The sequence below is a fragment of the Protopterus annectens genome, chromosome 11.part0, assembly GCF_019279795.1.
Source record: "Protopterus annectens isolate FY-2018-M chromosome 11.part0, PAN1.0, whole genome shotgun sequence".
Classification (NCBI taxonomy): Eukaryota; Metazoa; Chordata; order Ceratodontiformes; family Protopteridae; genus Protopterus; species Protopterus annectens.
In genome coordinates, this window is record NC_056745.1 from 571,815,271 (window position 1) to 571,887,359 (window position 72,089).

Below are 72,089 nucleotides of genomic sequence, written 5' to 3' on the forward strand. Positions count from 1 at the left end.
CACACAACCATCAGTAATGGCTATATTGATTTATGTAATAGGTATATTGCTTGTTGTGCATGTTCACTTGTGCTGGGGTTAACTGTATTGCATCACAGTGGTCACCACTAGGGCCTATCTGATGTGACTTCAACATTCCTGTGACATACCTCACAACTTGTCAGTGCCAAGACATCTGGACAGGGGCTAGCAAATTGTGCTGGACAAACGGCCTAAGGTAGGGTCAGGCGTAACACATTACTGGTATACAGTGGATATAAATTATGTACACACACCTCTTAAGATGCAAGGTGTTCCTGTTACATACTAATTAGGACCACAATATGATAGTCCACACCTCTTCCAGCCTTTAATGTGACCCATAACAGGTACAGTTCACTTGGAAAACCAAGCATATAGACTCATGTATTGCACCTACAAGGCTGGCCACCTGTGAGGGCAGCAGATGTCCTATCAGCATGATGTTTCAGTCAGGTATGATACCTCATGCTACCATATGTGTCAGTATACTCACTGTGGCCTATTTGGCTATACTATCACATACATGGGCATTGTTAAGGCACACAGACCACTTCTGACCACGTATAGGTTTCAAACATATGGATGGTTCCAGACACATCTGTACAGAGAACTGTACAATGATTTAACCTGTTGCATGTGAGGCAGATGCTGTTACCACACTATATAAAGTAATGGCAGTGGGAGGTGGTCACCAGCCGTGTATGGTATAATCCACATAAGATATGATCCTCAAACAGTTGTCAGCATTAGGATAAGAACTCCAGCCTATCTAGGTATTCCTACTATAGTGCTATGCAGTTAGATGCGACACAGAGCTTATACATTTCCACCACTTCCAATGGTACTTCTAAGATGGGTGACATCAATAGGTCTATGAAATTGGTGTGAAGGGAAGTGTAAAGGATAGTGCACAAGTCAAAAATGGAAAAATGGTATGAGCCAGAAAGTACATAATTCACACACACATACATACTTGCCAGCATTGGGATTAGAACTCCTGGCTGTCTAGGTATTCCTACTATAGTGCTACACAGTTATCAGATGCGCCACAGAGCTTATACATTTTCACCTCTTCCAAAGGTACTTCTAAGGTGGATGACATCAACAGGTCTATGAAATTGGAGTGTAGGGAAGTGTAAAGGGTAGTACACAGGTAAAAAATGGTATGAGACAGACAGTACATGATTCGCACACACATACACACAAACACACACTTGCCAGTATTGGGATTAGAATTCCTGTCTATCAAGGTATGTCTACTATAGTGTTACACAGTTACTGCATGTGCTACAGAGCTTACTGAACTGTCACATGGCCAAAGGTGCTGATAACTGCACAGCTGTGGTAAAGTATTACAGGTGGCAGACAGTCTGCCTTCTGTTCCACCTGTATATCATGCTAGTTCATTGTGTCTTGCACTTCAACTAGCATTATGGCTTGGCACTTCACCAAGTTATTGTATCAAGAAGTGTGGCATACCTGTGAGTCATCAGCAGTAGTCGTTCATCACAGATGTAACCCCAGTACTTACTAGTTTTGTCCACCCCTCCTGGCATGTTTGAAGGGTGGTCATCTGTGCTTTCACCCATTAATTTGGTGCACTTGTCCATTCCAGGGCACTGTTGCAACTGCCTCATGTGTACAGACAACTCTCTCCTCTATACTCCAAACACTCAGACCTGTGAGGGTTACCTATATACCACCCAATGTGGACATGTGCACTCTCCAGCAAAGACTGGATTAGCAGGTCAGGAGGATAAGATCAACTACACCATGTGGAACACATAGTTCACCATGACACCCACTTTGACAGCCATGACATACAGTGAAAAGCCACACACCCACCTTCCCAGAGGCACTCAGTGGGCATTTACCCAAACAGCACAGACCAGCAAGGCAGACACTCACACAGACATCATGACAAGGCACATGCCAAGGGACACACATTTAACCTACACAGTGTGCCCCCAACCTAAGCTGCTAAGGCTAACCACCTTGCACAATACAGTGATCATGGGTAACTCAATACTGAGGCACACACATCCCACTCACTAAGTTGAATATGGAGCAGGTAACAGCCAAATATCTATCACATGCCAGCATCTAACACATGACACAGCCAGTCATGTCACTCCACGACAGCTACGAGTATCACTCCATATCCATGTGGGTGTGAATGACTTGGGACATACCTCCCTGGACTACACGACAGGAGACATGGTTGAACACTCTGATTATGCAGTCCAGACAGGTGTGACAGTAGCCCTGGGCAGTGTACTGCTATCATCCAGATGCTGCGGTACTATCAACAGATGATTGACTGCAACATTGGCTTACGTGTTATGTGTCATTCTCAGGGGATCCAGAACCTCTCTGTTTGGGATGACATGATTGACAGAACCCAATGACTTGTCATGGATGTCCTACATCTGTCATCACTGTGTTGCCAGGTACTGGCTAAGTGTCTTGCCACCACTATGGTGCCTTATTAGGCAGTGTTCCTAATGTTATTACCACCATAACCGCTACACATATATGCAATCTGAGGATCATGCTGCTCAACAGTAGACATCTAACTGTCAGGATGCAGTCACTCATAGCAGTTGGAGTGGAGGACACGTCTACTGTAATGGATAGGTGGTTCACAGCAGCAGACAGCAGACCTGCAGTATCAGGCTATGACGCATTCCACAGCTGTCAGCCCCCAAACATGGACCACACCACACCTCCACAGGTGGTGTTGTCTCCATATTCATAATGGATAGAGCACCTCCAGACTAGTATCCCAGCATAATGAATTGGAGATACTTCTGGTACAACTGCCTTGGGGTAATAGTGCAATCCAGACCATAGCCTGCTATGGGTCCACATCTATGTCAATGCATATTCCTCAACACCCTGCCATCTATGATGGTCCAACGCAACACTGACATAGTACGAGTCTTCAACTACCCCTCCATCACCTGGGGAATGTAGCTAAGTGCCAGTACAGAGGCCCAACATTTCTGGGATTCATCATTTCCATTTCCCTAGACCAGCTCATACTGACCTCTGGTAGAGGATGCAGCAACCTTGACCTGTGTTGACCACTTAAATATAGGACTGTTGCTCATCCACAGATGTCAATCTCTGCATGGTGAGATTCACACAGGCTGTAATCATCATGGAACTCAACATGTCAGCCACACCCCCCATGAAGATAATCGCCTGGCAAAACCTCTCCAAAGCTGACTTTGCACCCATGAAAACAGGGGTGGATGTCTTCACTGCACCCATAGCAATGGGAAATCGCTGCATGACTGTGGAATCATACACAAAAGCACTGTACAAACAAATACATGAATACATGGTACTAGCCAGAGCCAACAAAACCCAAACACTGTCCTCCAAACACTGGGAGACAATGTGATGGTCCCCTGCCATTACTAAAGAATAGGAGGGCACTGTTTCAGGGAAAGGTGGTGCCCCATGACTGTTGAACTCCCTTATTAGCCTCAGACATAACTGTGGATCCCTCATGAAATCCCCGACAGGCATCTATGGCAACAGAGATGCAGCAGACACTGATGACAGTCACAACAGTCTTTAATAGTTACATCAACAACCTCCACAGCATTAAACACAAGTGCTGCGAGTTACTGCACAATACTAATACCTATCCTGAGACAACAAATATTGGCCACAGTCTTGGCAACACAGTCAGTATCAGCTTTACCCACTCTCTCCCCCCTAGTGAAGTGATGACTGAATGTGTTCTCACACGCTGTATCCCATTTCTGTTCCAGGCATCTGTGTCACCAGGATGTGGCTCTGCAGCAAGGCCACAGGGTATGGTAGTGTGGTAACACATCCACCATGTCATAGGCAGGGTGCAGTATGTGTATGGTAATCCTGGGTCTGTAACACAGTGATTGCATATGCCTCACTGATTATAGGGCTGAGGGTTGTACATAGGTATATGTTGATTTACAACATCTGTTGTAGAAGGGAGAATAGTACATGTTCTGGTTTGGACACACCTTCAACTGCTAATAACCACAGCCACAGGGGATATTCATCAACCAAACACATTGGGATTACTATTCTCTCTCTCACACACACACACACACACACACACACACACACACACACACACACACACACACACACACACACATTTGCCAGTACTGAGATCCATAGGTTCATTGGTTCATAGGTGTGTAGTGGGTGAATGGGCCTGAAGGCTCTACAAGGCTAACCCAAGGGAATACCCTGGCATCGCTTCGTCAGACATAATACAAAATAAAATAGGTTCCCTAAGGCATTTAAATACTTGACACATGAATTTCATTCATATTATGTCTGACGAAGCCGAAAGGTGAAAGCGCTTACAGTTATAAATAAATTTGGACTATATGAACTGTCCGCGTTCTTTTTATACTTCTGTTGAATTTAAAATTGGAACACTTTGCTTGACTCCTGTGGATGATACTTTATTCGCTTTGCGAAACACTGCTACGAGAGTATGATATGGGTATTCATTGGAGTTATTGCCATTTGTCTGTACACAGCATGTGTATAAAGCATGGTATTCCCTTTGTGGGGTATGTTTGCAGACTCTATAGTTGTTGCAGTTGTCCAGTGGAGAACATGGCAAAAGGGCCACTGTACACATTGGGCTACTGAGGGAATGGAACAGGGTACCACGTCATTTTACTTGCTGGATAACACACACAGTCAGGTGATGTAACACATCAAAGTACTTTCTGATGTCAGTGGCACTGCTGTGGTCAATGGGCATGTAGTCCACTGCAAACACACTTTGGGTACTATCTGTGAGGCAATATGCAGGGGAACTACCAATATAGTGGTTGTTGCCTAGCCAAGAGTGTTTGTGTATGATTCGTGGGTGGACAGTGGTCTTTGAGTATTAGAAGGGTTGCCTGTATTGTTCACTAATCCATACTGTCACATAGTCATTGCACATGGCACTAGACATTTAGGACTGTGGATTGTCCACACCAACCTCTACAGTGTTTGAAAATTGTTGGCCTTGTAACCTGGACATTGTGACATATACTAGGTCCTCAACATAATAATTTAACAAAATCCACCCCCCCCCAGTAGATCCTGTTATTACAGGACCACACCAACCCCCACGCATGATACTCATGACAGATACACACACTTGCTAGTAGTGAGTTTCAAACCCCTACCTAGCCATGTATTGCTACTACAATGTTACACATTTATTTCATGCATCACAGAGCTTATAGGATGGATGTTGTCCCATGGTACTTCTAAGGTGAGAAACACCACCAGCCCTTATAAATACTGGCAATGGGTGATGTAGTGGGTGAGAGATTCCACAAAATATTTTAGCCTACACACACATTTACTTTTGCCAGGAGTGAGGTGCAAACCTCTATCTAACTATCTTTTCAGACCATTATGTTACACATTTACCACATGCACCACTGAACTTACATGGGTTAGGGTTGCCAACAGGTACTTCTAAGGTTAATGATGTCTGCAGGGCTGCTAAAGTCAGGCACTGAGATGTGCACTGGGTGTAAATGGGGCCAAATTCTTTGAGGTACGGACATATATATGTAGACATTCAAACTCCTACCTATGTAGTTATTGCTACTACATTGTTCTGCATCTATTGCACTCGTCACAGAAATTACATGTCGGACAGCTGTGCAATGGCATCTTTGAATGAGAGTGACATCAGCAGTAGTGCTAAAGGAGGGGTAAGGGAAGTGTTGTAAGTGTGAATGACCACAAAATCAGGTCTCTACAAGGATACACACTCTCTCTCACACAAACACTCACATTTACACAGTTGCCAGGATCAAGATTGGAACTCCTACCTAACTAGTTTGCTACACTGTATTATTAGGCAGTTATTGCAAGCACCATGGAGCTTATATGTTGGAGAGCTCTCCAAAGGTATCTTTGAAGGTGAGTGACATCAGTAGCAGTGCTAATGGAGGGGTTAGGGAAGTGTTGTGTGAATGACCACAAAAATCAGGTCTTTACAAGGATACATACACTCTCTCACACAAACACTCACATTTATACAATTGCCAGGATCAGAATTAGAACTCCTACCTAACTAGTTTGCTACACTAAAGTATTACACAGTTATCGCAAGCACCACAGATCTTATATGTTGGAGAGTTGTCCAAAGGTATCTTTGAAGGTGAGTGACATCAGCTGAAGTGCTGAAGGAGTGGTAAGGGAAGTTTAGTGAGTGTGAATGGCCTCAACCACATTCATCTAGAAACACACACACAAACACACACACACACACACACACTCACACACAACTTTACATTTGACAGGACTGAGATTACAACTGCTACATGGATACCTGTTTGCAGTGTAATGTTACACAGTTATCACAAGCACCACTTTGGCTATAGGGCTGAGGGCTAACTAAAAGTATTTCTACAGTGAATGACGTCATCACATTATGTGATATAGGTCAATGGGATGTGTAGTGGGTGGGAGAGGCCTCATAATGGGATTCTCTCTGTCACTGTCTTTCTCTTCCCCATATCTCTGTGTGTGTATATGGTTAACATATTATATTATGTTGGCCTTAGATATATATGAGTATTCCTATCCAGTGTGTGCGTGTGTGTGTGTGTATGTGTGTGTGTGTGTGTGTGTGTGTGTGTGTGTGTGTGTGTGTGTGTGTGTGTGTGTGTGTGTGTGTGTGTGTGAGAAGTATCAATGGTGTACAATTTGGTGTGTGTGCACAGACACCTGTGAATAACTGATATCTGTAGTCCACTGTATTGGGAGACATGGGCTTCAGTTCTCTAAGTGTAGGAGCATGCCCAGTATGATCTTCTATATTGAGTGTGTGTATCCATTCCAGGGAGGGTTGGACTCCAGTTCAGGGATTTGTGTGCTACAGCTACACCTAGCAAACTGTTTCTGCAGGATATCTGTAGCTAGATTGCCAATATGGAGACACTATGGGCTTAACATATGGAGGATACTGTAACTATTGCTGTCTGTGCTGCTTGTGTGACATGTTTGGTTATAGCATAGATTTTCTGACATATGTACTGCTTTACACTGTGATATGTCATGTCATCAACTACTGACAGTTATCATTCTTTGCTCACAGTTATTTACCAGGAAATACAAGATGAATGAAGCTGTGACCAACTTTCTGAGGCATATAGACTACACATTCTGGCACACACCTGCCATTGTGGAGGGGTAGCTACAAACAATAGACTGCTGGTTCTGTATAAATGGTGTGCTGGCTGGGATCCCCTCCTTGTACTTTTCTCAACTTCACAGAATGACCATATCCTGCAGGGGCCATACCTCTCAGCTGTACAGATAAACCCAGGTTATCCAGAGGCAGGACTCATATATCTGGTCAGTTTACCTTCACATTGTGGTTTACAAGTAGTTTTGTGGCTATTCATTCATGGGTTTGCAGTCTGGAGTAGTATGGACAATTAGAGTTTCAGATTTCACACACTCCATGGCATCCATGTGTCTATACCCACCCTCTGTTATTCTTTCCCCCACCTAACATTATGTAAGCAATACCACAGAGGTATCCCTATAGTTGGGCCTTTATCCCAGTAGCATTTATGGTCTGATCCACAGTCCTTGCAGTAGGACATGGAGAGGCATGCTACTGGCATTTGTCAACATGGCCTTGCATTTGTTTTCTGTTCACTGTGTTAGGTTGTTAGGTGGGACCCCCTGGCATTCCATACATTAGCACTATAGGTGAGGCATGGGCCTTTGCCAAAGGACTGTAGGCCATATGAGAGTGATGCAGGCCATCTGTTACTGCATTTCTACATGGGATTGGGGGGCTACACACCTGCAGACTTTAACATTTGAAATGACTGTACAGATATTTTGGTTACTCTGTTGGCTTCCATTTCATATTGTATTGTGACCTATCATGCAGACAGGAGGCATATCAGTAGAGTACACATTAGCTCTCAATGGTATATATTTCAGTTTCAGACTTCTTACCCTTAAGAACTAGAATGCAACTGCCAGACCTGGTGCAGTATGTCTGTGTAGGCATGGTGGAGGGCTGTCCACCATTGCCATCATTTGGGGGTCTTATCCTGGCCTTTCTTCATAGTCATCTACACCTGTCCTGCTGGGTGATGCTGGTGGTGGGTATGTGACCCTCAATGACATACATGTGTGTGACCTATTGACACCCACAGTTCTTTGGGCCATCACATGTACTGCAGTGGGGGTTGTCACCTTGTGTAGTGCTGCCTAGTATGTTAATGCCAGTATTTGTTATGATTTTCCTGCTGTCTCATATAGCTGTTTGCTGCTATCCCATTCCACCACCCAATTCCCTTGCATGCTTACATCCATATCATACATACAAGTATGAGAACATACTACTCCATTCGGTAATTGATAGGAAGAGTGACTTACCTTGTTGCCGGGACAGTATTGAGGATGGTGCTGGAGGGCTGACTATGTTGGATGCACATAGTACACTCCTTATACATGGTAAAGCTCAGGTAGCGTCATGTTTGGCATCCCTTTTATTGTATGTGCAAGTCAGAGAGAGGTATCAGTCCCTGGGTCCCTATAGTGTCAGTGTGTGTGCTATGCGTTGCCTCTTTGCCAAGGCCTGGGCATACTGTACACACCTCCTTCTTCCTACAGGGGCAGGCTCAGGCTGTTCCTCCTTCAAGTCCCTCTGTGCCTGTGCTGTCCTTGGCAATGGTGAGGGGCTATGTGGCCCTACCCCGTGCTGTTCCTGCAACAGCTGTTTCTGCAGGATCATATTGTATAGCATGGTACATACTATGAACATTTGTGTACATGTAGCTGGAGAGTACTGCAAGGCTCCACCTGATATGTCAAGGCAGCGGAACCATGACTTGAGCATCCCAAACACATGCTCTACAATGATCCTGGTTTGTATGTGTGCCTCATTATGGTGTTCTTGTTCAAGTGTGTGTGCATTTCTGATGGTTGTCATCAGCCATGACTCCAGAGCATAGCCAGCATCCCCCACCAGATGGCCATATGGGATGTCCCCCCTGGCAAATGCCTGATACAGCTGTGAACAATGCCAGATGTGGGAGTCGTGATAGCTTCCAGGGCTGCCAGCACACACATTCATGATAATATCCTGAGCATCGCACATGACCTGGCAGCTGATTAAGGGGAAGCCCTTGTGGTTTATGTAGACCCTGCCTGATCAGTGGATGGTGCTTTGATGTGTATGTGCATGCAGTCTATAGCACCAACTACCTCAGGGTATTCTGCTATACGGTGGAAGAGATGCAAATGTCTAGTCAGCGCCTCATGGGCAGTGGGGAAATATATGTGCTCATTGGCATGTTGTGTCATGACATCCAGGAACTGGTGGAGTAGCCTGGATGCTGATGCCTGTGAGACCCCCATGATATCCCCAGTTGGTCTTTGAAAGGTACCTGTGGCTAGTAGTCTTAAGCCTAGACATACCTTGGTATCCACTGGGATGGGTTCCCCTCTATTAGTTCTGTGTGAGGCATAGCCGGCACAGCTCAACAATTTGCTGTAGAATGTCCCTGTCCACCCTATAGCACTCTACTACCTCCAGCTCATGTAGGCCCTGGTAGGTTACCCTGGGTCTGTACACGCTTCTCCTCCTCCTCACTGTGGGTTGGTTGTCAGCATTCTCCTTCTTACCACCCTCAGTCTCTAGCACATATGGATGCAGTAAAGCAGCAGCAGTCTCTAACATTTTTTAGTTTTGCCAGTTAAAAATCCCCTATCTGTGTACACCGGTGGTGTAGAGTTTGTGGGGAAAACTAGTCTGTAGGGTGTTTGCATAGTTTATATTAGTGTGCTGGGCTGCTGAATGTGTAATTGGCTGATTCTGATACATTCCACCTGCCAGCTATGCTAGTTCTCCTTGATTGCCTTCCTAGTGCTGTTTCCCTTTCTGAGTTCCTCCCTATTTAAGCCCTGAGGTGTGCCATGCATACCCAGTGCTCATATGTAAACAGTGCTGCAATTTCCTCTCTTTTTTTTTTTTTTGGTTTAAATCCCAGTGCGCAGTGTACACACCCATTAAGGCTATACACACAGTGCTCAGGCACATCTGACACACCCCTTCCTTAGCTGTGTTTAGCTAAGGGCAAACACGGGCCACAGAGCTCCAGTGAGCTTACAGCAAGCATGACACACCCCCTTATGAAGTCATTCAGCTCTTACACTTGCACTGTTGTATTGCTGCACATACACGGTTAGGTACAAGCTGACACTTTGAAGAATTCTGTGATTCAGTATAACTTCCTTCATTTGCATAACCCAATGTACAGGTCATTAGTTACTGCACTTAAACGACCCTTTCCCCTTGACAACCAGTGCTCCCTGGTATTGTTTACATTCTGCATGCCATTGACTATAATGACAAAAATGCAGAATTAACTTAAAATCGACTTTGTTCATTTTTTTTGACACATTCCATTTGTGCACCACTGCCATAAGCTTAAACGGCTAAGATTGGCCAAAAAAAAAAAAGTTTAATTTAAAAAAAAAAATACACTGTTTTTAATGCCAACGGCCTTATATTTGGCCATTGGCATGTGTGTTTGACTATAATGCATACTTTCCATGAGCTGTCCTGCCTCCGTTTGTTTAGAAGCAGAAATGTATTCAGCTACTAACTGAATACATTTCTGCTCTGACACTGTTCCTGCATGGATTCTGGCCAGCTTCATAGATTGCAAAATCACCTCATTTGCATGTTTTTTTTTACCAGCAAATGAGGTGATTTGCATCCCGCATGGCTTTCCATGCAGGAACAATGTAGGGCTGCTCATGCATATGAAAATGGCACATATCAGGATTGCAAAGCGGCCATTTTCCATGCAGGAGCGGCTACACTGTTCCTGCACAGAAATCAGCCATTTGTGAATCTGGGGGATGGTCTTTTTAATGCTTTGTTCACATCTCAAGGATCAATGCATATTCTGATTTCATCTGAGCCTTTCTTATGAGTGGCTACCATGGACGACACCCATTCAGTTCGTTATGTGACTGGACAAATCACACCTTGCTGCACCATCCTGTCCAGCTAAGGTTTGACTTTATTTTGCATTGCTATTGAAACTGTTCTTGCTGGCCTGACTACTGGAGTGACCTTGGGATCCAACTTCATGGAATATACAACTGGAATTTGCCAAACTTATCATCGAAAACATCAGCATACTAGGAGAAAACGGCTTCGGAAAAATTTGAACTTGGAACTGCACTCACATGATGAACTTCTTTGGCAAAAGAAAGCAGATTCATTCTCAAACTGTCTTTGAGACCTAGTAAAGGCTGCACTGGTCATCAGACTATGTAGAATAATAAGTTGTAACTGTTCTCAGCTAAATAACATGAAAGTATTACTGGTAGAATAATAAGTTGCAACAGTTCTTAGCCAAATAACATGAAGGTATTACTGAACCTTTGGTTTGAATTTCTTCGCCTCCATATGCAACAAGTCTCGCAATGCTGGTCACACTGAGTTGTTCCTTAGTTCTCACTTTTGTAAATGTATCTGCTGATATAACACTACACTTTGACCCAGTGTCTACTTTAAGCTCTGTGGATTTTCCATTGATCCGAACCATGCAAAACACTTCACCCCTGGTTAATAACTTTACTGCATCAACTCTTTCTCCAAATACTGAGACACCATCCACATAGAAAGCTGACTGTTTCAGCTCTACTTAATCAACTTGCTTCTTTGTGCAACTTTTCTTTACAACTGAGTGAGGCTTACTTTATTTGCAAAATTTCTGGAAATGGTTCCATGTTTTACACTTGTGGCATTATGCTAAACACTTCTCCCTTTTAGACTCATGATTTGCACTACAATTGTGACAGTTAACAATGAAGCTAGACTTGGGTTTTCCTGACTCACATTTGTGTTGCACTGAGCTGGCAGTGGAGGTTGCACTTTTTCTGGAACTTTCTGGAAAGCTTTGTACCTTCTTTGGAAACCCTGTGGCTGCCCTTTGCTTAGGCCTGTCTCTGCCTGCCACTTGTTGCATACTATCTATGTTTGCTCTGGAGCTTACTGAAACAGTGTTTTTGTCACTCACAAGCATGTTCATATGTCTTTCTGTCACCTCATGACTCTGACAAAATTTCTATTGCTTTACTTAATGTCAAATCACTGTCATGAAGTAAAATATTTCTCACTGCAGCACTATTAATACCATACACAATTCTGTCCTTTATCAGCTCATCTTTCAAATCACCATACTGACACGTTTTAACTTTTAGTTATATAAGCTGCAAATTTATCCCCTGGTTTCTGATCTCTTGTGTAAAACAAATGCCTCTCTAATGTAATATTCATCCAGGGGTTGCACATTTCTCTGAACTTATGCTTCAAACACTCAGGGTCTTCCCTTGATTCAGGTTTCACAACAATATGGCAGTCTGCACCTTCACCTTCATATACTGCTGATGCATATACAAATGAACGTTCTCTTTCTATGGCCTCTGAACTTGCTAGATTTAGCAAAATAAATGCCTTGGTGCATGCCTTTTTACCTGCATAAGCTGTTTGTATGAAAATATCATACTCTTGTTCATTCTCCAGTTCTCATGAATATTCTGATCAAATACAAGTGGTTGAGGTTTTCAAAATTCGTCTGCCATATTAACACATACCAGCGAAGGGTCTTGCAAATACATACGAATATACACACACATATGTATGTGCATAAGTAATTGGCATAAACACAATTTGTTCAATGCTTTTGTGCTCTGTACTTCTACTTTCTGTCTTTGAGCTTATCAGAATTGTGCGAATGAACAACCTCGTAGTACTTTCAAATAACTGGACTTTGTGAAATAAACTTCTTGGGCTTCTCTATGCTTTATTGCACTTTGCAAAATAACTTTTTAGACTTCTCAATGCTTTCCTGTGCTTTGTGAAATAGCTTTTTAGACTTCTTGATGTTTTACTGTGCTTTGCAAAATAGCTTTTGAGATTTCTCGATGCTTTACTGTACTTTATGAAATAGCCCTATAGAACTATCAATGCTTTACAAAACTTTCCAGATCAGTTTTTTAAACTTTTTGATACATTACGTAACTTTGTGGAATAATTTCTCGGACTTTTGCAATGCTTTTTTATGAAATCTTCAATTGATAAAGACAGAAATGCTGAAATCATTTACTTTTGGAATAGGTAAAGGCAAAAAATGCTAAAGTCATTGATCATGACTAGCTATGCTTGCAGAATCAATAAAGGCAGAAATGTTAAAATCATTTGCTTTGAAATTGGTAAAGTCGAAAATGCTAGTCACTTGGAACTTTATCATTAAAGGTAGGAATGCTACAGTCATGTGCCATCATTTGTCAAAGTCATCACTTTAAGAAACATTTGAGAACTTTACAATGCAACTGAGCAATTCATGAGCACTGTAATACTCTTGTACTCTTTACCTTTTTATCAATGCAGGAAACATTTCAAGCAACTGTACAATGCAAACAAATCAACTTCTGTTGACCAAATTCAATATCTTTTGAAGTATCTGCACTTTGCAAATGACCACATGCAATACACTGAAAGGTCCCCAAAATGGAGGTACCTTGCTAGGCAACTCTTTACAGTACAAGAAGCACTCTGTAATGGTGGCATTCTGTGAATAGACACACCCAGTACAATAACTTTTCTTCAAATAACCTTGCTTTGACTGGATTACATGAGAAGGTTGCACTTTGCACACAGTGAACTCTTTGAAATACATGCACAGTAATAAGCACACACTTTAAGCACTTTTACACACTCTGAGATACTTTGAATAACTTCAATTACGCATTTGATACAATACAAAGTCGTAGTTATGCCCAAACACAGCACTTTGCCCAAACACAAGCAGTCGCCTTGCTGTGCTTTTTTTTTTTATTTTTTTATTCTTTTTGCTTGTTTAAGCCCTTTTTTATCCCCAATGTGTTTTCTTTGCACTCGTTTTACTCTAAGCCTGCCCAATTCTGCCTTAAACACAGTCATTCTGCCTTAAACATGCTCGTTCTACCTTAAACATGCTCGTTTTATCTTAAACATACTTGTTTCTTACAATCGCCTTGTCAAATACTTTTTTCTAAAATATTTTCTTTAGTTAACAAACTTTTTGTACTTTCTGCTTGCTTGATAATGCGGTTTGTGCCCTTGTAAAAGCATTTCTTGCTTCTTTGCATCGAGTAAATAATTTGTATTATTTTTCATTACCTTTGATTCTTTCTGGTTGTGTTTGTACTGTTTTCTCTTGGTTTTACATTCACTGTGGTCATTACATCTCATGGCTCCAAACATTCTTTTCTTTTCTATCCTGATTCTGACACCATGTCACTTTCGTGTCGGTACATGAATAACGAGTCTTAGTAGGTTCTGTTTAAGTAGCTTTATTCTATACAAACACATCATTGTAAAGGCTTATTGACTATGACTAAGTAACTCATATACAAACTAACTACTGTGATCATACATGCTCACTCACTGGCGGCTTCTACAAAATGGCACTAGGAATTGCACATGTTTGGAATTTATATATGCATGTACAGCCTCGCATCCTTCTTAAAGACATAGCATACACACGTTACACTCTGATCTATGCAAATTAAAGTAGAATACAGGTAAAACCTATTGGAAAGAAAACATACACAATATACAAAACCAAAGAAGACAATGAAGCAGTAAAATTACAAACAAAAGAAAAAAGCAAACTTTCCCTAACAGCAGTCTAGGACAGAGTCTGAGTGACCTTTTCCTGGAAATCCTCATAGTGTTTTATTTTACCGTTAAAATAGCGTGGTCAGTTCCTATCTTTATCCTCTATTAATAGATAATTAATCTCAATAGACCTATCTGAATTTCAGAATGACTCAGAAGAGACACAGCTGTAGTCTTTTTCATAGTTTAAATATGCAATTGATAGTAGAATAGAAGAAAAACACTGTGAAAAGAAAATACAATACAATATAGAGAACAGAAGAAGGCAATGAAGCTATACAAATTGCAAGAAAACAAACTTTTCCACTCACAAAACTCTAGAAGTGAGTCTGAGTAAGCTTGTCCTGTAAACTCTTCAAATATTTTATTTTAACCCTAAAATAGAAGGCTTAGTTCAAAATTCCATCCTCAGGTCACTGGTAGTTAGACTTAATTGGCCTGTTCTAATTTCTGCCTGACTCATTGCCAAAGTTCAGGTCTCCTTCCTTATTTAAATATGTAATAGAAAGCAGAGTAAAGATAAGACACATAGAAAAGAAAATACACTACCATATAGAAAACAGAGGAAGGCAATAAAGGAATACAACTTACAAAAAAAAAAAGCTGAACTTTCCACTCTTCCACTCACAGCAGTCAATGACAAACTGTGATTGAAAATTTCCAGTAGAACCTTAAAATCATTTCTTCAATCCCATCAAAAAGCTTTGCTTCCTAACTCCATCCTCAGTTCACATGTAATTAAATTAATTTACCTGTTCTAATTTGTGAGTGACTCACAAGAGATATATCTCTTGCATCTGTACTAGTTTAAAATGCAACTAATAGCAGAATACAGGCAACACACATTGTAAAGACTACATTACAATATACAAAATAGAAAATGGCAGTGAAAAATACAAATTACAAGAAAACAAAGCAAACTAATCATTCCCTCATAGCAATTTATGGCAGAGTCTAGAAATGTTTTCCATTAAACCATTTAAAAGTTGTATATTACCCATTTAAAAGAAGTCCTGCTTCCTAGTTCCACCTTTAGCATTCAGGGAATTAATTGTAACTGTCCTGTTCCAATTCCTGACTGGTTTAAATATGCAAATTAAAGTAGAATACAAATATAACACATTCCAAAGAAAATATATCACAATATACAAAACAAAAGAAGACAAAGAAGCAATAGAAATTACAAAGAGAGCAAAGCAAAAGAAACAAAAAACTAAGCCTTCCCTCACAGTCTATAGCAGACTCTGAGTTTGATTTAATATGCTTTAAAAAGGTTCACTTTTTAGATGCACCTTCAGTTCATAGGTTGCTGTTGTTTTTCTTTTGGCTTTTCCTGGTTAGGGGTCGCCACAGCAGAACTCCAGTCCGCTTATGATTGGCAGTAGAATTTTTACAGGTGCCGAGGTGCCAGCTCGATGCCCAACCTTCAATGAAGGCACGCCCATTCTACGCATGTGACATGTCTTTCGAACACCACTCAACTGCGGGGAGGACATGCAGACTCCACAATTAACCTAAATTACCCTGTTCTAATTTCTGTGTGAGTCACAAGAGATGCATCCATGGTCTTTTGACGGTTTTACATATGCAAATTAAAGTAGAATACAAGTAAAACATATTGCAAAGGAAACATATACAATATACAAAACAAAAGAAGACAATGAAGCAGTAAAATTACAAAGAAAGGAAAAAAATGAACTTTTCCTCATAGCGGCCTACAACAGAGTCTGAGTGACCTTTTCCTGTAAATCCTCAAAATGGTTTATTTTACTCTTGAAATAGCATGTTTTGTTCCTAGCTCTAGCTTCTGTTCACAGGTAATTAATCTCAATATACCTATTCGAATTTCAGTCTAACTCAGAAGAGATGTAGCTCTAGTCTTTTTTGTAGTTTAAATATGCAATTGATAGTAGAATACAAGTACCACAAAGAGTAAACAAAATACAATACAATACACAAAATAGAAGAAGGCAATGAAGCTATATAAATTACAAGAAAACTTATTAACTTTTCCCCTCACAAAACTCTAGAGCTGAGTCCGAGTAAGCTTTTCCTGTAAACTCTGCAAATATTTTATTTTATCCCTAAATAGAAGGCTTAGTTCTTAACTCCAGCCTCAGGTCACTGGTAGTTAGACCTAATTGGCCTGTTCTAATTTCTTTGTGACCCACAACTGGCAAAGCTCAAGGCTCCTTCCTTGTTTAAATATTTAATAGAAAGCATAGTAAAAGTAAGACACGTAGAAAAGAAAATACACCATCATGCAAAAAACAGAAGGCAATAAAGCACTTTCAAATTACATCAAAGCAATAAAACAAGCTAACTTTTCCCTCACAGCAGTCTACGACAGACTCTGAGTGACATTTTCCACTAAAACCTTAAAATTGTTTATTTCATGTCATAAAAATCTTCTTTCCTAGCTCCATTCTCAGTTCACTTGTAATTAAATTAATTAGCTTTTTCTAATTTGTGTGTGACTCCCAAGAGACTTATGTCTTGTCTCTGTGCTAGTTTAAAATGCAACTGAAAGCAGAATACAAGCAAAACACATTGTGAAAACTACACTACAATATTCAAAACAGAAGAAAGGAGTAAATTAATACACATTACAAGACATCAAAACAAACTAACCATTTCCTCATAGCAATCTATGGCAGAGTCTAAGAATGTTTTCCATTAAACCATTGAAAAGTTGTAGTGTATTCATTAAACGGGTCTATATTACCATATCGAATGGTAATAATGCCGAACACTCATATGAGCGAATATTCATGAGAACAAACTTGTGTTTTTGGGGTCACGGTACAGTGAGGACTGGAATATTTGCACTTCCCTCACTGTAGTGTGACCTCAGAGTTGGAATATATATTTAGTGGGGGGGCATAGCCATTCGGCATTATTACCATTCGATATGGTAATATAGACCCCATTAAAAAGAAGGCATTATACCTAGCTCCAACTTCAGCTTTCAGAAAATTAACCATTACTGGTCTGTTCTAATTTCTGTGACACTCACAAGAGATGTATTATATTATTTATTTATTTTTATTTTTATTTTACATTTGATTACTGGGTGAGTCTGACTGGGCCAAGTGGACCATTTTCAGTGGAGTTCCAGGGAGAAAAGCTCTGACTAGTAAACTTATATATAATTAACAACATAAAAAAAATTGACAAAGTAGATAATGTTATCAAAATGAAAAAGTTATATAAGGTTAACAAATGTTAAAGTCGAACATTGTATAAAATAATTATTCTTAATGTGCTTAATGAACAATTTGAGTACTAGATAGTTTATATTGGAATCATATGCTGTTGGCAGTCTTGATGGTACAGTAAAGTTTTGAGGGAAAAACAAAGGGGGGAGGTGGAGTTAGGAAAATGAAAGGTGGGATAATAGGAAGTTAGTATGAGAGAGGCTATTCATGTATAGTTTGACAATGGTAATAGTGTGTTAGAAATGAAAAGGGGATTAGTACACTGCATATAATCAGCCAGGTTTGGTACAGGAACATAGCCTGTTGTTGGTAAGGTGTTGTTTTAGAAGTCGTTTGAAAGTGGAAGTAGAGGTGGTGGTAAGTATTGCAGGAGGTAATGAGCTCCATAGTGTAGATATTCTATATGAGAAAAGGGCATCACTACAGCTATTAATAGATTTGGTTCTTTTTAGTAGGTTTTTGTTGGAGGATCTTAATGAGAGAGAGCAAGAGTAGAGCAGAACAAGGTCTTTGAGAGCAGGGCAGTTGCTAGGGTGGTGGAAGATTTTGTGCATTAAGTTTAATTGATTAAATGTAAGTAAGTTGGGAAGTTCAAGTCATTTTAGGTGTTGGGAGTGATATGCAGTGACATGTTCTGTAAGATAGGATTGCGGTAAATCTTGCTGTCTTATTGTAGCAGGATGCAAGTCTGATTAGGCTAAATTTACAGAGATTTGTGAAAATTGGGGATGCATATAGTAGAGAGGAAAGAAGGTGGCTCCTAGAAATTGCCTGTCTAGTGGAGTCAGTGAGGTAAGGCTTGATACTGTAGAGAGTACCTAGCTTGCTGTGTACTTTCTTGATAGCTGTTGTGAGGTGTTTGTCAAATCTAAGGTTATTATCTATGGTCACCCCTATGAGCTTGGTTTGTTCTATTGACTCTATAGTATTGTTATTGGAGGAAGTGATGGTTAACTGCAGTGGGGGGTTGGATAGCTTGTTACTTGTAAAGAGCATTAGATAAGTTTTATTGGGACTGAGAATAAGTTGGTGGTTGGAGAGATATTTTTCTAAGTCACTGAAGGCAGTCTGGGTTATGTGAAGGAGTGAAGGTTTTGATGGGGCTGAGCAAGTAAGGGTGGAATCATCCACATATTGAATTATGGTAGCATCATGTGTGGCTGATTATAGTTCAGTTGTGAAGACTGAAAAAAGTAGTTGGCCTAGTATTGATCCCTGTGGTACACCTAGGGTGACAGGTAGGAGGGAAGCAATTTGATTTTGCCATTTTACAGACTGCTGATGGTCTGTTAAATAGCTTTGAAACCAAGAGAGAGCAGGTGTAGATACGTTTAAGTTTGCAAGTTTAGCTAGAAGTTTTTCATGTGACACGCTGTCAAATGCTTTTGACACGTCAAGGAGGGTCTACCTCGACCTTTCAAAATTACATTTCTTTGAAACATAATTTGGTGACCCCTTATTCCTGAAAGTGCATTTATTCAAAAATGCACTTTCGCAAATTACCATGTAACTGAAAAGCAAAGGAGGTTGTTGTTCAGATCACGACACAGAGGGGATAAGGGAATATTCCCCATTGTAGTGCAATCTTGGAGTGAGAATATATAAGTAGCACGGGTGTGGGGGTGCAGGGGGGGCTTGACCCCCTGCATACATGTGGTTAGTGTTGCCATGTATTTTATTCTTTTTGTGTTTTTTTTTGCTTTTCGGTTATGTGGTTATTTGCAAAAGTGCATTTTTGAATAAATGACCTTTGGGAATAAAGGGCCATGAAATTACAGTTCGTTGAAACTTAATTTCATTCAATGAAATGAGACTCGTCAAGGAATATAGTGGATACTTGGAGCCCTGTATTTCTACATTGGTTAATAGTATTAGTAAAGCTAAGTAGTACAGTGGTGGTGCTGTGCTTTGGGTAAAAAACATTCTGGGATGACATAGTAAGATGTTAGTTAGTAGATAATTGAGTAGCTGATCATGAATGCATTTTTCCCAAATTTTTGCACAGAGGGGGATAATGGCTACGGGTCTATAGTTGTTAAGTTTGGTAGATGAACCGCCTTTATGGAGAGGAATAATTAGTGATGTTTTCCATAATTTAGGTATATATTGCTCATTGATGGACTGGTTGATAAAGACAGAGATTGGGAGTGAGATGGTGCCTGCTGCTATTTTGAGAAAGTCATTGGGAAGTTGATCTGTACCAAGTGCAGAGGGCTTCAGTTTTGATAGTAACTTCTTAATGTTGCTAGTTTGGATAGATTTAAAAGAGAAAGAGTTCAGATAATTTGAGGTTTGTGTTAGAAGGGATAGAGGGGTGATATTTTTGGAATGGACCAGGGCTAAGATGGAATTAATGAAATAAGAGTTGAACTGAGAGGCAATGCACTCAGAGGTATTTTGGGTGATGGGGTTGGAGTTGTAATATGTCCTGGTTTTAGGAGGTTATTGATGGATTGCTAGAACCTTTGCAGGTTATGTTGATATTTATTTTGACAGGTTGTGTAGTAAGTTTTTTTGTCTTGTTTGATCTGTTTTTTGGCTTGGTTTCTTAGTTGAAAGATATGAAATGTTGCTTCATCTTTAGTTTTAAGATACTGGTACCAGGATTTTTCTCTCAGTTTAAGAAGGTTTCTGGTTCCTTTTGTGAGCCATGGTATGTGTTTTGATTTGGTACAGCATTTTCTTAGTGGGGCTAGGCTATCCAGGATATTGAGGAAGATGCAGGTATTTCAGAGGGGTGCAGTCACTTTTTTGTAGAAGAGTGTTAAAGATTTCAGGTGAGAAGTTTTTTTTGTTATGTATGAGCCTATAAACTATGTCTTTATTTGGATATATGTGTTGTCTAATTAGGTAAATGGGATTGTGGTCACTTAGATAAGCGGGAAGACAGACAGTCTGACAGTTTTGGGAGGGTTTATTTGTTAATGTCCATTCAAGTACTGATTGCTTACCACTGTGCTTGTCAGTCCTAGTAGTGGAGTTAATAATTTGGTGGAAGCCATGAAGGTGAATGAAGTTGCGTGGATTATTGGAAGTAAAGGAAGACCACACTAGGTTAAAGTCACCCATGATTATGGTTTCTTAGTTAAATGTGGAACTTACCCAAAAGAGGAAGTCTTCGATGGTGGCTGGGTTGTTGCCAAGTGGTATGTAGGTAGCTATGAGAATGATACGTTTACTGTAGCTCTGGTCTCTTTCCTAGATAAAACATGCAAATGAAAGCAGAATACAAGTTAAATACAGTGTAAAGAAAATACTGAGCAATATGCAAAAGAGAAGACTAAAGTGAAGCATTGCAAATTACCAGAAAGCAAAAACAGAATAATTTTCCCTCACAGCAGTCTATCTCAGATTCTGAGTGAGTTACTCCAAAAAAGCAATATTTTTTTTTACTTTTACCTTTTAAAAAGATTTGCTTCATAAATCCATTTTCAGTTCATGGGTAGTCTAGCTAAACTGACCTATCCTAATTTCTGTGTGAATCATAAGATATACATTCATGGACTCCTTATTGGTTTAAATATGCAAATGAAAGTAGAATACAAATAAAACACATTCCAAAGAAAATATACCAAAATATGCAAAACAAAAGAAGATAATGAATCAACAGAAATTAGAAAGAAAGCAAAGCAATAAAATAAAATAAAATAAAATAAAATGGTTATTACCTAGCTTTGGCCTCTGCTCAGAGGTAATTAATCTCAATAGACCTATTAGAATTTCAGTCTGACTCAGAAGAGACACATCTCTACTCTTTCTCCTAATTTAAATATGCAATTTATAATAGAATTCAAGTAAAACACAGTGTAAAGAAAATACAATACAATACAATATACAAAACAGAAGAAGGCAATGAAGCTATACAAATTACTGGAAAACTAACTTTCCCCTCACAAAACCTCCAGAGCTGAGTCTGAGAAAGACTTTCCTATGAACTCTTCAAATATTTTATTTTATCTCTAAAGTAGAAGGCTTAGATCCTAACTCCAGCCTCAGGTCACTGGTAGATAGATTTAACTGGGCTTTTTTAATTTTGGTGTGACTCACAACTGGTAAAGCTCAGGTCTCCTTCCATTTTAAATATGTAATAAATAGCATAGTAAAAGACACACAGAAAAGAAAATACACCACCATATAGAAGCTAGAAGAGGACAATAAATGAATATAAATTACAACAATGCAAAAAAAAAAAAAAAAAAAAAAAAAGAACAAGCTAACCTTTCCCCTCACAGAAGTTTATGACTGAGTAACATTTTCCAGCAAAACCTTAACATCTTTTATTCAATGCCATAAAAAAGCTTTGCTTCCTAGCTCCAATCTCAGTTCACATTACTAAATTAATTGACCTGTTCTAATTTGTATGTGAATCCCAAGAGACACATCTCTTGTCTCTGTACTAGTTTAAAATGCAACTGAAAGCAGAATACAAGCAAACACATTGTAAAAACTATGAGCAACAAAACACGTACAGTCTCAGGCACAAGAACGGCAGCAGCAGTTGTAAAAACCAAAATATTTTATTAGAATAAAACTGTGGATGAGCGCTTTCGCGTATTACTACGCTTCCTCAGATCAAAGACTAGGGAACAAACCATCTTACTTAAACACATTCCAATTATTCAATTAATTCAAATTCTCCAATGGCGAATAGCCAAAAGGTAGGGTGGATCATCAATTGATTAATTGAAACACATCTTAGAGTTCTCCTTTTAAAAACTATACTACAATATACAAAATAGAAGAAGGCAGCAAAAGAATACAAATTGCAAGAAAGAAAAACAAACTAACCATTCCATCATAGCAATCTATGGCTGAGTCTAAGAATGTTTGCTATTAAACCACTGAAAAGTTGTATTTTGCCTATTAAATAGAAGGCCTGCTTCTCAGCTCCACATTCAGCTTTCAGGTAATTAACCCTAAATTGCCTGTTCTAATGTCTGTCAGACTCACAAGAGAATACATGCAAATGAAAGCAGAATAAAGTTGAATACAGTGTAAAGAAAATGCTAAGCAATATACAAAAGAGAAGAATCAAATGAAGCATTGCAAATTACAAGCAAGTGTAAACAAAATAACTTTTCCCTCACACCAGTCCATCTCAGAGTCTGAGTGAGTTAGTCCAGAAAAGCCTATTTTTATATATATTTTTAAATTTTAAAAAGATTTACTTCCTAGATCTACCTTCAGCTAATGGACAAACTACCTACACTGACCTGTTCTAATCTGAATCATAAGAGATAAATTCATAGACTACTGGCTGGTTTAAATATGCAAATTAAAGTAGAATACAAATAAAACACATTCAAAAGAAAATATACCAAAATATAGAAAACAAAAAGAAGACAATGAAGCAATGCAAGTTACAGGGAAAGGAGAGCAAAAAAAAAAAAAAAAACCACCCCCCTCCAAAAAAAAAAAAACTAAGCTGTCCCACGCAGTCTATGGCAGACTCTGGATGAGATTTTCTATGCTTTAAAATGTCTGACCTCCTAGATCCACCTTCAATTCATAGGTACTTACCCTGTTCTAATTTCTGTGTGAGTCACAAGAGATGCATTTATGGTCTTTTGACAGGTTTAGATATGCAAATTAAAGTAGAATACAAGTAAAACATATTACAATGAAAATATACACAGTGTACAAAACAAAACTAGACAATGAAGCAGTAAAATTACAAAGATTGTAAAAAAAAAAAACTAAACTTTTCCCTCACAGCGGTCTATGACAGATTCTGGAAGGACCTTTTCCAGTAAAGCCTCAAAATGTTTTATTCACACCTTAAATACCATGGTTAGTTCCTAGCTTTAGCCACTGTTCACATCCCATGCACATAAGACTAATGAGTGGAGAACAATTACTTATTTTCTGCCTTTACCAGTAAATTAAATTATTATAATAAATTCATCTATTTAGTGCTTTAGTGGATGCCAGTATTTAAGCTTTCTTCTGTTCACTTGTATCTTCTATACTAGATATGCAGTTAAAATTCCCTGATAAAATTAAACTACCCCTCCAATAACTTTGTAGTGAAGTTAAGTGATCTTTAACCACTCTTGCACTTATTCCAGGATCCAGTAAAAATTAGCTACTGTATAGAGTTTCCCATTATATTTAATTATTACAAATGTGTATTTTTCTTTAGGATCATTAATGGATTCCTTGACCGAAGGCATTACACTGGATTTTCTCCAAAATATAGCAGTTCCTCTCCTCTTTTTGTTAAAGAAGCAGATGATAACATTTCATAAACTAAGCTATTTAAATAATGTATACCTTTATCTATCAGGTGAGTCTCTTGCAAGAATATAATGTCCCATCTATTTAATTTTAGATATCTCATTAATGATTTCCTTTTGTTGCCATTATTTAGTCAATTTACATTAATAGATAACCCCCGGGATTCATGAACCTTGCGCCAGGCGCCAGCATAGCGTCGGCGTTATAACGCCAAATATGGCTGCTTAGCGATTCAGGTATGAATGAATTCCACGTGCACTACCGGCGTGCGCCGGACCGTCTCCGCCCCCGGCGTAGGTATGCAAAACACACTATGTGCGGTATTGCACCATGCAAATGAGGGCAAATAGCGATCCACGAAGTGGCGCAGGCGTAAGAGACGGCAATGTAAACCAAAAAAAATGGTTTACATTTACCCAAACATACCAGAGGAGTAACGGAAGGCTGTCAAAGTCAGGTATCATATAGGTGCAATATGCCAATGTGGAAAGGCACCGAGAATGTCCAAAGAAAATATGCACAAAATGTAAAAATTGACATAAATGGCACGTATTTAGAAAGAACAGCAGACCCCGGGATATGTGCACAGAAGTTGCAAAGCAATGAAATAATATGACAATGTCCTAAAAGAGCAGTAGAACACAAATCAGCTGCACAGCCACCACACACCATAGTATGTATGTAAAGCTGCAACCCCAGCGCAATGGTTGTCAAGGGTGGTGGCAGTGTCCGCCCCGTAACCATGTATTAGTAGTCAATTCCATGCAAATGAGGCAGATAATAGTGAATCGCAAAACGGCACGTGTAAGGATGGAGCAAACGGCGAGCGGTACTACACCGAGGAGTGGTATACCACGGATACACATGTCAACCACAGAGGGTGTGCCACTGTAGGAGGAAGGATATTGGAGGTCAGCAAATCTGGGCTGTACAATGCACATCACAGCATCAGGACTGGCGTGTTAGGAAATAGATGCTGAGAGTACAGAATGCGGCATACAAATGCATGTGCACGAGGATGACTACATTCCCTAAACCAGTCATGTGGCGGCCTCACCGTCAACAACCACGGATATAGGAAGGTAACGCGGAGAATACGAGGAAAATGCGGAGCAGTGTAAATGGATCCGTAATGAGCAATTAACACCAATCAATGCAGGAAGGGCAGCGCCCGGCAGCTGATAACTCTGCATGCAGACTCCTGCATAACGGAAAAGGGGAGGCATATGAGTGCAAAGATAGTAGGGGATGTAGTAGAAATGCAAAGAGCAAAGAACCGAAATAGCACAGCCAAGTACAGAGGTAGCATAACTGCGGCTGCAGATAAAATGCATCATATGCCATGTGCCTGCAGGATGCAGTAATGTAAGATGCCAGGCGAAGGCAATGCAGGCAACTGTAATGTAACACTACAGGCAGTACCGTTGCAGTTGCAAAGCGTAAAAACCACGGAAATAATCCGTGGATCTGGCCGCCGACACACCCAATGACATCACCGGTATACAGCACAACAGTATTAAATGTGAATGCACACAACACACAGGCGATTTCCCAAACGCCAGACCGTGGGTGTAAACAGGCGGGAACTTTTAATATGTATATGCTGGGTGCCGCGCGACCGTGATGCATAGGTGGTATGTGGCAGAGACAGACGGAGTTGCGGAGGGTGGGGCCGGCAACTACCGTACGCCTCACAGGAGAAGGACAGTGTTCACTCCAACGGTGACCTACCAGGGGCTGAGAGACCTGGAGATAGTAGAGCACTACAGGGTGGACAGGGACACGTTACAGCAAATAGTGGAGCTGTGCCGCCGCTGAGAACAAGAGACAACAGAGGGGAGCCCATCCCAGTGGACACAAAGGTATGTGTGAGCTTGCGAATACTGGCTACAGGTACCTTTCAAAGGCCCACCAGGGACATAATGGGCATCTCACAGGCATCAGCATCCAGGGTACTACACCAGTTCCTGGATGCCATGTTACCACATGCCCATGAGCACATACATTTCCCCACATCTCAGGAGGAGTTGGCTAGCAATATGCGCTGCTGCGTGTGGCACAATACCGAGGTCCTGGGTGCGATAGACTATGTACGCACATAGAAGTTAAGTCACCACCCGGGGAGCAGGGTAGACGCTACATAAACCGCAAGGGATACCCCTCCATCAATTGCCAGGTCGTGTGCAATGCGCAGGGCATTATTATGGATGTGTGTGCTGGCAGCCCTGGAAGCTACCACGACTCCCATATCTGGCATGCCTCACAGCTGTATCAGGTATTCGCCAGGGGACATCACACAAGGTCACCTTGTGGGGATGCTGGCTACGCACTGGAGCCGTGGTTGATGACACCCATCAGAAATGCACAGCACATGCAAGAACGCCATAATGAGGCACACGCACAAGCGAGAATAATCATAGGCGTGTGTTGGGATGTTGAAATCACGGTTCCGGTGCTTGGATACATCCGGTGGAGCCTTGCAGTACTCTCCAGGCGCAAGTGCCCACATATTCATAGTATGTTGTATGCTACACAATATGATTCTGCGGAAACAGCTGCTGCAGGGACATAATGCCGAGGGCCACCAAGCCCGCCACAACTGCCAGGGCAAGCACAGGCACAGGGCGTTCAGCGCCATGGACACACTGAGCCAGCCCCAGTAGGTAGACAGAGGCGCACCCAATATGCCTACGCCCTGGCAAAGAGGGAACATAGCACATACTTTGACAGTGTAGGCCCCATGGACTGACACCCTGACCTGCACACACAGTAAAATGGACGCCACACAAACATGTCCGCCCGTAATGTGTACCGTGTAATGCGGACGTATGTGTGACTCAACAAAGGCACCGCCCAAACACTGCACACCCAATAGCCAGCAGAGCATGGAACGCCAACACCTCAACGCCGACGGTTCTACAGCACACGGCGTAGCGTATGATGCCACTATTATCGCAAGCCGAATCGACCACATATGTACTCATGTGCATACACAGATACGGAAATACATATCAGTACACATGTAGAAATATATGTATGCATACACAGATATAAAGTACAACAGGGTAATATGGAACCCAGGGATGCAAGTTCACAGATAAGTAAGGCGAAATCACCACATAGTAAACATAGTGACCGACAACCCGATCATCCTGAGGGTGGGTGGGCAGGTAATGCGCCAGCCATGGAAATGTTAACCTGCATCAATACATATCCGCGTGTCGGGATGGTCACCAGTCCACGGTACAGTAGCGGGATATGTGTAGGGTTACCACCTGTCCCACGTTGAGAGGACAGTCCCCTTTGGGCAGTTGTGTCCTGCAAAACATTGACAAAATGGCAAATGTCCTGAGATTGTAGGACAAAACTATTTCCCATAATTTCTTTATTAGTTGCATAAAACAGTTATTTTGTAGAAGAAACATCTAAATATGATAATAAACAGAATAAGCAACTGTAATGCTACAGGTTTGTATTCTGTCAAAAAGTGAATTGCTGTCCTTTGTACTGGCCGTGGGTATGTGTTTGCATGCAAAATCTGACGTTTCTACCAAAAATGTCCCACTTTGGGCATTTGAAAAGGTGGCAACCCTAGATATGTGCGTGTCATATCCATAGGATATGAGTCTTGGGAGATACACGCCGCCACCGGGCGACGCGCCAACGTAGGTATTGTGTTCAACCATCGCGCGGCGGAAAGCATACCAGTGAAGTGTAATGACATTATGAGGAACGTACTCATTTGGGGTGTAAAACAGTTCATGTTCCTCGCAGTTCCTCCAAGTTCCACATTGAAAATGTCTGTCAAACATCCATTGTTAGGAATGTATATAAATGACATCCTGGTAAATAGAATGTACTCATAGTAAGTCAGTAAAGGTTCTTCACTGTAAGTAAATCAGCATATTATAATCAACCTATGACCTACTTAGCTGAAGTTGTCACTATGCCATTACTATGTGTTCCACATTATGCCCATTTGTTTCACATTACTACTGTGTGTGTTCCTCACTCTGGAAATAGAAGGTTGACAGCCATGGCGGCAATATGTGTATGTGTGAGGTGAGGTTGTCGTGTGTTCCGCTGTGTGTGTGTAATGTGTGTGCCAGTGTAAACTGTGTATGTAGATGACATGTCACAGGCGGAGTGTAATAACAGGCATAGGCATACAGTACAGGAACCATAGGCGTATGTACAGCAGTACCCACAAAGTAGTACTGACATCTCCTCAGTGGCTATGCACGTGGCGACGTAAAAGCGATGCAAAGCGGAAATGTCCCCAAAAAGTGTACCACAGGGCCATAGCCAACAGGAGATGCAAAGGACGCATGTACAAACCATGACCGTAGGTATGGCGGCCATAAGGTAGACTCCACACGGTCCGTCGGCAACGTTACACAGCATCAGGCATGTACGCGAAAATCTGAATGTGCTATCCTGGCACCGATCGTGAACACTTACGGTCCGTAAATACCGTGGTGTGTAAGCAAGCGGCACACGAATAGGAGGCTACGGTAGCATACAGGCCGCCCCAAGTATAGGACCACATTCACCGTAACTATCAGCGACAAAATGCCAATGGATAGTAGGCACGGACGAACATCCGCAGATATATAACCGATGTGAAGGAGGAATACGTGCAGGAAGCACACATGCAGGCGATACCGACAGCAGCCGACATCAACAAAACAAACATTCCCAGAACAACAGACAGGTAACCCGCAGCTCCCCAAGCAGGGATGGAGCACACAGACAAGCATATCTGGTATGTATAAAAGCCAGACTCACACCTGCACTGTCACCCACATCCTAGATATACCCCATTGCACATATCAAAGGGATAACAGCTAAAACCGTAGCAAACACATACAGGCAGTGAATGACAGCGGCATACCCACAACAAGCTCCTGGGAAACACTAGCAGCGGCTGCATCCTTGCATCCGCTATGTACAGGAAAATAACAGTTATGTAACACATCTGAATGCACAACGCCATCGACAGATGCCGCCAGGACACGGGGACCCACATGTCGAACACAATACCCTACTCAACACACACAATCCCAGGGTAAAACCACAGGAAAATGTGCCCGACACCACACATAGCGGATGCAGTCACACAAACATGATACAATACATACCATCCTCAAAGGTATTGCAAATAACCAACGGCCACACGAGGAAAGAACCATGGGCTAGTGCCGACGCCAGAACGAATGAAAGGAAGGGGATCACCGCTGATATGCGCATAAGTACACACCGAGGAACAGCTATTGGCCTGATTAACACACACATGCCTCAGGTGACGCAGAATATAAGGAAGACTCCTGGATATTCAAACCGTATGTTCATACCGAACTAACACGAATAGAGAAGGAGAAACAAGGGAATAGAGACGAACTCAGAACAGAACAAAGGCCGGAAAGGTATGTCGAACCCACGACATGTACTGGTGTGTAGCATAATGCGATGACGAATCTGTACAGTATGTGAGCGGTGTGTGTAGGTAAAGATACCTGTCCATCAGGCAGAGAGAGGTTGGATATGTAATGCTAAAGCGGCGCAGCATACCAGCGACTGTGGACAACGTGTGCACAGCAGTGGGACAACATGTACACACCGGGATAACCCCAGGTTCGGCTTGCCACCTTTTCAAATGGCCAAAGTGGGAAATCTTGGGACACACATCAGATGTTACAGGTGGACACATACCCATGGTCAGTACAAAGGTTAGAACTCTACTCTTTTGCATAAAGAAAAGTGTAGTCTTGTAGCAGTTAAGTTGCTTATTGTGTGTCTTGTAACATTTAGGAATGTACATACATAAATAAGTATGTTATGCAACTCTTACATAAGAATGGGATATAGTGATGTCCTACAATCTCAGGACATTTGCCATTTGTAATATATTTTGTCAGGACACAACTGCCCAAGGAGGGACTGTCCCTTGCAAAGTGGCACAGGTGGTAACCCTACCCCAGGTCTGCCATAGGGTTTGCAAACACAGAACAATGCCACCACCCACGCTGATGCTGGCAGTGGATATCCAACAATGAAGTGCCACAGCAGGGGATAGGACATGTATGTATAGTGTCACAGCACACATGTGCATGGGCATATACCATCGATGTCATACGGAATGTGCGCGATGACGCATTATCCCACGCAGTAGGGCGACTATGTCAATTTTCTCTAATCCAAATCTGCCTTGATGGTTATGTTCACAAATCTTAGACACTATCAGTGGCATAGCATGCGTGATGGAGCCGATGGCCTAATGTTATGTACATACACAAGATATGTATGGCCTGCACATATGAGACAATGTAGAAGCAGAATAGGTACACGAAATGGAGGGAACAGCAAGTGACCATGTCCAAGCGTTCCATAGCAGGTGCAATGTGTGCCACAATGATGTCCAGCAGGGCCGTGTGTAAACACATGTGCAATGTACACAGTACTGACACCCCCCCCATGGTAGTGTCCACTGAGCGGTAGAACTGGATGTCAACTGTCATGTCTATATAGTGCGTCCGCTGTGGTGGTACCATGGGTCTGTGTCACCCTACCAGCAAGGAAGCTATCACATGACTAGTGACACAGTGTGCCCTGTGGGATGTGCACAGGACCTATGTCCCACAGCATGGTGTGTGTCCAGTCTGTGGATGTCACACAGGCGCCGGGCTGAGCAATGTGGCATGTGTGCACACATGCAGGACTCCTCCCACCCTGCCCACTGCAAGCGCCATGTAGGAGTACTACATGCATCAGTACTGTGGAGAACATGGCCCATGGCAGAGTAGATTACACTCCTGTGTTAGTGGCATGCAGGTGAGCACAGATGTGTTACATGACTGTCATTTGCATATGTAAACTGTCTGAGCCGGGTAGAGAGCACAGCATGACTATACTGAGACATGTAACGTTGTATCCATTGTGTAAGGTACACCACATGTGTTATTGTAACACGGCCTGCGTGTACATGTGTGTATGGCACAGGTACAAGGGCACCCAAGGTATCAGCTAGACATACGGTCCAGAAATGCATGGTCCTGCACATGTGTACCCACGCCATGGTGTAATATGGCAACCACAGCACCATGTGGGCCATGTGTGTGTACATCAACCATGTACAATGTGATATGCCTGTATAGGGACAGTATCCATGTGATACACACCACATGACTGTCAGTATGCAAAGGTGATGTGTATGCACTATGTGTGATGTAACTGATGCAATCATATCTACATGATATATCTGCCACACTGACACCTGTATGGGTGTCAGCAACATGAGTAGGATGAGCTAGAATGCTGCCAGGTATGTAGAAGTGGTATATGTAGGCATGTACAGTACTGTGTGACAGCAGGTAGTGTACGTATGCAAATACTGAGCATGAGGGGCCACATGTCTGAGGAACGTGCAATGCCATCCGTCCCTGACTTGTTGTAGTTAGCATGATATGCCTGCACCACTGTGTGAACTGGACAGAAGGCACATGGCGTAACATGCCCATACAGGAGTGCGATGTGATGCTGGATGTGTACACTGGCAATAGCATAAAGTGGAATGGTGCTGAAGGGCAAAGAGCGGATCATGTCTGATGTGATACCCTCTGTACCACCCCAACCACCCATGCAATAATATGACAGGTGGCCAGCATGGGATGTGGTGTGCTGTGGTGCACAGAAGCCCAACAAGGGTGCCAGGAAAGGCATGCAGGTAGTCAATGAGTGTGTGAAGCATGTATGTCAAGATGTGGCCCAGTGCCATACTGAATGGCCCAGTCATGGGTGTAGAGATGCAGCCCCATACGTGCAATGCAGTACCATCCATGTGTAGTGTGATAGATGTGGTAGTGTGGTGGTCAGGGTGCACAACGTACATGAATGGGCTAGCAGTCACTGTCGTGTGCTGCTGCAGAGACATGTAACAGCCAGGTTGGCGGATACAACAACTACGCGGTTGAGGTGACATTGGGACTGTGTTCCCAGACATAACATGTGCATGGCAGTACTATGTATGTGTCCACAGGGTTAATACAATGTCCAGCCAAGGATTGGAACCCTGTAGTGAGTGAGAGTGTGTATTGTTGGTAGGTACCCCATTGGCAGGCACGATGCCAGCAACATCTGTGTCGTCAATGCCTGCATGACCGTGGTATGCTGCATTGAATGTGGATGTAGTCAAACAGCAGAGACATACCACCACACTGCGTGAGGGCCCACACTGCAATGTCTGGCAGTCATGTGTAGGTAGCTAGCTGTGGAGTATGTCATGCACCAGCAGGACACACCATGACTGCCAAGTGACACACAACACACAGGTGAACATAACTACCGTGCAACAGCCTGCACATGTGCCCATACAGCACGTGTGCATGGAACAGGAATACCACTGTGGCGTCTGTGCAAGGCCAGTACCACCATGTCTCAGTGTGGAATAGCATGGTCCCTACCAGTGTGTAAATGTAGCAGAAGTGCACTGTGATCACTGTTGGCATAGGCACGTAGACTGTCCATCGTGACGGGTGCCATGCCATCAACTACCTCTGTCAGTGGATGTCAGTAATACCGGCTGTAGTCTGTATGTACCATACATGCTGCTATGGCTATTGTGTGTTTAGGGTGTGGCTAGCAGGGATGGTAAACGCGGATGTTCAGCAAACAGAGGGGAGGTGTGCCTAGCACACAGACACATGGAGGTTTGGTGCATGCTGAGGGTAGTGTAGGTATGGTATGTGTCGTGTAATGTGTCACCCAGCTATGCATACTGCATGGCCAAGCATGTGTGGGTACATGGGAGTCCATACTAGGGAAGGGCGTGTTGCTGGCAATACACAGCAGTAGCAACTGTCCTAGGTGCAATGTACAGTATGCCAACCCGACTGGCATGTAACCTGTGGTGTACAGTGTATTCACTGTTGTGTGTCACAATGTCACGTGCGACCCACGAACATGGGTATCTGAACATGGACTACCTATGATGCAATGTGTCATGGGAAAATACAGTATGTGTGCAAATCACGATGTGGTGTGGGAACCACCCACCCGTGTGTGTTGCAGTCCAGGTATGTGCCTGGGAGGTATGATCTGTGTACAATCTGGACTGGCAGGTGTGCCGTGTAGGGCATGGAGGCAGGTCCCAGGCACTGCAGATAAATGACATGTGTGCTGTACTGTGTGTGCAGTGCTAGTGTACAGCACAGTGGAGGGTGTAAGCATTGTCACACATCACTGCATGCTGTGCCTACCTGTGACAGCCCTGCGGAGACAGACATGTGACACCACTGCACAGACAGCATAGCATGTGAAGATGTACATGTGGGCTGCACACCTTAGGCAGATGTCCACCGTCATGTGTGCCACGGTAGTGTGGTTGAACACGACTATCAGACTGGACAAACAGCACATGCCTGCATAACAACAGTATGACCATAGTCAACAGTCCCAGTGACAGAGTAGGCCAATGTAGACTATCCCTGCATGCAGACCACTGGCTACTGGACACCTGGCTAGACACACACCTGGACGGTTAATTCACCATTGAGCCATCACATGTCCAAGTCCATGTGGGCGTAATGTCATCACAGGGTGGTCACAATAGCAGGTGCCAAGCCAGACACGGAGTACCAGGTGATGTGTCATGTGTGCATATGTCGTCTGGCACAGCCCGTTCACATGTCTGCAACATACTGGTGCCACGATGTATACTGTTACATGATGAATGGAACTGCACTGTCACCCACTACAGGGCCATCTGACACAGGTGTGGTGCGACTGGTGTAACCCATGTTTGCACAGGATACACACTGCTGTTGTAGGCAGCCATGCTGGTGGCCACCAGTGATATATGCAGTGGTCATACAGACATACCGTACACAGTGTTCATGCAGGAATGTCAATTGTCATGGACGATGTGCTGCTATGTGAATGTGGTTTGGAGATGTCACACATCCAGAAGACACCATCTTGTTTGTTGTGAATGTCACACACCGGGGCACACAGCCACAGCAGTCAGAACCCAGTCCTGACACATGTATCCACCATGTGACATACCGTGCACATGACAACACCCTCCCACTGTCATCTAAGCTGGCTACATGATGGCTGGAATGTGCTGTAGAAATGTACAATGCTGGTAGCCCAATGAAGTACCTGGAATCAGACACAGTACACTATGTCAGCCATGTAAACCATGCACAACAATGACCGCCCAACAGACACAAACAATGCATTGACACATGGAACATGTGCTCATGACAACCCCCACTGAGGTATGTTGCACATATTGATGTACAATTGTCATCTATGGCCATAGCATGGATGCAGACACACATACTCCACAGGTAGTACCATGTGATGTAGGTGGGGGCATTGCTTGTGTATATGTCACAGTAGATGTACACAGACATGTCCTGCATAGCCGTCATGTAGGGGTAGTAGCTGTGGTATGTCACTACTGGACATGCCCATACAAATTACCATGTCCCACAGGAGATGTGTTAGGTGTGTACCACATGTGACGCGTGCTGACAACAATCTGATGTGTATGGCTGCGGTGTACCTGTGTGACAATGTCTGTGATGGGTGCAAAGGCACATAGTATCGTATTGCATGCACACAAGCCCCACATAGGTGCATAGCCTGAACATACAGTACAAGGAGTGTGTGGGATGATAGCAACCCACAGGTGGAGATGGGCACGGACGGCAGCCCACAACCACATGTGTGTGTACGGTGTTCACGTCCACGACACATGAGCATCTGAGAGGCTAAGCGTCACAACTGTACAGGGTCGCATGCATATATGTTCAGCAACATCCCTGTATGTCCCACCACTGGCCCGTGGACCGATGGACACCAACCAAATGTGCAGATATGAGATGTGCACAGCACATCACAGATGCCTACCATAGAACAGGCCTACCATGTAGACATGTGCACAGTAGGTCTGCGCCACCTGCAGTCAAACACGTTAGGTGCCAAACCACACCAATAGTCCAGGCAATGACACAGATGGACGTGCATGCCTCTGTGTATGTATGTCTGTGAATGGCTCCAGCATAGCAATATAGCTGTGTCACCGTTGTGAACAACAATATGAATGGGTTGTATGTGTGAGGGGTGCATCATATGTGTATGGTCAGATCGACGATACCATCAGTGGGCCTGCTATGTGAACATCCCTGTCCCCATACATGGATACCTCTGCTGAGGCCAACACCACATTCACACAGGGAGGGATGGCGGTGTGTAGTGCAGCAGCAGACATGTGGGTGGCAGCCAATGGATGTACACATATGTGTTACCCACATCAGTTCAGGCAGCCATCCATGTGCATGGGATAGCGGTGTGTGTACACATACAGCACTGTGTTGATCAACATCCCAGCACATAGCACCTGCCAGGGCTACAGTGTATGTATGGATGTGTGATACCTGCATGCACCAGACACACCCTCAACAAGCAGCGTACAGCATACCGCTGGAGGACAGTGTCCACACCATGGTGATAAACATGTTGAATGTCCATATTCACACAGCTATGACATATGCAATGGACAGCCACCCTGCCAATACCGTCAGCCCCGGGTGGGTCACACCCAGTGCCATGTATGTGGCATACCCTGCCATATCATGCAGAGCTGACCAGCAAGGCTGCATGAGCTATCACAGTCCCACATGGTGCAATGGACAAAAGGCACTCTCACTATCAACCATACACAGTAGTAATGTGGCGATGCACCCTGTCATGTTACAGGTGCTGTGTGACGCTCTGCACAATGTGTGTGTGTACATGCTATGCATGGCCTTTCCTGCTAATGTGTCATGGTTACACATTGCTCCATGTCTATCACATACGTAACACAGGTGAGCTGTGGCTAGTTGTCGAGCACTGGTAGAGTGCTGTGTGGAAGTACATGGGACAACACATGCATGTGCAGGTGTCCATGTGTATGTGTACAGTGCCGCTGCTGACGCTCACAATGGACACAGACGTGATGTGTACTGACATATACACAGCGCCCAGGTGAACAGTAGCACAGACGCCACATGGGGACTTATGCCAACTGATATGGACATAGGTGCAGCCAGGTACACATGTCCATGGCAGGCTAACATCTACATGGTGCATGCACAGTGTGATGGGGTGGCACACAGATATGATGTGACACCCAGTGCTCAATGGTGTGAAGCCACAACATCGGCTGTGTCACCGCCACGATGCCCTTCACAGATCACTGTGCAGATGTCGCACATGTCATAGCAATGTATTTCCAACAGTATGCCAGCACAGCAGTGTGAATGTGACCTGCCACGATCATTATGTCTTCCACATAATGCCACGTGTCCGGCTTCCAACATTTAGCCGACAGGAGGAGGAGGTCATCATACCATACCTCCAGAGTAACTACAACGCCCTGTTTAGCCATGTGCCACAGCAGGCACAGGAACGGCAGGAGATGTGGGAGGAGATGTGCAGGAGGGTGAACAGCGTGGGCGGAAACAACCGCAGCTACCAACAAATCCGCAGGCACTGCACAGACCTGATCCGCATGCAAGACAGCGTGCGCTGCAATCGCCAGGCAACAACGTGGGACAGGTGGTGGGCCACCAACACAGCCCCCACTCACAGCTACGGAGGAGCTCCTGGCCAGTCTGGGGACACCCACGAACAAAACGCAGAACCACTTGCGGCCATCGTGGAGGTGGGTGTCGCCCGAGCTATGAGCCTGGAGCCGCATGGTAAGTCAGTGTTGCATGTTTGTATGATAGGCGATGTGGGTGTCATAGTACAACACATGATATAGCAATACATGCCAGGTATATGGCCACACAAGATGCAAACCATTGTATGCTATGTTGTGTTAGCAGACATGTGCATAGCACATGCTACCACACACATGCATGATGTGACATGCACAGTGCTGACCGTGGAGATAGTAATGGCTAATGTGTATACCTTGTGTAATGCCTTTACAGGTACGCCTGGCGGTCGCAAGGACAAGGGTCTGTTGCAGGTAAGTCTGTTGCTAGTCAAACGCATGTTCTGCTGTATTGATATTCCCCATGTGTCTAGGCATGACATGCTCACCTGTGTGTGCCCCCGTCACGGTATACAGCTCGCACCACCCGACATACACACCACCCATGTACAGTAGATACACCATTAGTAGAGTGGTATGACACCACACAACCTATTGGTGTGTTACGTGCATTCAGCTATGCATACAATGGTGTAGGTGTTACACAATGGCTGCATGTGTAGTATGCATTGGTATGCCAGTGCAGTATGCACACAGTACCACATAGTGAGCTGTGATCTGGCCAGAGCACAGGTGTTACCAATGTGACCCATGCCCTGCATCGGTGCACACGCCAGACATGGCGCATGCCATGTCCCATGCACGTGGATGTCTGGCTGCAGCATTGTCACACCATGATATGACCTATGCACAACATAGCAGACATCCACACTGTCAGCATATCCGTAGAGAATGTGACACGCCACACTAGTATGGGTGTATGTCACATGGGCCACCACAGGGCCGTGTGCACGATGTCTACCACACACAATTGTCAATGACTCAGACAGACAAGGCCATGGTTGATACCTACAGGCATGTTGCCACACAGCACATCCACAGTGGGTACTCACCGTTGCACCCTGTACACACATAGTGGGTTCATCACTGTAGTGGACCCCCTGGACATCTGATGTAGTACACCAGTGACATGGAATGCCTCTCCACAGCTACTACAGGTGCCTCCAATGTCCACTATATACGTGCTGCTGAGCAGCTGAACTGACTTACAGACATGGCAATGTAATGCGCCCAGGTCACGCATCGCACAGACACATAGCTGTGTCCTGCTACTGTGCAGTGGCACAGAGCCCGCACTACACACCGCACAGCTATGCACACAGCTCACAGCAAACGTACCTGCACAGACATCACTGTTACACATACATTGTATCTGTACACTGTACACATAACACTGCACCGTGACAGCCATTGTGATGTGGTGCATGCGGTGGGACACCATCTTCACATGTCCACATGATACCGCACATGTTTGCGTGTACATTACATAGTGTCGGCAGCCATGTGTACTCTCAACTCGCCCGCGGCCACACGGTGTATCACGCTGATGCATGCAAACTACCATGAATGTGTGTACTGCATGCCTACTAAATGACACCTGCCTGTTGTACTGTCCCCACCAGGGCAGTGTACATACTGCCACTATGAATGTCTGGTCTGCATTCACTGGTCTGTGTTGTGTGAATGCTGCATGCCACCTGCATTATCACATGCATGGTGTGTGTGTGTGTGTGTGTGTGTGTGTGTGTGTGTGTGTGTGTGTGTGTGTGTGTATTGTAACCGATGGTATGTCTTTGTATTGACAGGTGCTGTAGGTGCTACCCTCCTGCGGTCAATCTGATGCTAGTGTCCCCACAGATAGTAGTGGTGATGACCATGTGCATGAGGCACAGGCAGGGTCGTCACAGGCAGAGTCTGTGCCACTGGAGAACATCACACATACGTCCCTTTCATCCCCACACACGGTTCAGATGCCGACACATACCCCAACACCGTTGCCCATAGATGACGGTCAGACAGCGCCTGTTGTCCCCGAGCAGGAATGTGTGGTGGCTGCAGAAGGTGTGGGTACACACGATGTTGCCAGTGTAAGGACTGGTGCAGTGCCACGCAGGCATGTGGCAGGTGCTGCTCGTAGGGGAGCACCGCTAGACATACACCTGCCGTACAGGGTGCAGCAGCTGGTATAACCAGACGCATGTTCCAGACTGTAATGGCGGCGCAGGCACGTGCCAACGGCAGAACCAGGAAGGGCAGAGGCTGCACAGGTCCGCAATCCGTACCCTAAATGACAACATCCAGGCATTGGTGAATGCACAACAGCATCTTGCCGATGTTCTGGATAGGAGATTGGGTGACATGGCTGGTCTCCTCGACCGAGGCTTGGCCATCCTTGAGCGTGCGCAGTCCGTGCAGGAACACCAGGTAGGGGTGAGGCATAGGGCACGTGGGCGTGTGCCAGCAACACCACCTGCTGCAGGTCAGCGTGTGCGTGCCACCTCCCATGCCCACCCAGACAGTGCTGGTAGCAGTAGCACTGCAGCTGCTACTACACCATCCACACCAGGACAGAGCAGGCCACGTGGACGTGGCCCTGGACGGCCCCGTCGTGGGCACGTTTCCAGCGGACATGTGACATCGGAGAGTGGACAGTCCGCACCTCCACCCGGTCGTGCCTGCGACCCCAGGCAGGCGCGGGTCACGTCGCCGCCGGCAGACACAGTGAGCCGTAACACCTGCACTGTACAGTCAGGGGCTGCCAAGCATACCCCGTGTAGGCATCACAGATGACTGAACTGTGTACACACACACCCACACACAGCAGACACAACTGTAGGGCTCCACCACACCCACATGCAATCTACATAGTCATGCCCACTCAATGAACTGGCCCTTACACACACACATGATGTCATCCATTGGTACAGCCCATGCCTGTGGCACACATATCACCCTGTGCATATGATGAAGTCTCTGCCGATAACTGTGAGCCACACCATCAATGCACGGTTAAGCTAACATATTCTGATGCACAGAGTGGACACGATAGTGAGAGGTGTATGTGATACCTGTGTCCGCATAGTACGTGATGTGTATGTTGTGGTGTGTGTGTATGGCTGGTGACAGGTGTGTATGTGATGTGGGTTGTGCACGGACATCATGCAGCAGACATACCATGCAGGACAGGTGCAGCATTCATTGATATGTGTACACAGTATGTGTGGTGGTTACATGTGTAGCACCATGTCGGTGCAGTTAACCCGCATGATACTGATGGTGTACTTGCACGTGCCTACTGGGAGCACTGTAATTAGTTCCCCACGTGTAGTCGTGGGGTACCCACAGGCATGTCTGGCAACATCAGCATAGCACAGTTACCCGCATCCAGCATGGACCCCTACATAGGTACATAGGCACACATGAACGTAACAGGATATGTGCCCTACGACATGTGTGGACCTAGCATGACTGTGTGTGGCGCCTAACACCCCTCAGGATGGGGATGCCATATCCATCAGTCCCCAGTCCCTGGTCTAGCAGTGACACACAGAGGTTGCCTGGCGATAACTATCATCACACATCCACATGTCATTAGCAGTCCTGGACAAAGGCAGTCAGGGCCTTTCCTTCACATGGCCTGGCACCTCCCCGTGTTGTAGGGGTGTCTGGCCGTTAACCCTGTTCCCCAGCACGCCCCACTCATCTTTGTGTTGAGGTGTCTGACAGTCGCTTCTGTGCCCGTGTTTGCATGGAGCCTGGAGGTGGAATGTGCCCATGTCACCCAGGTCAGACATGGCCGTGTATGTCAGGCACAGATCACCACGGAGCAGCTGTGCTGTGAAGATCCACAGCCGGTGTCCCCTTGGCCGTGCAGCTTGTGACACATGTCCTAGCACCGCCACCCCCGCCTTGTGGAACGCTTATGGTCCTTCCGAGTGCTGCAGGCGACAGGTTAGCTACAGGCCACATGTGCCATTGTACGCAGTCATTGCTCTGGTGTGTGATGTGTACAGGGGTACAATGAACACCCCTGATGTGGTTGCCATTCCATCCAGACCAGGAGGCCACAATGGAATGTCTTCACACCCACATTGCCATTGTGTGTGTTGACAGAGGTTGCCGACAGGTGTGGTAGCCATTTCCTGAACACGCCCACCATCTTTAATGGCGCATCACCCACATGTGACATTGGGACGAACATGTCCTTCACACTGGGTAGGGCTGCACCTTCTCTGGCATTTAGTAGCAGGCCATGGCTCTGGCACCAGTCATCCATGTCTATGACGCCCTAGGTGGATGTCCGTATAACATGGGGTGTTGGGTATGTTGGCCGGTGCGTAGCCATCTGCATACCTTGTCTGCTACTATCCTCCTATGATTGCATGCACATTGAAGGTCGGATGCCATATGGCAGGGGGCACAGGAGTGAGCCCTGTGGGCCTCCACTGGGTCCAGATATGAGTGTGACAAGGCACCTTGAGCACCAACCCTGTGTGGTGTGACCTCCAACCTGTCTGAGAAGCATCGGGTGACATATGTCCCCACATGTATGCTGGCGAGCCTTTCTATGGGTCCCATGTGTAGTGTGCTCTGAACGCCCCACCAGGTCATGGTACTGTGTGCAAACCCACGATCCCCATCAATGGCCTTGGTGACCACTCCAGACTGGACGAGCAGGTTCGGGAGGCAGGATCCGCCTTGACTATGTAGTTGTGGGTATGTTCCGCATTGGCTGTACACCGCTATCTGTAACCATGGCCACCTGTATGGACCTCCACACAGCTTTGCAGACAACACTTGTCAAGCGATAGGGTGTGGCTGTTGACAGTCCATAGGAGCACTACCCTGGCATAGTGGGACCACAGATGCCATATGGCATCCATTGGGGACATAGCCCATAGTAAGGCTAACATGACACAGTGGTCGCATGTGTGGGCCGAGGGCCTCAATGAGGATGGGTAGCACACAGCCAGGGACACCATCGGTGCCCATTGCTGACGTGTCAACCGCCATAGAGATATGGGATCACCCAGGCCATATGACATGTTTGGGAGGATACACTCTGGTGGGATGGATATGTTCCTGTTGGGGGATGTATGCATGGAACATGTCCTGTGGTTTGCAGACAATGTCTGTGGGTGCAGTGACTGTTGTACCATTCTGGACCATTTCCAGGCAAGTCTGTGTGCCCCCAACCATGTCCTTACCACAGTTAGGAAGGCCCTGTGGTTGTCTCATGTGCCCTCTGCAGTACCACTCCCACAAGCGGACCTGGATGATGGTATGTGGGGCCGTATGGTGACGCCGGTATGAATGGGTGATGGTTTCCTGGTACTGTCATTGCTCTGCCATGTAGTAGCTCCAACTGTTGATGTACAGGTAGTCAGTGGCTGCGGTCCACCACACCATGTGCCTACCTGTGGTGGACAAGGTCCTGATGTCATCATGTTTGCCTGTTGCAGACATGCATGTGGGTGGTCGGGAAGGCATTCGTTAGGCGCTTGCCGGTCTGGCCTCTGTTCAACACTGGCATGGAGGACTTGTAGGGTACCACACCGGTCGATGATGTGTGTGGTTTTCTGTGGAGAGGTCATCACTGAGGTCCCCATGCTGGTGTTGGTTACAGTGAGTGGATGACCAGTGGATCCACTATACGGTCTTGCATCACCATTGAGGGCTGTACATCCTGTGTGGGGCATATCCTCACCATGTGTGATGGGCAGAACTGTCAGACATCCCCTAGTATGTATGGTGCATGGCTGTTTAACAGTGGCCAGGTGTGTGAACACCTGGGACTGCTGGCGACTGTGTTGTGCCATGGGTAATGTTCCCAGGCTATGTATGGGTGGTTCATGTCACCCAATACGGTGCTGTTGTGAGAGCATGCCCACTCACCAGTGTCCTCAGGACATCTGTGAAGGTATCCTGTGTTTGGGAGGGTTGTCTGTAGCATGCAACAAACTGTAGGCCAGTCCTACACATGGTTAATTGCACCTAGATATTCCCCGCAGCAACGGCCACGTCTGTGGCATGGCCGGGTTGCTGTTGTGTGGCCGGACACACAGGACGGTCCGCATTCCGCCACCCATGCCGTCGCACCATGTGTATGCATGTCTGATCTGTGCCGACTCTAAGTGTCTGAGCATGCCCAGTAGGCAGCTGTGTAGATAGACACACAGCACAGTGCACACCGCGGCCGTCTGCAGTTATACCCGGTGCATGCCTGTATCCCCACGCAACGGCCACGTCTGTGGCATGGCCAGGTTTCTGTTGTGTGGCTGGACACACACGACGGTCCACATTCCGCCACCCATGCTGTCGCAACATGTGTATGCATGTCTGCCCTGTGCCGAGTCTAAGTGTCTGAGCATGCCCAGTATGCAGTGATGTACTGATCAGTAGTTACTTGTTATTCTCGACTGCAGCACTAACGTGTTAGTGTACGGCGACCTTGGGATGGTAACAGACTGCGTGACTGCGCACTCTGTCCGAACTCCCGATCGGGCGCATTGCCTCTGCAAATTATACCACTCACGAAGGGGTATGCCTTCTGACAGCGCTCTGCACAGTAAACTCGGTAGCTGCTCTGTAAATGCTTCATACTGTAGTGTGTTCATGTAGATAGGCGAGGTTCGCCCCCGCCCCTTCCGTGTGTGTGTGTGTGTGTGTGTCTGTGTGTGTGTGTGTTTCCAGCTGCCTCTGCGACTGATTATGCTTTTAGACGCCCGCAACACATGCCTCGGCTATTTCCAACTATTGTCTTATGGGTGACGCCAGCAGCCTACAAGTATGCCTGTGACAGCGCCTGTTTAGTAAACTCGGTAGCTGCTCTGTAAATGCTTCATACAGTAGTGTGTTCATGTAGATAGTCGAGGTTCGCCCCCGTCCCTTCCGTGTGTGTGTGTGTCTGTGTGTGTGTGTGTGTTTCCAGCTGCCTCTGCGACTGATTATGATTTTAGACGCCCGCAACACATGCCTTGGCTATTGCCAACTATTGTCTTATGGGTGACGCCAGCAGCCTACAAGTATGCCTGTGACAGCGCCTGTTTAGTAAACTCGGTAGCTGCTCTGTAAATGCTTCATACAGTAGTGTGTTCATGTAGATAGTCGAGGTTCGCCCCCGCCCCTTCCGTGTGAGTGTGTCTCTGTGTGTGTGTGTTTCCAGCTGCCTCTGCGACTGATTATGCTTTTAGACGCCCGCAACACATGCCTTGGCTATTGCCAACTATTGTCTTGCGGGTGACGCCAGCAGCCTACAAGTATGCCTGTGACAGCGCCTGTTTAGTAAACTCGGTAGCTGCTCTGTAAATGCTTCATACAGTAGTGTGTTCATGTAGATAGGCGAGGTTCGCCCCCGTCCCTTCCGTGTGTGTGTGTCTCTGTGTGTGTGTGTTTCCAGCTGCCTCTGCGACTGATTATGCTTTTAGACGCCCGCAACACATGCCTTGGCTATTGCCAACTATTGTCTTGCGGTGACGCCAGCAGCCTACAAGTATGCCTGTGACAGCGCCTGTTTAGTAAACTCGGTAGCTGCTCTGTAAATGCTTCATACAGTAGTGTGTTCATGTAGATAGGCGAGGTTCGCCCCCGTCCCTTCCGTGTGTGTGTGTCTCTGTGTGTGTGTGTTTCCAGCTGCCTCTGCGACTGATTATGCTTTTAGACGCCCGCAACACATGCCTTGGCTATTGCCAACTATTGTCTTGGGTGACGCCAGCAGCCTACAAGTATGCCTGTGACAGCGCCTGTTTAGTAAACTCGGTAGCTGCTCTGTAAATGCTTCATACAGTAGTGTGTTCATGTAGGTAGGGCGAGGTTCGTCCCCAGTCCCTTCCGTGTGTGTGTGTCTCTGTGTGTGTGTGTTTCCAGCTGCCTCTGCGACTGATTATGCTTTTAGACGCCCGCAACACATGCCTTGGCTATTTCCAAATATTGTCTTGCGGGTGGCGCCAGCAGCCTACATGTATGCCTCTGACAGCGCCACGCCAGTTAACTCGGTAGCGCTGTGTAAATGCTTCATACTGTACTGAGTTCATGTAAATAGGCGAGGTTCATCTCCGTCCCTTCCGTGTGTGTGTGTGTTTCCGCTGCTTTCAAAATACAACTGAATAAGCAAATTGTTAAAGTGTTCACAATCAACAGTGTGATATTTAAAATCATGTTAAGACTCACATTGTTGATTGTGAACATTCTTAGACATAGCATTTTTCCTGCACACGCTAGGAAACAACGAAAACGCTGCATGTTTTAATGAACTGTTTAAATGTTACGAAGACTTGTGTTGTGTCGAACCACGGGACTATTCTTGCTGCAGGTTGCTGGTTTGTTTGTGTTTCATAGTACAATATCATGTAATAAGTGTGTTCATAGTATGCTTTCTGTGATGTTGACATGTGTGTGTTTCGTTAGCAGTACGCCTCTGCTTTCTATGCTGTGGCTACATCTCCATTGCTCGCATAGAAAGTGACAAATGGAAGTGTAAGGGTGGACATTTAAAGCCTGGATACTTCCATGTTATGTGTAAGTCTCACGGGCCAACGGGTGATAGCGCATACATGTCTATGAAGTACCTTTGGATACCATATGCGACCTGTCGTGGACGAAATGTTTATGTTGACTGTTCCATCTACCTATGTGTGACATGGTTTGTGGCCATAGGGTGCCAGCAAGTCTTCCCTGTTCATTGGGTGTTTGCCATGGTGTATTGACATCAATCCTATTAATTCACCGAAGGATGTCTTTCTTTGGTGTCAACGCCATAGTTTGACCATCCTATGTCATTCCCAGCAGACGTGGAGATTGTGCCATTGGTATCTTTACACAGGTGACCCATCTGTTCCACTGTATGGAAGCGCAGATCCCCATAGATGTGCTGGCACATTGAGTGTTGTGTACGCCGGTATCTGCCCAGCGGTCTTGCTTTGAATGGGGAGTGTGTACTGTAGACCGTATCTGTATTCCCTGGGTTATGCCTTGCAACAGCTGTGGATTCCCCAGCTTTGCAGCTATGGGTGCCATCTTGGCCGTACGTTTGTCCATCCATGGCAACTGCCTACTGGACACTAGTATCGGGCTGTCAACATTTCACAGCTGCATTCTCCATTTCCGTGGATGATCGGTATTAGTATTGCGGAGTAACGATATGTTATGGCCACGCCCCGCACACGGGCGGGACGACGTAATCATCTGCCAATCCACACCGACACCCATATTTGCATACCCACGATCCCATGTCTGCAACCCTCGACAGTACCCTTGCACACCCTTCATGTGTGCGGAAATGGGATGTGAACGTACGTGTATGGACGCAGCAGCCTGGGGAGTCCTATTCATATGTCCTGCATTTCATGGACGGCTGTCATCACCCTTGAAGACGCTTGTGGTGCATATATCTACCTGTGCCGTAGTCACGGCTGTCACCTCTTCCGGTTCACACTATGTTGCCTACACTTACTTAAGGAGTAATTTTTGGTCCTGCAATGGACACCGATGTGCATATGTAAAGTTTAGAACATGTTGGACTGTGTCCATTCGCCAGTGGGTTTGACTGCCGCCATATGTTCCCCATTCCCGGATGTCTGTCCGCCTACCCATATTATGTAGTGCTACGTAACCCGTGTCCTTCCACAATTTACCCATAGGGTGTTACTGTAGTCCTGCAGGTTGGCAACTGCTTTAGATAATCCTCACAGGTACCATTGTGAACTATCCGCCACTGTATTGTCAGTATAACACAGCCGGTACATGTAGAACCTATTTATTCATGACAGTATGTCGTTTGTGTGTGAACGCCATATTTTAGCGATAGTATGACCTTCCTAGTTGACGTTGTTGGTGTGCCATTAATATGTGTTCCACAGGTCGCAGGTATGTTCCGCAGAGTGGAAGCGGGTGATCCCCACATACTTGATAGCACCTTCGCTGCTGTGTACGCTGGGATTCGCACGGCAGGATGGATGTCTACGGGGTGTATCTACTGTTGTTTCCATCTTTATGTCCTGTGTCATGCCCTACTACGGCTGTGTGATTCCACCAGGTTTGCTATTATGGGTGCCATCTTGTCCGTGACGCTTGTCCATCCTTGGGAAATGCCTACTGGACACTGATGTAGGGCTGAACACATTTCACACATGCCTTTAGTATTACCCTATGGATGCTTTGCATCCTTACTGGGACTAAGGCACGTCCTGTACCCGCAGCCCTCCCACGGGCGGACAACGGATTATCTGCCAAACAACACCGAGCCCCATTTTGCATACCCAGGATACCATGGCTGCAACCCCCCACGGTACGCATGACACATCCTTCATGTGTGCGGAACTGGGATATGGACGCACATGTATGGACACGGCAGTCTGGGGACCTCTGTTCATATGTCCTGCATGTCATGGGCAGGTATCAGCAACCTTAAACACGCTGGTGGTGCATATGTTCAGCTGTGCCGTAGTCACGGTTTGTACTCTGATTGGCTGATCTCGATGGATAAAGGTCTTAACGCCTTAATTTTTGGAGTCCTACAATGGACACCGATGTGCATTTGTAAAGTGTAGAACGTGTTGGACTGTCACCATCTGGCCAGTGGTATTGACTGCCGCTGTATGTTCCCCAATCGTGGATGTCTGCTTGACTACCCATCATTTGTATTACATGGCCTATCTATATCCACGTGCCAGTATGCGGAAATACAGCAAACCTTAAGGCCCTGCCCATCTTCATAAATGACATTATGGAACATATATCGGCAAAACAGACACTGTCAAATACGATAGACTCCACAGTGAAAGGATACTGAGCTCTCTCACCTACTAACATGGGGCATCGTCGGAGTACGGAATGCATGACATAGCCGTCCCTTATACACTTCCTTCAGAGTCGGTTTAAAGCGAAATAATCAATAAACCTGCTCATAGTTAGGTGGACAGTGCTCCAAGTCTTGATTATAACGTGACATATACATATCAGTGTTGCATGCCTTACTTCATGGAAACAATAATACGGCAACAATGTGTCAATATATATACAATATTGGTAAATACAATCAGTATCCGGACACATAGTTGATAATTGCTGAGAGTGCACCTTAGAATGTAGTGTGTTGATCAGGTTATTGTATATCAATGTGTATAATAGTAGCATTACGATAACAAAGCATGGAATCAATAAGTACTATTTAAGCATATATTTGACAATTATGAATGTAAACGTGTGGAGGAGACATCCGTAACCTTCCCTGGTTCCACTGGATCGCACACGCACACTCGCATGTCCGGATTGTGGGTTACGCGCACATACGCATATCCGTAGTCCGCTTATATATGTTTAGAGTGTCTCTGTGCTTACGTGTTTTATGCTACTTGTGACTATTCCGGTAACATATGTCTGATCCAGTTGACGGACGTGTGCAGAAAGCACTTACAGCTTTATATATGTAACAGTCTTTGCAGCATGGACGCTTTACGTACACGTGCACATCTATATGTTCTATAGTCGTAATTCAAACGTGACTGCATTCACGTTTGACGGTTACTGTGACCAGTGCACGTTAGCTGTTCGTTGTCATTAATATGCATACCCTTGGTACCTATGTACATTTACATATCCCCCCCCCCGCACACACGCACGTCACAGGCATCCATTCTCCTGCTGGGAAAGGTGCGGTACTGCATGTTGAACATTCCTAATTCCCCCTCGCTCATGGCCCAGGATGCATATGTCGTCACCGCAGGGCTGTTCAGATGACAGCTGCTTATATCCCATACGCATACAGGCCTTCGATTGTCAGGGTGTTGCTGTGGTGCTTTGGGTTTGGTCTTGGCCGCCCACTGTACGGGACTGCCCTGACCCTGTACGAATGTTAGATGAGTCACATGGGCACGTTATGTCCGTGTCCATGGTACCATGTCACGGCCCCCCCCCAATTATTCATAACCGTGTGCCGATTGGCGGTGTATCCGCTGTAGATCTCGTTATACTAATTGCACACGGTCTGATCGAACTAACCAATTTCCATTACTAACCCTCCGTATGTATGGCCTGTGTCGCAATATTACAAGGGTTTAACATTGCGTGACGACTTTCACTGAGCCACAGACATGTCCGTTGCTTTGTTTGGCCCGGTTCCGCTGTGCTACACACATTTAACATGGCGTAACAGGTTGAACAGCTCAGACACGAGGACATCGGGTTGTCCGTCGTTGTCTATTATTGAATGTCTCTGTGGAGTTTGTTTCACAAAGCGAGACAATGTCGGCATTGTTAACGGACATCTCGCAGTACGTCCGCACCGCCGCGGGTGACGTATGTCTGCCTTTGGCCGGCGAACAGGCATTATGCTGTGCCATTATGTCTGGGGATATATGGTTTCCTTCCTTACATAGATGATGTGCCATACTAGCAATGACCCTAGCAATGACCCGCATCTGGGTGTGGGTACTGCTGTATTACCCATGGGAAGAGTGGCCTTAGGGTAAGTGGTGACCCAGCCAGAAGTTGCCACCGATACATCACCCGCCACCCTCCTGGTCTACCCACACCAAATAGAGTCTGGAAAGGTGCCCCGAGTAGAGCAACACCCTAGACGGCTACCTACTTGGCCTATGCCTAAGGCCGGCTATGTGTGTGGTCCCTTGGGCATCGGACTCGAACGTGCACGCCTGCCGTGGGTATGTCCAGCATTACCCACATCCAGCCCCAAGGCAGTCAACACAGCATCCATGGGTCCACATGGTGTCCCAGCTGTGTACTCCAGGAACTCTATGGGGAATTTAACCCACACTTAGGACAGCTGTTTAATCTTAGCCTCACCTCAGGATACGCACTGAGTAGTAGCACAGGGCGACTGTAGTCACACTCCACATAGATGGTGCCTCCACTGACCCTGGTTATTACCATACCATTAGTTTGACAAGCCTTATCTGCAAAGCCATGGAGATGGATCATAATGGGACACATAGATAAAGACATAGGGGACCCGCATACTTTGGATACAACCCAGTTTAGCTTGGTCAGAGTCAGATCATGCCCTTTACACGTGTTTCACTTTGTAGAATCAGTCACCAAGGCCATTGCTGAGGGTAAAGCAGTCCATACAGCCTACCTCAACCCGGCAGAGGCCTTCGACACAATACCCCTCGGGTATAATTGATAAACCCGTCATCTTGAATGTAAATCCATACATCGCCATATGGGTTGCAAACGGGCTAAGTCACAGAACACACATGGCCACAGTTGCTGGCGCCATGTCATACTCACAGCCAGTCACAGGTGGTGTCCCATGGGGCTCAGTCCTGGGTCCACTATTTCCAGCATCTACGCTTCCAATGTACACGCATACACAGGGGGTTATGGTGACAATGTTTGCAGATGACTGCAAACCGGTGCCAAAGTCAGACACACATCTGACACAGATATCCTTCAGGAGTGCCTCACAGATGTGGATAAGTGGTACCAGAGACATGTCCTACAGCTAAATGCCAGGAAATGCATAGGCATACCCTTCGGGAAGAACAAGGTTACCCCGAGCTACCATATAGGTGGCAATCCACTGAGCACAGAGGTTACTAGTGATCTGGGGACACGTGTTGTTGTTAACCGTTCGTTAGACACACATGTTGCTAACATAGTTAGGTAGACCTTCCACATTGCCCACATCATCATGAAGGGATTCACGTCTAGAACAGGGAGGTCATTGTCCCCTTGTACTCATCACCAATAGACCTATGATTGGGTACAATGCCCTGTTCAGAATGTATCTGACCCAACACCTGCAGCAGCTGGAAAGGCACCAACAGTTCTTCGACAAACAGATGCAGGGTCTCAGGTATATGTGTTATACTGACCGACTGAAAGAATTCCAGCTGTATACAGTTGCATACCACTTGCCCAGAGGTGACCCGTGCCTGGCATACACGGCTAAGTCGAACCCAGATCTGATGACTATGCTTCACGTAAATAAGTTAGATCCTCAGAACCACAAGGGCAGCTGACGACACCTTGACACTGTCATTAATCGAACGTGTTGTTGGGACGGATTCATCACCCAGACACTCACTATGCTGTGGAACGACATCCCAGTACATGTGAGGGCAAGCACCTCGCTGGCCTTGTGTTAGTATTTACACATGGATGTCTGAATTGATTTATTTAAGTAACCTTCTAAATGAATATTTACATTAGCACATTGTGAATCTTTACATTTCGTTGGTCTATTTTACAGTAGTCATAATCATACGGTTTATGTGTATATATTATGGTTCATTTATATTACTAGGTGTCTGCAGTTCTGTTAATATATTGGCACAATCCGTAGGACATATATATGTATCTTACACAGTCAGACATTTGGAAAACATTTTATGTTGGTTCATGTTTCATATATGTACATATATTTCTATTTTCCGATGAAGACTGTACCTTTCGAAGCAATGTCTGATGTCCTCACTGTGTGGGATCTGTAACCCAAGTAAGGTTTGTTCGCTTGTCTGCCTTTAAGGCATGTAATTAGTACCTAGCACATCTAATGTACTGACCAATTAATGCTTGTAAATGTAGTAGGTTGGACTGCATTGTATGTAGTCTGAATAAGTCTGCTTATGAAGCAGACGAAGTGGGCTCCAATAGACTATGGTGACTGCCTTTAATTCTTGGTGTGCTCTGGTTGGTCACTGACGGTCCCTACAGTACTGCCTTTGCTTTGGACTTCATCGGCTGGTTGTCTGTGTTTGTTGTATGGGGAATGTCAACTGTAGTCCCTATGTGTATGACTTGTGTAATGCCTTACTACGGCAGTGTAATTCCACCGGGTTTGCAGTTATGGGTGCCATCTTAGTCATACGCTTGTCCATCCATGTGAATTGCCTACTATACACTGGTATAGGGCTGTACACATTTCACACCTGCATTTTGCATTCCCCGGAGTATGGTGTGCATTATTAGCGGAGAGTGACGATGTGTTACGACACGCCCTCCCACGGGGCGGGACAAAGGATTGCCTGCGAAACAACACCGAGGCCAGATTCTACATACCCAGACTCCCTTGACTGCAACAGTGGACAGTACCCATTACACATCCTTCATGTGTGCTGGACTGTGATGTGGACGCAGCTGAATGGACCCGATACCCTGGGTATTTCTGTGCATGTGTGCTGCAGTTCATGGACAGCTATCATCAACATTGAACACGCTTGCGTGCATATGTGTACCTGTGACGTGGTGACGACAATTAGATCACATGAGTAATGCAGGAAGCTAGCAGGCATTCTCTGAACAGAATTTTGGGTCCTACAATGGACACCGATGTGCATATGTCAAGTTAGATGTTGCTGGACTGTGTCCACCTGCCCAGTGCTTTTCACTGCTGGTGTATGTTCCCAATCGCGGATGTCTGTTTGACTACCCATTCCACATGGTGCTACATAACCAGCTGATTTAGTACTGTGAACAAATTACATACATCCAAAGATGCTGGTTAGCAACTGCTTCATATACACCTCAGACATCCCAATGGGACATATCCGTCACTATATTACCAATATAACACCACCCGAACATGTTGCTTACCTATGCATTCATTTAACCATGTTGTCTTCATAGGTGGGAATGCCATAGTTTACATATCCTACTTGACGTTGTGTGTGTGCCATTAGTATGTGTTCCACAGGTCGCACATCTGTTCCGCTGTACGGTAGCGGGTGCTCCTCAGTCTGTTGCTGGCAGATTGAGTGCTGTGTACGCCGGTGTTGGCACGACAGTCCGGCTTTGTATGTGGAATGTCAACTGTAGTCCCTATGTGTATTTCCTGTGTTATGCCTTCCCGCAGCTATGTCATTTACCCGGGTTTGCAGTTGTGGGTGCCATCCTGGCCATACGGGTGTCCATCCATGACAATTGCCTACTGGACACTAGTATAGGGCTGTACACATTACACACCTACATTTAGCATTCTCCGGAGTATGGTTTGCATTATTAGCGGAGAGTAAGGCAGGTGATACGCACACATCCCTCCCACGGGCCGGGAGAAAGGATTGCTCATGAAACAACACCGAGCACAGAGTCTACATACCCAGAATCCCTTGACTGCAACAATTGACAGTACCCATTACACATCCATCATGTGTGCGGGACTGTGATGTGGACGCAGTTCTATGGACCCGGTACCCTGGGTATTTCTGTGCATCTGTGCTGCATGACATGGACAGCTATCAGCAACATTAAACACGCTATGTGCATATGTGTACCTGTGACTACAATGAGTTCAGTTAGTTGATTAAATAAGGTGGCATTCCTGTCTTTAGACAAATTTTTGGGTCCTACAATGGACACCACTGTGCATATGTAAAGTGTAGAGCTTGTCGGACTGTGTCCTTGTGAGCACTGGGTTTCACTGATACTGTGTGTTCAGGAATCGCGGATGTCTGTTTGACCACCCATTCCACATGGTGCTACATAACCAGGTGATTTAGTACTGTGGACAAATGACATACATCCAATGATGCTGGTTAGCAAATGCTCCATATAAACCGCAGACGTCCCAATGGGACATATCCGTCACTGTATTTCCAATATAACACCACCGAAACATGTTGATTACCTATGTATTCATTTAACCATGTTGTCTTCATAGGTGGGAATGCCATAGTTTACATATCCTACTTGACGTTGTGTGTGTGCCATTAGTATGTGTTCCACAGGTCGCACATCTGTTCCGCTGTACGGTAGCGGGTGCTCCTCAGTCTGTTGCTGGCAGACTGAGTGCTGTGTACGCCGGTGTTGGCACGAGGGTCCGGCTTTGTATGTGGAATGTCAACTGTAGTCCCTATGTGTATTTCCTGTGTTATGCCTTACCGCGGCTATGTCATGTACCCGGGTTTGCAGTTGTGGGTGCCATCCTGGCCATACGGGTGTCCATCCATGACAATTGCCTACTGGACACTAGTATAGGGCTGTACACATTCCACACCTACATTTAGCATTCTCCGGAGTATGGTTTGCATTATTAGCGGAGAGTAAGGCAGGTGCTACGCACACATCCCTCCCACGGGGCGGAGAAAGGATTGCCTGCGAAACAACACCGAGCACAGAGTCTACATACCCAGAATCCCTTGACTGCAACAACTGACAGTACCCATTACACATCCGTCATGTGTGCGGGACTGTGATGTGGACGCAGTTCTATGGACCCGGTACCCTGGGTATTTCTGTGCATCTGTGCTGCATTACATGGACAGCTATCAGCAACATTAAACACGCTATGTGCATATGTGTACCTGTGACGACAATGAGTTCAATTAAGTGTTGAAAGAAGGCGGCATTCCTGTCTTTAGACAAATTTTTGGGTCCTACAATGGACAACACTGTGCATATGTAAAGTTTAGAGCTTGTCGGACTGTGTCCTTGTGAGCAGTGGGTTTCACTGATACTGTGTGTTCAGCAATCGCGGATGTCTGTTGGACTACCCATTCCACATGGTGCTACATAACCAGGTGATCTACTACTGTGGACAAATGACATACATCCAAAGATGCTGGTTAGCAACTGCTTCATATTAACCGCAGACATCCCAATGGGACATATCCGTCACTGTATTTCCAATATAACACCACCGCAACATGTTGCTTACCTATGCATTCATTTAACCATGTTGTCTTCATAGGTGGGAATGCCATAGTTTACATATCCTACTTGACGTTGTGTGTGTGCCATTAGTATGTGTTCCACAGGTCGCACATCTGTTCCGCTGTACGGTAGCGGGTGCTCCTCAGTCTGTTGCTGGCAGACTGAGTGCTGTGTACGCCGGTGTTGGCACGAGGGTCCAGCTTTGTATGTGGAATGTCAACTGTAGTCCCTATGTGTATTTCCTGTGTTATGCCTTACCGCGGCTATGTCATGTACCCGGGTTTGCAGTTGTGGGTGCCATCCTGGCCATACGGGTGTCCATCCATGACAATTGCCTACTGGACACTAGTATAGGGCTGTACACATTCCACACCTACATTTAGCATTCTCCGGAGTATGGTTTGCATTATTAGCGGAGAGTAAGGCAGGTGCTACGGACACATCCCTCCCACGGGCAGGAGAAAGGATTGCCTGCGAAACAACACCGAGCACAGCGTCTACATACCCAGAATCCCTTGACTGCAACAATTGACAGTACCCATTACACATCCGTCATGTGTGCGGAACTGTGATGTGGACGCAGTTCTATGGACCCGGTACCCTGGGTATTTCTGTGCATCTGTGCTGCATTACATGGACAGCTATCAGCAACATTAAACACGCTTTTGGTGCATATGTGTACCTGTGACGACAATGATTTCAGGTACGCATTGAAATAACACATTATTCGATTCTTTCCACAATTTTTGGGTCCTACAATGGACACCACTGTGCATATGTAAAGTGTAGAGCTTGTCGGACTGTGTCCTTGTGAGCAGTGGGTTTCACTGATGCTGTGTGTTCAGCAATCGTGTATGTGTGCTTGACTACCCATACTGTGTTGTGCTACAGGAACCATGTCTTCCGACACCAGAAACCAATGCTATACATCCAATGTTGCAGGTTAACAACCACTTTCATACCATACCCAGAGGTCACGATTGGGAGGTATTGCCACTTTATTATCGGAACAACACCCCAGACTGTGTACATCATGGGAACTTTAGGCCAGTCTTACCGCCATTTCCAATTGTAATTGGCAGACACATGTCAATACATGTATGATAACACATATTGTCATGCAGAAGTTGATCTATGTTATTTGGACATTGGCTTCTGCTTTTGGCATCCGTTGCTGTGAGTGTTGCCAGTTACCATACACATTGCTTGCTCAGAGGCAGACTACACAATACTGCGCAGTACTGTGGTCTCCTTTAAGGACCCTGAGCCAGTGGTCGATGGTACGGCAGCCACTGCATCAATCACATTTGCCATCTACCAGTACCTACAGGACTGCATGAGCCAGTCATTCACTTACCCAACTGTGGTTCACTGTACCAATGCCAAGCATCCAGTGTGGTGTACCCCAGCCATACACAAAATGTACAACACGAGGAGGTGGCTACTACAAGGTGGAGCAGACACCTTGTGAGGTGTGACACCCTTGGTCATCATATGTGTAGACTTACACACTGTCATGAAATAGTCCAGGGCACATTCCACAGATATACCTACATGGACCTGGCTAACAATCATACCACCTTCAGTTGCTATGCTGGACACCTGGGAGCTCAGTCCCACATATGCTCTGACTGGGTTCACATAGAGGTGGGGTTTACTCAACATACACACATTGCCAACATACAGGCTGACAAGTCCAGTGAGGACATCTCCACACCCTCGCCCACACATGAGGTGATGTGTGTACCACAGGTTTGTGGTCACCAAATGTTCTGTGACACACAGGTGGGACATGCTCTCTCCAGGGTAGTGGACATAGCATCGATGAGACCAGCTGGTGACCCCGCTGTGTACTCCACTATCTCGGTTATGAATTGGACCCACAGTTAGGACAGCTATTTCTTTGTAGCCTCACCTCAGGTAGGGTACCCAGGTTGTGTCACATGGCAACTGTAGTCCCACGTCAGAAGGCCAATACCTCCACTGAGGCTGGTTATTACTGTCCCATTACCCTGAGGAGACCTATCTGCAAAGACATGGGGAGGGATCATACTGTGGCTCGTACATGACTGCATAGGGGACATACTTACTTTGCCTCACACACGGTTTGTCTTGTTCAGGGGCGGTTCATGCCTTTAAAGCATGGTTGACATTTTCAGGACAGTCGCCGAGGCCACTGATGGGGTGTTGCAGTCCATACAGCCTACCTCGACCTGGCAAAGCCCTTCATCACATTACGCCCCTCAGGTATCGTTGATAAACCCATTGGCTGGGATGTGAACACGCACATCACAGAATGTGTTGTAAACTGTCTATGTGACACAACCCACACGGTCATAGTTGCTGGCAGCATATCAGACCTACTGCCTGTCAGAAGTGGTGTCCCATGGGGCCCTTCCATGTGTGCACTCCTGTCATACACCTACATCTTCACGGTACAGGCACACACAGGGGTGCTATGGGCAACAGTGTTTGTAGATGACTGCAAAACAGGTGCCATAGTGGGACAGACATCTGACACAGATATCCTTCAAGGGGCCTCCCAGGTATGCATATCTGCTGTCAGGGACATGTCCCACAGCTAAATGCAACGTCATGCAACATCATACCTGTGGAGAAGTACTAGGTCACCCCTGTCCAGCATATAGGTGGCTGTCCACTCAGCACAGGGGTGATTACCAGGAATCAGGGGACAGTGTTGGATGGTCACCATTCATTCCACACACACGCTGCTATCGTGGTTGTGTGGGTCTTCTACATTGCCCACCTGTTGGTGCAGGGATTCACATCTACATCAGGCTAGGTCATTGTTCCCTTGTACCCATTACGTGTTACACCTATGATCTACTACATTGCCCCATTCAGACTGTATCTGACCATACACCTACAGCAGCTGGGAAGCCCACATAGGTTGATCGTTGTACAGATGCAGGATGACACCATTTTGTGTAATGCTGCCCCACATGTAGGACCCCTGCCACATCACGTCACATACCTGCTGTTTGGTGTTGACCTGTGCCTGACATACAAGGCCATGTCAACCCATATGTCATGTGTATGCTTCACCTACTGTATCCGCATCCCTCAGAATCACTAGGGCAGGTGACATTTACCTTGTCACGGTCATTCATGGGATGTGTTTGGGTGACACATATATCACCCAGACAATCATTATGCTGTGGATCTACATCACAGTACATGTGAGACAGACATCCTTCCTAGCCTTGTTCGCAGCTATGTTGTCCATTGGATGGAGAATTGCAGGTATAGGCCAGGGATTACATCATTATCACTGCTTGACGGAGATACAGCAATATCATGGGTATTTCATCTGAAGCACAGAAGGTTGGCAAAGTCATCCTAACTATGGTGTAGTATTATGGCTGGGCCTGGGACGATGGCCTACCCTGTACCTATGGACGTGTGAACCTATATTCATAGTTTGTCACATGTACAATTGTCTATCCACTATAGTCTTTCGCCACTGTATATTTCTGTGGCACATGATTGTCCTCTGTATTACATGCAGGTATGCTGTGTACGCTGCACATACGTCACAGTTGATGACAGTGTATCTGTGTCCCTAACACTGTGATACTGAGGACTACCACACATCCTTCACAGCATTACATGCATATGTCCATTCTATTCTTCTTTGGCCTATGGGCCGGGGTGTTAAGGCAAACATTACTCAAGTCCCTGTTTGTGCATGCTTCATGTTGGTGTTTGACCAGGCTCCGTTGCAGTCATGTGTTGGACAGTAGTGTGTCTGTGTGTTTGCCATGTGTTTTTATTGCCAGTACATCTGTGGGAGGTGTAGTTGGCACATGTTCCTCTTTGCAGGGACACCCATCCTGGTGTTTGTGTCATGCATCTGCACTTGGCACGTGCCATATGTCCTGTACTATTCCCACAGTCGTGTATGCCTTCATGCACTACTACTGCGTGTTACTGGCTGTGTGTATGTGGTACACATGGACATTGTGATGTTTGTCTTGACCTATTCCAATGCTAGAACGTAAACATCTGTCAATTAAGTCTTTTAAATCAAACTGTAACACTCATTCGTATTTTCAACATGACACTCATTAACACAGGAAGCTGGGATTAATAACATTTTATTACTGTGCAGCAGGAGGCAAAGGAGTATGCAGTCAAAGTTTAGACATTTGTTCAACTCTATACATGTTACATCTGTATGAGCATTCTGTATACTATCATCTTTTGCACACATTAATGATGTTGTCAGTCACAAGGCATTTACATTGCTAGAGTACAGAACATTGTATTCCTACAACAGTGCTCAGGTAATGCTTATTACATGTTTTCCCATGAGGATAGCCCAACCTTGCGAGCCACATATTCAGTTAGACTGTACTTTGGTAAGTTCTGCTCTGACACGGTTCCAACACTGTTCATATTCAGTCCTCACTCCGTGTCCTACTAGGTTCCTGTGTCTCTCTGCTGAGCAGCTGTACTCTGTGTTACAGCTCACAAGCCTATCCTCCTCAGTAGAAGGATGACAGATATACCTGTACATACATGTATTATTCTGTAACCGAGCAGATGACTAATGCTGACTGACATACACCTGCTGCACTGGTTACTGCTAGGGTTAGGGTTCAATCACACTGCAGCTACACTACAAGCAATTACATGCATGAGAAGCTGTACTGCTATATTGTCAGGTAGAATAATATGCATTATACACTATTAGCTTCTAAAGTTGCACGTCATATTATGTTTAAATATGTATTTTGCTAACATTCTCCCTCCTTTGATTGCTTCTACTCTATCCAGAGACATATACAACATTATTTCATTCCCTGGCGCCTTCCTCTGTGGAACGCTTAACTAGGCAGGTAATTTGATGTACATTGCAAATAGGATTGGATTTTCTATTGACAAATACCACTGCAGGTCTTGATCCATAGTCTCGCGTACAGGTATGTTGCCAGAGTCCCTGACTAATACTTACATGCACAGTATCCTGCACTAGACACATGCTCCCAATATGAGCAGAACAACACAAATGGCAATCATGATATTCAGTATGACTGACCCCATCCACCCAATGGTTTGTGGAAATGGTTCGGCAGTGGGTTTGGGCCTGGTTCCGCCATGGATGACACCTGCTATATTACCTGTAGGTGGGCGTTGCTTTTGGTCTCTTCATGTGGTAGTTGGACACAGCGATCTTCTTCAGTAAGCGCGCACGTACCAATTCTCAGCGCCACGGTGCAGTCGTGCACTATTACATTTTCTGACACAACAGTTCTCATTGCATCCAGTTCATCAGTCACATGTTCAGGAGCGGGAAGTCACATTCATCCTTCCTCCGACAGTTTTTGATAACTTCCTCTGTTCCCTGATTGATTTCACTACTCCAGAAGCTGGGGGTGTTCCAGCCCAGGTTGTGACGCTGTCACTGAAGTCCATATGAATCGGTATTCCTTTATCTCTTGCAGAGGACTGACATGTCAGAACAGCTTCCATTTCACCCACTGGATTAGTAGGTTTCTCGACTGTGTTCCCAGTTCTTCGAGCTATATGTGTTATAGTTCGTTTCGCACCCACAGGCAATTGTACAGTATGTCATGTGACTGGAGCCAGATAACCCAAATAACAACTGCCGGACCAATTCCCAGGTAACCATTGCTATGCTTATTTCCCACAAACAACATAACTATATTCTACTTTATTACTGATGCGGGTTACCTCTGCATGTAACAAATTCCTGTCTCTAACAGAGGACTGTTTATACAATTCAGGATGTTTCTGCACATCCTTCAACATTGTTCTCATGATGTTTCAATACAAATTAGGAATGGTGCTACAAGTAGTACTGTGATCTTTGGCTGTTATATGACATTCGTAAGACACAGTTATGTTACAAATACTCCCACCAACTGAAACTGTACCATGTTTATGATAACATACAATTCCTTTTTGTGTAACAGGTAAGTACATTGCCACGTTGTCCTGTGATCTCACAGAACCTGTATCAAAGTGTAGATATTCACAAGTCTCAATCTATCCCCAAGGGGACAACATGCATCGGAAGTCCTCCATATGATGTAGGTATGGCAGTACAAACACAGCAATTTAAAGTGTTCCTAGTCTCTATATGCACACGCATCATGCCTAGGTATCTGTTGAAGTGTGGAAGACACTCTGTGGCCAGTTCATCACGTATCAGTATTTGTATCCGTGTAGTTATATGCAGGTAAGGTCCCGGAAATTGTAACGTAAACACAAACATGGTTAATAGGTGTATAATCATTAGGACAGCAAACATAAATGTCTTTGGGGTTGCTTTGTATTGTTATACAGTCTTCGCCGGTGATTCGGGCTCTTTGGTATATCAGCTACAAGATGTCAATCAGACTTGATATCCTTTACCAGTTTGAGAAATGTGAGGTGGACCCAGGACGACCTCTCTGCAAACTTTACTGCGGTAGGCGTTGCCAACAGTACCCGGTACAGACATTCGCACTGTCCACTTGGCAATAATGTTCTTTGGATAACAGTGACATACACACAGGATACTGGTGTCAGCTATGCTTCCGCCTTCGCTTGCTCTTATCTGTAACAGACTTTAACTGAGGAACAGTGTTACTAGTTAACAATCCTCTCATGTCACCTACTACTGAGTCATCGACCTCCGGCTCTGCAGGCATGACAGCTTTCCACTCTGGCACATGATATGCCATTCCACATACTACTTCAAACTGGGTGCAGCACTTTACATTTGGAACTGTTGTCATGCTCAGCAATGCTAGAGGTAGACAGCTCATGTAACTCGTCTGGATGTCACCCACCAAACTCCTCTACTTATTTCTCGGGATCCCATTCTGCGGCAGCAGTCGTGTTGAGTGTGGGTTGTACATGCAATTGACATTCATGGTAATACAAGTAATCCCCAGGTAGCGTGATTGTCTGGTTAACTACATGTGTTCTATTGTCACTGTAGCTTCTTTACAGCATGCCAGATCTAGGGATACTTAATTTTACTGGCACCTTTGCCACTGCTGCTGCATCCGGATTACTGGTTGGGAATGCTTCTACCCATTTTGATTATATATATGTGTAATCGCTAAACAGTATTTGTTCCCTTCACATTTATGCAGATGTATGAATTCCATACAAATAGTACGGAACGGTTAGGGTGGTGTAGGTAAACTCACTCCCTTCGGTTTAAATACTCCCTGTGCATGATATCTACGGCAAACGTGACACGCTGCTCATGAGGTTTGTATGTGGTTCGTAATTCCGTATGTTAGGGGTATTCTGTTAACCAAATGTACCATCCCCTGTTGAGACATGTCTCTACCCATGGCTCCACAAAGCCGCATATCTGAATATATTAGACGTTAATATTGGCTTTATCACTGTGGATATGTGCAGTCCGTGTTCAAGGATTGCTCCTCGTCATAACCACGCCGGCTTTTCTGCTTTCGTAGTTGCTGTTTGCATTGTTTGTACAGTTTCTACATCTAAACAGTCTGAGGTTTGTCATTCCTCATTCACACAGACACTTTCCAACTGTGACGCTGCTTGTTTTGCAGGTGCATGAGCTCATGCCTCAACTTTCCTACTGTTATCCTGTTGCTTTCTATGCCCTGCACATTTACAATTACCTACTTCAGTGGGTAACTGCATGTAGTCTAATGCATTCAGGTTCGTATGCGCATGATTAATCGGTTTACCGTGGATGTTATCATTCCCCTATTCTTCCACTGCTGCTCATAAACATGCACTGCACAGACAACAGAATGACTATCGGGACATATGTCCACACATCATTTTTCCGCTACAGTACAAGCACGTGTTAAAGCTATCTATTCTGCTGCTTGAGCAGACACGTTATGCTGCAGGGTTTGGCCGTCTACAATGTCATTATCAATAACTACTGCATAAACTACTTCATTCGTTCCTGTAGGACTCTGTCTACATGATCCGTACACATTAACTGTCACCTCTGCATCATCTAAGGGTATATCAGTGTTATCATGTCTGTGTGTAGTTATTTAATCCATTTCGTATAGGCAACTGTGTGGTGTGCCATACACAGGTGTCAGACGTGACGTTGATAGGTTTCATGTTGTACAACGCTCAATCACCATGTGAGGTTGACTCAGTGGTATGGTCAGACATGACAAATGTCTAGCACGAGTCAGGAATTCTATCTTCTCTTGCAGCAGATTGATCGCAACTGCATGACACATTCTCACAGTGAGAGGGTGGTCTAGTAACATTACGGCCGGGCCTGTACTGCCATGGGTGCTACAACAATTGTCTGTACACAATGTGGCACTGACCATGCCACAGTGTCCAACTGCAATGAGTAGTCATCTATTTAGCGTTGCTTACTTCCCTGCTGTTGCATCAAGACTGACGCCATATATCTCCGCTTACAATCTACGGTCTGACAACATGTGTTATGATTATTCACGAGACCTACTACAGCTGTTGAGGCTATCAATCGTTCTAGTCTGCATAACGCTGTTTCTGCTACTGTAATCCGTGTACTATGTGTTGTGCTGCCATAGGTGTATTAAAGGTTAAGGCAAACAATACAGCGGATTCCACAGCATTGTTTGGTATCCAGATTTAACATGTGTTAGTCGGCCCAGACACGACATCATTCCCTTCTTGTTAGTTGGCTTGGGTGCTTATTATATTGCTACCTTCCTATCGTCATGTGATGTTCTACCCTACTTGGATACCAGATATGCCAGGTAATTGACCTGTATTCTCTGTAGTTGCAATTTATGCTTGCTTACTTTATGTCCCTGTTCTGCTGATTATCTCAATAATGCTATTGTATCTTCCATACATTGCTGCTGGGTAGGGGCCGCAAGCAGAATATCATCCAATTAAAGTGGAGCTTGACTGGCCCCGGGTGGAGTTGACACCCGAATGTAGCTAGCCATCCCCTGTGAGAATATCGTTGTACTTTCACAGTAGCCCCGTGATAGCCGGGTATGGCTGTATCTGTCACCCTGACTGTACAAGCAAAGCAATACGGACTATGTGGATGTATAGGTATTGCAAAGTAAGCATAGCTTATATGTACCACGGTAAGATACTTCTGTGGCATGTTCATAGCATTGAATATAGTGTGTGGGTCTGGCACCAACGCTACCCTAAGTATTCTTACATGATTTACAGCTTATACATACTGTACCATCCGCCATTCCCTTTTGGTTTCCGATCAGGAGATACAGGGTATTGCATGGTGAATAGCGATTACTTTGTGGATGGGGAATTCTCTCTGACTTTGCAGATATCTTCTGGTGTCCACGGTCTATACGCCACGGGGTTGGGTCCTGGCCTTCCTGTCCTGCATGATGGTTCGGTACTTCAATTAATTGACAGATATCCTCACTCTGTTTTAGTACTGTGTTCTTACCGGGTGTCCCTAGGTATGTTACGTGTTCGGGATGTGGTTTCAATAGCTTCTATTACATTTGTTCGTTGTGCTACCTCTGTTGCCACAGGATAACGTGTGGGGACTAGCCTGCCCTCCCGCTTAATATCCTGCATGTGGTATCTGAGGTGGTAGGGTGTTGTGGGGGGGGGGGCGATCGGTACTACTGTATTATGATCTTCTCTGTGTACGTATGATGCTTAGCCATTTGTAGTGTTCTATTCCCTTCGGTACACTACCTCAGTCCACCGATGTGCATGACGGATACCCAATTGTCGCTGTTTTGTCGCCTGCACATCTTAGGGCTGCCACCTTTTCCAATGCACAATGTGGGACATTAGTGTTCGAACGTGTAATTTGCCTGGAAAATGCATACCCACGGCCAGTACATAGGACAGGTATTCACGTTTTGCCAGGAGAGCGACCAATTGTTGTAGCATTTCAGTTGCTTATTCTGTTTATTATTATATTTTGCTGTTCCACATACAAATTTACTGTTTTATGCTACCATCTTGATATATATCTGGGAAATGTTTGTCCTGAGATATCAGGACATTTGACATTTGTTCGGTTTATTTACAGGACACGGCTGGCCAGAGAGGGCATATCCCTCTCAGGGTGGAACAGGTGTTTACCTTGGAACATATGCATCAAATTTTCAGGGATTACAATGTTTCAGTAACGATATGTTGCCTAATATACCATCAATGTCATATTTATTACCCCATTTTGCTGCGTAACTCACATTATGTGCTCTCTGCGATTGCATATTCTTCACGCCACCCGTCAAACGCGGATCACATGATCTGTTGCTTCAATAATCTCCCATATCCTCTACACGACTGCTACGTACCCTTCTGTCATAACACGTGTGTCTCCTTCCCTGTATCCACTGTAGTGTCTACAATCACTATTTACTCTGCTGTGTGTTCCCCTGACCTATGTTCAGATTTAACAGTATGTGGGTAGGTCTTCGACCCGATATCACTACTGTTAACAGAAACACAATGTAGTCTGGTCCCTGATCTACAATAGACACAAAAAGGCAGACACTCCTTACCTGGGCCTCCTGTTTAAGGCTGCACGTTTTCTTCTTGGGATCCAGTTTTCCGCTTTTCAGCCACAGATCAGACAGTAAACAGCCTCTTTACACACAACAATTCAGTCGGAGGTCTTTTCATTCAAGAAGAACCATTTATGCATATTCTCCAGCGTACATGTCTAACCAGCCATGCACTCTGACCTGTAGCTTACCAAGGGAATTCGGGATTACAAGGATCACAATGTGAAATAAGTTGTTACAACCAGACTGTAGTTATCAGTAGGCTTTTCTAAGTGACAGCCGATAACACAGGAGGCTCGGGTTCGAACGTTTTAGTAGTGTACACAGGCAGGCTAAATAATATACAGTCCAAGTATGAGAGTTTTGTCTGACTCTATACAGTAAGCAGTTTCTTTATATAGTGTTTACAATCAGCTTTTGCCCACCTTACTGACGTGGTCGGTCACAGGGCATTTCCATCACTATGGTCCGCAATTGTCTATACATACGTGGGTGCTGGGGTCGTGCTTTTAAATTGTTTTCCCATGGGAATAACACAGCCTTGCAAGGCACCTTGTACATTACAGTATCCTTTTGTGATTGTAGCTGTTTCAAGGACCCTAGACTGTTACGATACAGTGGACAGTTAATTTCTTAATACGTTGCTTTGTCTCTCTGGTAGGAGTTGTACTGCTATCTTCGATTGAGCTCACAAGGCCATCCTCCTCTGGGGAAGGAGTGCTGTTATGCATGTACATACATTTATTGTTCTGTAACCCAGCAAATAATTAATGATGACAGACATGAGCCTGCTGTACTGCTTACTGCCAGGTTCAGAATTCCATCACAGTACAGCTTAGCTTCACCAATTACATGCAGGCTTAGTTCTACTGCCATATTGTACGGTACAATTCAATACATTATATAGTATTTCGAGTGTAAACTGGAACTTCATATGTGTTTCTATATATTTTACGAACAACATCCATCCAGCCATATGCATGTTGTTCCGCCCTTTACCTTGACCGTGTGTATTTGTCCGTCCAGCCACGCTAATCTCCACATGTGATGTCCCCTTCTTTGCCTGTAGCACCCTGTTAGGACGTCCTGTGTGGTAGGCACCTGTTCCGCTATATGTGATCGACTTCACTGCAAAGATAATCATCGATGCGGTGGTCCAACGACCGACTTGTCCACATGTGTACAGTTATGTGCACCGTGTCGTATGCAAACCTAGATGGTTTGGACGGGTACATACTACATGCCGGATGTACACATTCTGCTGACACATTCACATGCAGCCATTTACATATCTGTACCTGCGGTGGGTTGGTGACATGTGGGTAATGATTTGCCCGCGTGGCATTGCCTAACACAAACATCTTACCACAGTTCAGGTATGCACATTGTGTGTGGTTGTATAGCTGCACACGGATGCTAGCAGGTTTGGGTGCAGGGGTATACATGGGTGTGACTGACATGTACAATGAGGCTATTGTGTAGTACATCCGAATGCATGGGTTCTGCTTCTGGATATTACACTTCATCATACACCATCCAGTGTATGCAACAGAGACGTTGCTGGGTCTGGGATATGTTGCTATGCACATGTTTGCCTGTGTTTGAGGTATCTTGCTTCCTTACTGTTGTTATGTCAGCACAGCTACCCGGCTATGTACTGTCACTACTGCTTGTGACCATTATGGTTGGCACCTTTTCCAATGCCCATAGTGGGGCATGTTATGTGGACACTTCGGATTTGCAGGACTACACATACCCAGGGCTAGTGCAGTTGACAGAACTTCACTTGTTTGCCATACTATGAGCTTATTCTGTAAGCGTTTGGGTTCCTTATTTATTTTCTTATGCCATGTCTGTGTTCCATATCGTAATGTATATGTTTTATGCTACTATTTACATGTATATTGCGGAATTTGCGTGGCAGGGGATGGGGGGTCATTTCCCATTTTACGATTGTTGCAGGGACACGACTGTCCAATCAGGGACTGTCCATGGCACATTGGGACAGCAGGTAACCCTGGTGACCATGCCCATGTCGCTACTGGGGTTTCCACCTTTTCCATTTTCCGATCTGGGATATTTCCGGGACTCACATCTGACTTTACAGGCCGACACATACAAACGGTCACTATATAGCATAGAAATTCACTTGTTTGCCTAAATAATATGCTTATTATTGTGGCAATTTCCTTGCTTATTCTGTTTATTGTGTCATTTAGGTATTTCTGTTACAGAAATAACCAATTCATGCTACCATTACATTAAATACGGGATATCATTGTGTCCTACAATCGTAGCACATCAGCCATTTCTAATACGTTTTTCGGGACACAACTGTCCATGGAGAGACTGCCCCAACCAAAGTGGGACAGGTGGTGACCTTAGTCGCTGATCCTATGTCGGTGCGGCGCTGACATGCGGCTGTACACCTTCTCTGAGTGTAAACACTGACAGTGCATTGCGGGACGAACGCGGTCTTATGCGTATCCTTTGCTCCTTGGACGGGTACACTTATGCCTTCGTGGCTTCTATTTGCTTCTCCGTTAATTTGGGACGGGGACTATGTTGCATACTGTACGTGCGTTTCATTCTGCACAGGACCTGGCTGCTGCCATTACTATTGTGGGCGGACCGTGGCTGTCAGCACATTAGGTTGCTCACCTCATACCGGCTTAGACACGCCTCCAGACGCATCCTACCTGGGCTCGCTCACGTACACTACGCACGTGTCTGTGATTCCGGTGCACTCTCATTAATATGTATATGGCGCTACTGCGCCGGATATTCCATGCACCGCCGGCGCAGGCCTTACGCCGGCCTTGCGCCGAGCTTCATGAATCCCGGGGAACATATTAAAACTGTCCTATTTAAAAAGATTTCTTTTAAAAATAATATGGCACATTTACCCACCATATTAATTTAATTATATACAAGAGTCTAATGCATTCCTCTGACATATTAACACTACAGATTTTTTGAATTCTTCCTTTCTAGAAACTAAATATACTAAAATTCAAAAATAACAAAAACAAAGACAAGTCTACAACTATGACTAAATATAATGCTAATAAAACATAACCTACCATGGATACCAAAGTTTGTAGTTTGGCTATCAAATTACTATACTTTTGCTGTGCCTAGCAACACCAAAAATCCATTCAAAAACTAGCCAAAAGCTACCATGATTCACAAGTAATTAATATAAAATCGTATATAGGTCAAAATAATAAAAGACTATTATTTAGTTATATATTTTGCCATTTAAATCTATCCCCATTACTACATACAAGTATGATAATTGTCTTCTTTTAATAATATATATTAAATAATCCAACAAATAATACACTATATGCTATTTATATAATAGTAGTATAAATTACCCATTTAATATTCCTAAATTATTCACTTATTCAACATTTTATAACTAGATCTCTAAATAAATAAGTAAAACAGAGTGAGACCTGAAGAGATGAAGACATCTGCAAATGTACGTCACAGGTAATCTTATCGTACTAAACTATAATGCAAAATAGATATCAATGCACATATATATTTATCATGTCAAAAGACACACATATTTTATAGCTCTAACAAAAATCTCTGGATAAGTTTTTAAAGTACAAGTGTCTATATCTCAAATTTCTGTAACACTCAACACATCAAATATCAAAATATTTAAAAATATGTTAGCTTATTAAACTACTTTACAAAAATATGTATATTACTGAGGTTGAAGAGAATGTCTTACTATTTCTATGGAGTAAAAAAATGCTGTTTATATTGTGTTCAAAAGTTACAAATTGTGCAATTCAAATTCTGTTCGCCTTTCCCAGAATCAAACATATTGTAACATCTACTTTACTTTCTATCGAGATTGATGTACTGATTCAACAATAAAACACTCAAATTTCAGCTTTGACTTATTAAATGAGTTATTTTAGGTAGTCTTAGTGAATTTAATAACATACAACATGTAAAAAGCTTCAAAGTTCACATGACCAAGCTTCAAATTTCAGATTTCAGATTATTTTCAAATATTTTATATGATTTTCTGAGCAGTTATATGAGATCTTCACATGTCTGTTATATGAAGGTATATGTTAGACATGTGTTTTAACAGTAGTTTATTTAAATATATTTTTCTGTCTTATTTTCCCACTAGTATTCTACCTTATTCTATTTATCTTTTATTTCTAAAATCTCCCATCAAAGAGCTATTTAATTATCAGCTTTCTATTAAAGATTATAGTATGTATATATATATATATATATATATATATATATATATATATATATATATATATATTTCTTAGTTCACTGATACTGCTTTTTTATTAATTTTACATAGTATATATTGAATTCCTTGTTCATATGCATATTATTCATGACATTTACTCTTATTAACTATAGCATTACAAGTAGTCTTAACTATATATATATATATATATATATATATATATATATATATATATATATATATATATATTCATGCTTATTTAATATTAATGTGTGTTTTTGCCATTGTTAACTGCTGTTCTGAACTAAGCTTTTCATACTGACATCTCACCTCACCTTTCAATTACAACACTATCTTCCACCTTTAACTCACTGCAATTTACTATACTTCTCAAACTCTATCTGACCAACCATTCTTCATACTCTATCTTTTACCTCACATCCCAACAATGATTATAACATTGTATCCATCTCAAAACCAATCATTATTCTTCCTATTACTCTTAACTCCTCTTATTACATCCTATTTCCTAACCTGCTATGAACAACCCATACACTCCATCTCTTTACTTCCCCCTTTTCAAATCTCATCTCCTATCTCGCCATCTCCTGTGACATTCCAAAATCCCATCTACACTTCCAATTACTCCCCAGCTAAATATCACAGACTAAAACATATAAAATGTTATAACCTGAAAACAAAAAAAACTGCCTACTACTTTGTCTTAAACCTTAAACCCAAACATCAAACACTGCACAACACACTTTTAGATGGAGATATTCATCCAACCCTGGCCCACATCACACCCAGACCTTAACTACTGAAAACAACGACAACCCTAAAGTCATACCTGCAACCAGATCTACCAACTCTCTAACCATAGCTCATCTGAATATATGTAGTATTTGCAACAAAATTGCACAACTACATGCACTCCTTGATGTCAACCAATTTGACATCCTATGCCTATCTGAAACATGACTAAAACCCACTATTAAAGACTGTGAAATTACCCCACCAGGCTATAATATAATTAGACTAGACCACACAACAAAAAAGGGAGGAGATGTTGCTATTCTTTACAAAACTCACCTACAAATCAGCACCATTAACATGAACCTCCCCATAAACAATAATGGTGAACTTATATGCTCTAAACTTCAAATAAACAAAAGTAAAGCCATCTATATCATTTGTACATATCTCCCCCTAGGAAATAATATTAACACCCTCGAAAACATTCTCAACTGGCTTGCTTCCACTGTCCCACAGGAAACAATAATACTTGGTTACCTAAATATTGATTGGAATCACTGCAACCAGTCAAACTCCACTTCCCATACTAATCTCCACGGCTTCTCTCAACTTATCTCAGGCCCGACCAGAATTAACAAAAGCAACAATAAAGACTCCATTTTGGACTGGATACTTACTAATACTCCCCAACAAACCTACTCTTCAGGCACCCTACCAGATGATCTAAGCGACCACATGTTAACCTATATTATAAGAAAAAAATCTAGCATCACTTTTCCTACCTCTTTCCGTACATTACGCTCAAAAATAAAATTTAACTCAGAACTCTTTCTCACACAGCTACATCACTGTAACTGGACTCCTCTAAAGTCACTACCTCTCAATGATGCTGTGCAATACTTCAACTCCACATTCTTACCTATTTTAGATCAGCATGCACCCATACGCAAGATTAGAATCAAAACCAAACCCACCCCCTGGATAAGCAACAACACTAGGCAACTAATCATAACCAGAAACAAAAACTGAGCAAAATGGCGTACTTCCAAAAAACAAGCTGGCCATCAAACCTTTCGTGAATGTAGGAACAAAACAAAAAAAGCCATACTATCTGATAAACAGAACTACTACCTTCGTCTACAACAAATATCCAATAAGGAACCTAAAAAAATTTGGACCACCATTAATAATCTACTATCCCCAGGCCAATCAATTACACCCAACCCACAGGACTCTAACCCTGATAACCCTATACAAATAGCTAATACATTTAACTCCTACTTCACAAATACTATACAAAACCTGGCTAGTCACCTATCTCCTGACACCTCAAATCTACATTCCTTCTCTGTTAATACACCACCCTCATTTCACTTCCATCCCATCCCTACATCATATATTTCTTCACTACTTCAAAAACTAAAACCCTCCTCACCCTCTGAAGACAAACTCCCTGCTGAGTTTCTGCAAATAGGAGCCAAAGCTGTAGCTTATCCGATTTCTATTTTGATAAATAGATCCATCAATGAAGGAACTGTCCCTGATATCTGGAAAATATCCCACATCATCCCACTGCACAAAGGGGGAAACTCTATTGATCTATCTAACTATCGTCCCATTGCTTTATTATCCTCTATTGCCAAAATCTTAAAAAAATGTATCCATAAACAACTCCTAAATCATCTTCTCCAAAACAACCTACTTGCTAGCTGTCAACATGGCTTCAGACCTTCCCACAGCACCACCACTGCTCTGCTCTCCTTCACAAACACCATTAACATTAACTGCAACTTAAACAATCTTTCTTCTGCACTATTCATTGACCTATCTAAAGCCTTTGACATGGTAAATCACAAAATGCTCCACCACATTCTCAATTCTCTATCACTGGATCCTAACAGCTTAACTTGGTTTCAATCTTACCTCGAAAACCGTCAACAAGCAGTAGTCTGGAAAAACTCAATATCTGACCACCTTCCTATTTCCCTAGGTGTTCCACAAGGCTCCATCTTAGGTCCACTTCTTTTTTCCATCTTTATCAATGACCTTCAGTCAGCTATCCCTATTTCTAACTGTATTCAATATGCAGATGACTCCACTATTATCTGCACAGCTACCTCTCATGCTGAACTTCAGTCTCTTACACAAAAAGCCTTTAACACAGTTG